The sequence below is a fragment of the Pinus tabuliformis genome, chromosome 1_2, assembly GCF_031772625.1.
Source record: "Pinus tabuliformis cultivar Carrire ecotype Pingquan chromosome 1_2, CPIR1, whole genome shotgun sequence".
NCBI classification, from domain to species: Eukaryota; Viridiplantae; Streptophyta; class Pinopsida; order Pinales; family Pinaceae; genus Pinus; species Pinus tabuliformis.
Genome location: NC_142298.1, coordinates 422,620,413 through 422,692,501, shown reverse-complemented (window position 1 = coordinate 422,692,501; position 72,089 = coordinate 422,620,413). Strand labels below are relative to the sequence as shown.

At 39.0% G+C, this 72,089-nt stretch overlaps 1 protein-coding gene and 2 pseudogenes across 1 annotated transcript; all 3 read right to left on the bottom strand.

Annotated features, from left to right (window-relative positions):
* Positions 1 to 568, bottom strand: part of LOC149206150 (WAT1-related protein At5g07050 pseudogene) — an 8,544-nt pseudogene extending 7,976 nt beyond the window's left edge.
* Positions 569 to 33,813: 33,245 nt separating this feature from the next.
* On the bottom strand, positions 33,814 to 35,105 carry LOC149206149 (aspartyl protease family protein 2 pseudogene; annotated as a pseudogene).
* Positions 35,106 to 56,612: 21,507 nt separating this feature from the next.
* On the bottom strand, positions 56,613 to 58,082 carry LOC149206148 (uncharacterized). The gene has a single exon (XM_089397611.1). It carries the CDS (start codon positions 58,080 to 58,082, stop codon positions 56,613 to 56,615), a length of 1,470 nt encoding a protein of 489 aa, XP_089253737.1.
* Positions 58,083 to 72,089: the final 14,007 nt, after the last annotated feature.

Genomic DNA, 72,089 nt, shown 5'->3' with positions numbered 1-72,089 from the left:
GAGGTTCTTTTGGCTCCCGCTGTCGATAATGAACTGCAACAGAGAACCCTTCACCCACATTTGTGAGTGGAATATGTGCTCCCCCTCTTCTTGATCTTTAGGCTCAATCTTTTGGATCTTGGTGTGGCCACAATGGCATTGAACTTCGTGTTAATGATCTGCTTCCCTTTGTCATTCCCCTTGTTGGCTTCTAACTCAGAGTCAGAACATGTGTTAGACTCGGAAGCCTTCATCTCGGCCACCATTGACTGCTTGGCCTGACACTCACTTGTGTTGTGAGTAGATCTCATATGGAACTCACACCACTTTCTCGTGTCCTTATTTGTCTTTGTTGTGTTGTTCTTTTCTTGTGGCTTCAACAAGTTATCCTAGGTCACCCCGCCTTGGCTTTACCCTTTTCTCTACAGTTTAGGGGTGCCTTTCCCTTGCTTCGAATTTGTAGATCCAAAGTCTCGCTTTTTATGTTGAAGCTTCTGCTCAATCTTGATAATGTATCGATACACTGAGTCGAGTGAGGAGATGTACAGGAACTCCATCTCATTCTGAATGTACCTGTGTAGGCAGCCATGGTACTTGAGTACCAAATGTTTATCAGAATCCTTGATACCCAACTTCGTGCGAAGGGTATGAAAAACATTGGTAAACTCTGGCACATCTTGGTCCCTTCCTTGTCGCAGTGTGGTCCAATTTATGTATTTATCCTCATAGCTCCCGACAGGGTAGTACTTATCCTTGATGGTGTCCTGGAATAAATCCCAAGTGGGTGTTGCCGAAAATAGTGAGGGCGTACTTTCATCCTTCTTTTCACAGTAGGTTTCCCACCAGTCCTTGACGTGAGGGGTGACTTTGAGAAGAGCAAAAGTAATCTTTTCCCAGTTGGAAAAATCATGAACTAAAAACATCCTTACTAGATTTAACCATTTATCTATGGAGTCGGGATCTATGTGACCCTCAAATATGGGAATGTCAAAGTTAACTTGTACCTTAAAGGGTTTGGCGCTTCCAGAGTAGTTGTTGGAAGTAGAGGTGTCGCCCTTAGGCAACCGCTGAAGGATCTAGACAAAGTTGTCCATCATCACATTCCTCTATCACTCGAGGGCTTCTTCAAGCAAGATTTTAAAAGGATCTCCTGCCCCCTCGTCTTTCTTTTCGTCCACCATGGGAGGTCGTCAGGATTTGCGAGGCTGGTCTTGCAAAGGTTCGACTAGTTCAAGCCCTAACTCCTTATATCCCGACCTCGTCGGGGACATGTAAAGAAAAATAGAGAAAGAGCAGATCGCTCTGATACCACTGATACGAATTTAAACAAGAATAGAATTTATTACAAATATAACCATAAATACAAACATACAGCAGAAATAACACTTCATTTAATATCTAATACTGAAATATGCTTACAAAATGGAAATAAGACTAGCTCGGGCGATTGTAGGTTATCTTTGAGAAGAGATATGGTGGCTACATGCCTCTGAACTGTGTTACAATGGGGCTCAAGGCCTTATTTATGATTGAAAAACATGAGAAAACCCTAAACGAAAAAAACCCTAACCCCAAGAGATGTAACGCCAAGAGTTTGTGGGCCTCGTTGGGGTTAGTTGGGTAGGCAACTTCCTAGGGTCATAACTAGGTCACATTATCTCCATTTGGTGCGTACAATACCTTGTTGGAAAAGTCTCTCTGAGTACTACAAGATTTTCTGTAGGCCCTTGCCTTTGGTTAAGGACTTGTAGTGGACCTCAAAAAAATGTCATTTAGGGGGTCAAAACTGCTCTGGAAGTTCAGGACCTGAAAAACTGCTAAAAATAGTAACTACTTCAATAAACAAAGAAACAAATGAAACAGGCTGGAGGTCTAGGTGGGATAGGTGAGTGGCCACCAATATCCACAAGGATCACAACTTGTTCTGGAACAACACCGTTCAAAAATCCAGCACTTCGGAATTGTATGGGTTTAACAAAATCTGGAATGTGAAAAGATACATCCAGGATATACTTGTTGTAACCTAAACCAGTTCTGTGTTTATTGTGTGTAATCTCTTCCCATGGTCTTATAAAAGTTTTGGTAATGACAAGCTTCACATTTGTATGCAAATGACTCTCATACATTTTCCTGAACATGACTTTCCGCTACACCCAAATTTGCTCCTGAAATGTCTTTACAAATATGATTAAACTTTGACTGTTGATGAGAGTCAAGATCAAAAAGAAAATTCTAAACAAAAACAAGTTCAAAATCACAACGCTTTTGCTAAAGTTCATCTCTCTGGAATTGAGATTTGAGTTGCAAAAACTCGATCTTCTCTTGTGCATTTTGCAAATAATATTGGATGTCAGAAAGCGTGTCCTTTCTTATTTGAACACTGTTAGGAATAGTAGATGACATTAAATTGTTCAATAAATGTAGCAAATCATCAAGTTTGGCCATTTTCTCCAGCAATCAACTTTGAAAAAACGCAGTGTCAACCACCACTGAAAATGCACCCAATACAAACAAATTTACCATGATTTACCCAGGTGTCGGCCTCCATCGAAAATGCACCCGTTTACAACATAATCTTTACAAAAAAAATGTATGGATTGCTGCAAACAAAATTTCCTCTTCTTGTTGAGTGTGACAACTTCTAAATTTTCCGAAATTATCTTCACAAAGATTTGAACTAATGACCTCTAATACACCATATAACTATATGAACTTGGCTAACCATAATGTCATTTTCCCTTCTTGATTTTATATTCATAAACTCTATTATTTATACTTCAACAAAAACAAAATCAAAACTTGATGTCATTCCCGTAGAAGCTCCTTTTCTTTACTTGCCACCAGTGAAAATTACCACTTCTCAAAAACTTTCACCAATAAAATATGTCGCAACCCGCCATATAAAATAATTAACTTCTCAAAAATTGCTTCAAAATCTTACTTACAGTCTCTCAATGTTATTCCAATCACAATTTACTCAACAATACTTCTTTAAAATCCCATGAAAATTAGATGTTGTGTTCACCAAATCACCCTGACAACAATTCAGGGAACACTTCAGCGTGCAGCTTGACAGCAAAGACTCTCAAGTCTATCGATCTTCAATCAATCCAACATATAAGTGCTAAACCAAGGGCAGGATTTCATTCTCCATAACTCGTTTACTCTGGCTGAGGTGGCTGTCAAACCGGCTCATTGCAAAAGTGATTGGAGACAGGCCCCCTCTAATAGAAAAGACATGACGGAGCAAAAGGATAATCCTCCTCATATCCGGTATAATAAGTCGCACATCCCAGCAAAGACTTCTGCCCCGCCATCAGCAATCAAAATTGACAGCACCCACCTTACAGAAAGGATTGAAAGCCTCCAAAACCTTGCCCTCATTGGCAGATGGCACTTCCCTACCATGAATGATGCAGACATGAGACAATGGATAGCCATTCACTGGAAGCCTGTTATAGGTTATATCCCTGTTATTTCTAATCTTATGAAAGAATGGTATTGCTTTCACTTCCTTGCTGCAGGTGATGCCGATGCCATTCTGAAGAAACCTTGGGTGTTTAAAAGAAGTTTCCTTGCACTCTACAGATGGTATATCGGGTTCGACCCACTGAAAAATACTCCTTCCAACAATCTCATATGGGCTAAGCTCCCAAATCTTCCTTTAGAACTATGGTCTAAGGAATCTCTTGAGGAGATTGGCAACGCCCTGGGCCGATTCATCTATGTTGATCCCTGGGTTTTGGGTGAAAAGGATAAAAGGATTGCCTGGGTCCTCATAGAAAAATTCTACAGAGGGGGTTTCCCAGAATATATTGAAATTGCCTGGAGGGACCAGATAATAAAACAGAGGTTGGATTTCTGGGGCATTCCTTTTAGATGTGCTGCATGTCACAAGACAGGCCATCTGATCAAAAACTGTCCTGGGCATAAGCGCTTTAAACACAGGCTCCTCCGTCAAAAGGTTCATAGTTTCCCTCCTTCGGCCAGCTTATCTTCCACTGACCTATTGGACGACCATCTTCCCGATCCTTCTATCCCTAGGACCTCCTCACAGGACCCTCCTATTTTTTCTATGCCTGGTAGCTTCCCAGACAGCCCCCCGGCTTTCCACTGCCGCCCTATCCCTGAACCTCGTAACGATGCTGCGATCCCTTCCCCTGCTCCCCTGAATGCTACTGATTTCTCTTTTGGATCAATTCCCATCCCCATCTCATCCTCCCCCCCTTCACCTGATAAAAATCTTCCTTCCCGGTCTAAAGGAAAAGCCCCTTGTCCTTCCGTCACCCCTGTTAACTCCCCCATCTCTTCGCCTATCAATCAGTCTGATAGCGATCTGGACTTCCTCCTTAGCAGAAAATCTCTTGAACTTGAACCCCTAACTATTCATAAACCTAGGCTACAGGCTATACCCATCATCAGTCCGGAATCGGGGAAGAATATTACTGTCCGGAAAAAGTCCCGCGGGGGCAGCAGACACTTCAGAGGGAGAACCACTGTCACCGATAGTGGAGTCAGGAATCTTTCTTTAACTGAAGTCCCTATTTATGGTCTTCCGGATCCTCAGCCTCTTAGAGCACAGGTGGCTGGCGAGTCATCTAAATGACTCACATCATATCCTTGAATATCAGGGGCCTTGGCGTTGACCCCAAATTTCTAACGCTGAAGAGCTTTTTCCATCTCTCTAGACCTGGGATCATTCTCATCCAAGAAACAATGCACAGCTGCGAGGCATCTATCTCATATTTCAGGAAGTTGTTACCATCTTGGTATATGGTAGCTACTGAGGCAAATGGGCTTTCGGGAGGTCTCGCGACTCTCTGGGATCCTGCTCGGATTAGAGCTAAAGCATTCAAATGCTTTGCGGGGATTATCATTTCTGCTTCCATCAGGGGAAAAGACTCTCCTATCAATATCCTTAATATCTACGCGCCTTATAAAAACAGAGCTCCATTCTGGGGGAGACTTTTTACCTCAGAAATTCTTGATATAGAACAATTAATCATTGTCGGTGACTTAAACTTTACTCTGAGCTCTGACGAATGCTGGGGGCAATGCAGGAAAACAGACTCACTTGCAGACTGCATAAAGAACTATCTCCTAAACAAGAATTTGGTGGACGTTGTCCCTGGAGAAATGAAGCCTACCTGGTCGAATGGCAGGTCTGATAAGGCATACATCGCAAAACGGATTGATCGCTTTCTGGTGCATATCAGCCTTATAGACAAATTTGGCATGCCTCGGTCTTCTGTGGAGAATGTTTTAGTGTCAGACCATAGACCTATAATGCTTTCTTGGATTGAGAAGGGGTTTCAAAAAGGATATCCATTTAAGTTCAATCGGTCTTTCCTACAGGATCCAGCCTTCAATGAGCTCATTGTAAAAGCTTGGAAAGAGATGTCTTCTCAATCTGCTACTTCGCCTTTCCTTACCTTCCGCGACAAAATGGCTATTATAAGGAGGACCGTAAAGAATTGGGAGACGCGGAAAAAGGCTGAAGATAAAAAGCTGATGATTTCTATTCAACAGGAATTGGACCTCATTCTGAAAAGTGCAGATTCTACCTCCCTCTCTTTTTCTATGAAATGCAGAATACGTGACCTTGAAAGGAAAAAATTTGAGCTCCTCAAACAAGAAGAAACATTCTGGCGGCTTAAAAGCAGAGCTACTTGGCTTCATGAAGGCGACAAAAATACCAAGTTCTTCCACAAGTATGCAAGTGCCCGACGTGACAAAAATCACATTTTGAATATAAAAAATGAAGTCGGAGATTCCTTTGTATCTCAGCAAGACATTACTAGGGAGGCTGTTAACTATTTCAGGAAGCAGTACAACAGAAGGCATGATGCTGCTTTCCGCGACATTCTGTGGGGTATAGATCCGACTCCCCAAATGTTCAACGATGCCGACAATGAGATGCTGTATAAGCCTGTGACAGAAGAGGAACTTCATGGGATCCTGAAATCTTTCAAGAAAGACAAAAGTCCTGGGCCGGATGGCTGGACAATTGAATTTCTCACTCACTTCTATGAGCTCATCAAACACGACCTCTTAAGCACGGCGGAGGCCTCGAGGATGTCTGGTCATATTCACCATATCACTTCCTCAACGCTGATTGCCCTCATCCCTAAAAAATCTGATCCGGAATCGTTTAATGATTTCAGACCTATCTCTTTGTGTAATATATCTTTCAAGATTATTACAAAGATTATTGCTGAGAGATTAAAAGGGAATCTGGCCACCTTTTTATCAAAGGATCAATATGCGTTTCTGCATGGTCGAAACATCCTGGATGCTGTTGCCAACACACAGGGATGTCTCTCCTCCATGAATGCTCAAAACTTACCGGCGGCTATCATGAAGATTGATCTGAGGAAAGCTTTCGATTGCTTAGTCTGGGGATTCATGGAGTGCCTCCTTGCAAAGATCGGCCTTAATACAAAAAACATTCGGTGGGTGATGGCATGTATCGAGAATGTTAATTATGCGGTTATTGTAAATGGGTTCCCCTCTCCCTTCTTCCAAGCCGAAAGGGGTCTGTGCCAGGGCTGCCCTCTCTCGCCCCTATTGTTCATACTGGCTATGAATTCGTTAAGTATCCATATTAACAAAGCGGTGGAAGATGGAAATGTTAAGCCCATTAAAATCTGCAGGCACATCTTCACATCCCACAACCTGTTCGTGGACGATGTCCTCTTATTCGCAATGCTTTACCGATCATCATGGAGCTGTCTAAAGGTCATATTGGACAGATTTCAATGTGCTTCTGGCCTCGCTGTTAACAAAGAAAAGTCTGTGCTATATCATAACGATGTTGATTTGGAGACTGTCAAATGGATTTCCCAGCTATTCGGTATAGAACACTCTCCACTCAAGCTCGGCCTGAAGTATCTAGGCTACCGCCTAAAAGCAAAAGGCTATTCTAAACATGACTGGCTGTGGCTGACAGACAGATTTTTCAAGAAAATTTCATCATGGCAATTCAAAAGTCTCTCCATGGCGGGCAGGGTCACCCTCACTCAATCCGTCTTATTGCAGTTGGCAGTTTATTGGGCACACCTTTTCTTCTTACCTGTAAGTATTATCAACAAGATGACCTCCATCTCAACAAACTTCATTTGGGGCGGTTCTTCGGAACATAAGAAGTTTCATCTTTCCAAGATGGATAGAATCTCATTGCCAAAAATCATGGGCGGATGGGGCTTAATGAATTTGAGGGATTTCGGCAACGCTCTCCTTTGCAAATCACTCTGGCGTGGGATCTTCGGGGATGGTCCTTGGTGCAGGACGATCAGACAAAAATACATGAAGGGCATATGCCTTGAATTCTGGTTTAGAAACGACACTATTGGCATTAAAACAGGATCGGCTATCTGGTTAAGTTTCAGGAAAGTTGAAAAGTTTTTCCTGTCAAGATTAAGATGGAGGATATTTACTGGTAACAAGATCTTTATTGGCCTCGATCCCATTGCTTGTAGACGCGATCTTTCCTTCCCGGATGTTCTTTTATCCGCCTTGCACAGATTGGGTATCTTCACGTGGGATAGACTCATCTCAGACTGGAATGGCCTCTCCCCCAAGTGGAAGGATGCTAGTGACATTGGTCTGCCGATTGATCTCCACCCTTCATGGTTTTTGTTCACAGCCACATTACAGGATAGTGGGATTATTCGTGCAGGCACTCTTGATCATCTATCCTGGTTCTCCTCAAACAGCTCGGTGGTTCCAAGAGTAAAAGACATTTACTTTGCCTTCATATGCTCAAAGACTTCAATCTCTCCACCTATCTTCCCGGTCGCTCTTTGGAAATCCGGCTGTCCTCCTAGAATGATCCTTTTTGCCTGGCTGGTTTTTAACAACCGTAATCTCTCTTGGGACAATCTTAGAAAGCGGCGCTGGCATGGCCCCAGCAGATGCTCAATGTGCGACTCTGAAGAAGAGACAAACTATCATATGTTCTTTCTGTGCAATTCTTCTCAGAAGATCTGGTATGAACTCGCCATTTATTTTAATTCCCTCACCATGTTTTGTGACTCTGTTCAGGTAGCTTTCCTTTGGTGGTGCTCACAATGCGAGGCAAGGCGTCCCCTTCTAGTTATCACGTTATGGCATGCCTGGAAATGGCGGAATCATAAAATATTTAGAGATTCCAGGACCCCTTTCTCTGCCATCCTGCATAGTATTTGCACTAGCTATGCTGCTATCACAGGTTATCAGGCATAATACTTTCGTCATATCATGTTTTTTGCTCCCTCTATTTGACTTTCTGCTAAAGCATGCTCATCTCCAGCCATCTAGCTTTATGTGCAATCATTGTATGTATCCATCTTACTCAGAGTTTTGCTATATGACATCCTTCCAATATGATCCAGCTCTATCTGACTGGATATCCACTCAAGTCCTTCTCATATGTTTTACATTGTAGCTCTTTATATTGACTTAATATAATCTATTTCACTTTTTCTTCTGGAAAAAAAACAATGAATTAAAGCCCATGTAAGTGAAACAAGTTACCAGATAAGAAAACGTCCAATATTGCTCCTTCCTCTTCTTGGTCAAGCGATGTTGGTCACAGTACGGCCGGCTCAATTCTTGATTGCTTGTTTGAATATTGCAGACTCTTTTCGTTAAAAAAAAACTTCCACAACATGCTTATAATAATATCATACTGAGCCTCCTAACTTCACAATTCAGTTGGGGAAAGTATCATAGTGATCGGACGAATAAACTGTTTTGTTCAAGGTTGTGTCGGCCAGAATACTCCAAAGTATAAAATCAATTCAACTTCTGTATCATTCACCAGCATTTTTCAGAATGACGAGCGTACTTCTCGTGCAGCGTTAAAACACTTAAATCAGATTTTTTCACAGATAGATTTATGGCATCCCGAATTTTAAATTTGCTCGTTCATTAAATACCAAACACACTGAATTTTCTCCTTCTTTTGAACGTCGACACTTTTCTGTCAGAACTGGAACTGGCCATTTTATCATCTGAAATAAATCTTCACGTCTAATCATCCAATCGACTCGTGGTCTGTCAATATTTCTATTAATATAACAGTCGCACTCTCAACTACTTCTCGGTCTTCTCTTTCACTAGTATCTTATAGAAAGACTCCAACGACTTTTGTTCTCAGAAGAATGTAATCAAGATTCAAGATTAATTCAAGATTCAACTAACATTAACAGAGTTTATTGATATGCAAGGAGATGAAAATCATGTGATCCGGTTCCCGCGGAAACTTATCCCAAATAAAACATTAATGGAAAAATTCCACACATACATTCTCATTGATACCCGAAAAGAAACGAAAGTCCTCCACAAAATCATCATTATCCAAATCCAAGAGGGAGTCCAGAACATAGGAACCCGTCGTTAAAAAACTCTGAACCGGTCGAAACTTATAAAACAATAAGCGTGAAGCAGCTAGCATGTGACCAAACTTTAGAGGGAGATCTCACCATATGAACTTATAGCAGACCAATCTTCTCATACACATCATGTTATGACAAATTGTTAACACATTAGTTTTAACGCTAATTATAGAGACGAGGGGCAACGAAGCATCTTAAAGTATATGACTTTCTCTCCCCAGACACTTGACCATGGAGCATAAGGAAATTACTGGATTTTGTCACCACCATATGCACTACGTTTTCAAATATAGAATAGAGAGTGTCTTCAATCCTTCAATACCGATAAAATCTCCAGAAATTAATTCTGAACATTTTCCTTCTTTTTTATTCTCTCATTACAATAGTGCAGTGCAACAACAAAATCAAATCTCCAGGTTGAATAATTGAATACGGCAGATTCAAGCTTTCTCACTTCTACGCTCCAACCACTCCACTTTAATTGGATTCCTTCTCCTGCTCAATGCTTTAGATGACCACAAAACTAGTGGTACAATTCAATTAATAGGCCGATGAACTACCCCTTTTTGATACCACTTTAAAACATACAAAACTGGAAACAATTCAATTAATAGGCCGATGAACTACCCCTTTTTGATACCACTTTAAAACATATAAAACTGGAAACCAAATTAAATTTATATTAATTGAGATTATGTACATCTCCAAACTTATATTAATTGAGATTATGTACATGATGTACATATAAATACATATCAAACAAATGAATTAATCCCCGAGTCTTTTTGGATTCTAATAATTACATAAACTAACTCATAATTAATCCTAACTCATAATTAACCCTGAGGATTAGTTGTCCAATAATATATAAATACAATGGCAAGTATCTATATGGATCTGGTTTTCAGAATTAAAAATTGGAAAAAGACATCCATGATGCCAATCGCTTTAATAATAATGATGCATGAGGTTTTAATGACAGTGCACAAACACTGAATCTCTGCCCTTCGTACAAAATGTACTCTGCATCATTATTAGACCATTGGACCAAGGCCGCATGGATCAGACTGAATATTTATTATGAAGTTATATGGTATAAAGTAGAACTCAAAACAGTTTTCTCTCATTAAGAAATTGGTCTGGGATTGGAATATAATTTAAGACTTAAGCTACTTTTTATATGATGTAAAGAGAGGTAAAGAAATATGTTAATAATTCAGTATTTAAAGGTACCCTGAAGTAAACACGTTAATAGTTCAATATTTAAAGACAATTTACGAGAGGAATTAAAGCTTGTCCCTTAAAAATCACCAGCCTTTAGCCTTTATTGAATAAGGGTGATAACTCACATTTATGGTTTATATACATCCCCACTATTAAGTTGATGACCATTGAATCATAATAAGTCTCCACTCTTATTTAAAAGCAATAGTAAGCCCAACTCCAAATTTACTACTTATCATGGAGAGCAATAGTAAGCCCAACCCCCAATTTACTAATTATCATGCAGCTTAAGGAACCTAGCATTCTTATCCAAAGCCTTTTTAATTATGCAACTTTTTTAATGATAAGATTTTGTCATTTTTATCATGTAATTTAACAAAATTTAAGTAGATGGAATTAATTTTAGAGCAATTTTATTATGTATTATTTTTTGATATAATTTTAATTTAATTATCAATAATTATTAGGTGAATGGTAAAAATTTAATTTTTGATATTCTATAATATTCATAGTAGTATACACAAATTAAAGGTTAAAATTTATCTTCAAAGTAGCTATACTATTTTTCCCTTTTAATTAAATTGATTATTGTTTTTAAAATCATATAAACAAGTGTTATAAGGATTTGTTGAGCCCGTGGTATTGATAAGCCATGATATTGGTCCATGACATTATAACAAAGCCTATTTATAGATTAAAAATTTCTATAATAAAATGAGGTAAATCTACATGCTTAAGAATCTTTTTACACCTTATTTCAAATGTATATATATTTTTAACTTATATATTAATTCTTTTGGTTATAATAATAATAATAAAGTTAAAATTTAATTAGCTTTTATAGTTTTTTTTAAATATTAGCTAATTAAAATGTATCATGTAGTAAGTGTTTTGATACTTATTATAGATTAATACTATCAGAGTTTACCAACCATTTAATTTATATAGTTACCATAGTTACTATAATTTCAATTATATAAATCTAAGCTTCTTAATAATATGACAAAAACATAAAAAACACATAAATATAAGTGTCCAATAAATAACACAACCACCCAAAAACAAAACACAGGAATATATATAGAGACTTTTACTAATACAAGTTCATTGATACAACTAACTACTATTTAGTACTAAATGATAAAATCACAAACACTGGTGACACGTTTAACTTGGAAGGGAGAAACCTTGAGCAGCCGAAGTGATGTGTCATACGTTTAATATTTCTGCAGTTCTTAATAACGCCGTAGTCTTTAACGCGACTTTTTGAAAGCCTTTCCGGCGATTTTTTCCGGTGAAAATCCGGCAGTGATTTATGGAAATCCAAGTTTGATAACTAATTTCTGCACAATGAAACTGTCCCAGGGGTTTTTCAGGGTGCTGAATCCGAATATGCAGTTAAAAAACCATTTTAACTGCAACAAATCATGATTTCAGCTCAATTTCTTCCGCCGGATTCCGTCACCGAAATCTCAAAAAGTCGCATTATAGACAACTCCCTTAATAACGGATACCTCTGGGACTCGACACAACAGCAACCTGTTGCACCTCAAAAGTCAAAATGTAAGAGATTACGCGTTGATCCCGAATCGATCCGGGACCCAGGAACTTTGAGAGAGTGAAAAAATGAAAAGACACAATATGCTGCCATACTGTACTGATAAGACTATGAGAGCCAAGCGACAACCGATCGTGTGTAATGAAATCTGATGGTCTGATGGGTTAAGGAAGAGTAATGAGTTCTGGTTTGTCTGATTTGTTAGAGATGATGGTATAATAGTAAATTGGGGTTATTTTGGGTGGTTGAATAAATGATTATTATTTAAATTTTTATTAATAAATTATAAAAAAAATATAACATAATTTAATAATAAATCAAATTTTCACGTAATAATATAATTAGTCAAATCTGTTGAAAACAGATTTTTTGCGCTAGATTTTGATATAACCATCACTCTGGTCACAATTTCTTGCGCTGGATTTTGATATAACCATCACTCTGGTCACAATCATTTGATATAACCATCGCTCTGGTCACAATGGATTTTGATATAACCATCACTCTGGTCACAATCATTTGATATAACCATCGCTCTGGTCACAATCATCCATTATGCTCATCAAATTTGCACATGGAAAGCCACTGGCAACCTTCAGCTACATTGATAGCCCTCTTTTGCTGCACACTGCTGCTACATACATTAGCTTGTCCTGTACTTTCTATGTTTCAAGTTGGCTATCAATTTTCTTGAATCTGAATTGAGCAAAAATGTACACAAGTAGGGTCCCAGAAGGTCTCAGCGCTTAGTCATTTGAAGATAAGAGAATCCAAAAGGTGGAAGAGCTGCCATTGCGGATAAAATAAAAATAAATGTGCTTGACTTTGTAACTTAACTTCCATTAGTGAACAAAATATTAAGCCTCCTTTTTGTGCAAATATCCTGTGTGTAAGAGCAATGAGTTTGATAAATGACAGAGGTAATTACACATGTAGTAGTTTAAAAATTATGTTTGTTTAGACGTTTTTGATGGTGCTGAATCTATTTCTATTATCAAAAACATGCTTCAAACATTGTATTTACAAGATTTTTGAAATTTTTTTTGTCAGAACCTTTTTTGACCATCCGACAATTCGTCCATCTCTGTACACGACTCTATCACAAACATCTTTAACCTAGGATCTCAATATCCTCTGGTACTTGGCCTCCATTGTGAAAACCATGTTGTTTTTTATTTTATATTTATGTCGGGTTAATTTCAAATTAAGGTTCTTAATGTGAAAAGAAAAAATGATTTGCACATCTACAAAATGTTATTATTAGGAATCTCAGTGACATTTTTAAATCTTCAATTAGATAAAAACTAAACCCATACAAATTAATTCAAACTAAATAATTTATATAAAAAAACTTATTAACTAATTCAAAGTAGCCCACGGGGCTTTGGATTGACAGTGAATGCGTGCACTGTTAAGGCACTCCTTGCAATAGGTCACTGGTTCAAATCCCCGTGAGTAGTTACCTACCAAAAAAACTAATTCAAACTAAGTAATTTATATAAAATCTTATTTTTACTTATCTTGTGAGGGAAAGAAAAAAGAAGAAATACAAAGCTTCTACTTAAAGAAATACAAGGCTTTTAATAAAAGATTTTTAATTTTCTTTTTCTTAATCAATGGTTAGAAATTTTAATTTTAATAAATTCATTTAATTTTCCTTTTCTTAATCAATGGTTAAAAATTTTAATTTTAATAAATTCATTTAATACTGATTTGTATTAGGAAAATGAAAATTATTTCCAAGATGACTCCCATCTTCAACTTCTAACCTACCAGAATTAAATCAATAACTTGTAGAATTAATTATCACTCTCCATTTCACAACAGGATATCAAATATATACAAAGGTTTCGTTCAAATTAAAATTGAGAAACTCTTCGAATTTAACCAGCACTTTATTTGCTCACAATGGTTGCCTCCTTTGATTATCTAAAACGACAATTAAAACTAGAGTGGATACATTTAAGTAACTTATTTTTATTTTTATAAAGAAAATCATCTTAATATAATAATTATTTACAGATTACTAATTTTTGGAGAAGTTTAAGATTTTTTTTTAAATTTATTTGATTTTTTCATAATTTTAATAAGAAATATTTTAAACTAAAAAATTAATGTTAAAAATTATTTTCCAGTTTTTTACTTTGAAATTAAAAAAATGGCAAAGGTTTTTTTTTTAAGGTTATATAATTTTTTCTATATGTTCATGTCTTTTAACAGTAAGGGTTTTTATAAAGGTTTTATACTTTTCTTAATTTTTGCAATCTTCATTCAAAACAAATTTTAATTAAAATATTTTCTCAATTTTTTTTATTAAAAAAATTTACTCTAGATTATAATGTAATAAAGATTAATATTCTAAATCAAAATATACCAAATTAAATAGATTTCTTTCTAGAAATACTTATCCAAAACATATTTAGTTGAAAAAACCTCTTGAACTATTTGGTCTTAACACTAAGATATAAATTATATTAAGATTTATCACTTCCCTTCACTGCTACTACCAACTTTGACACCAATATATAAATTAAATTAAGATTTATCACTTCTCTTTACTCTTAATAATATTAATTATATGAACTTCATATCTTGATGCTTCCCATTAATTCTTTACTTTTAACCTCCTCATTAAATTTTTTATATAATATATTTTCATACAAATCCATTACCAACTTAACATTAATATATAAATTAAATTAAGATTCATCGGTTCTTCCTTATTGTTATGTGAACTTGCCATTGACATATGGAGGGAAAAAAATGTCTAATAAAAAATTCTCGAACTTAGTTAGAAACTCCCTCAAATGAAACTCGTTTACATCACTATTGAAAAATAAATTATAACTACTGCAACCACATTAAAAATATTAATGTGGTTGATATAGTCCAAGGCTTTATAAATATAACAAAAAAAAACTATTGCAACAAGAAAAATGTCTTACCAATATACACATTTACTTGATTAACCATGTATAACAAGGTTATAGGCCAACATTAACTTGAGAAAAATAAAAGAATTACACATCTTATTGTAAAATAGACCATTTTGCTAAATAAAAGTTGCTTATATATTAATTCCCCATCTAATTATAATATGAACTTATTAGAATTGGAATAATCTCAAAACACTAGGAAATTGGTGGGTGTGAGCCATGTGGCACTAATCTAATTTAATTTGAGAAAAAAAAAGTAATTACACATCTTATTGTAAAAGGGACCATTTTGCTAAAAAAAAATTGGTTATATATTAATTTCCCCATATAATTTGAATATGAACTTATTAGAATTGGAATAATGTCAAATCCCTAGGAAATTGGTGGGCCGAGAGCCATGTGGCACGAATCTAATTTTTTAAATTTATTAAAAGTCAATGCAACCTAACAAACTTGTAACACACTACATTCATTGATAAACATTAAGACTAACCATACGCTTAGCATATTTCCTTGAGAATCATTGTAGGTCGTCAATTTAAAAAAAAAAGTTCCTCATCCACCTTAAGTTTAAATAAGAAACCTTCAGCAATTACTCAAACAAATAACTACAAATGCCCATTATTGCATTCAAAATTCAATCGGATTAAAATTACAAATGAGATAGACCCAATTTCAAAGGGTACATTTAATTCGAAAAGGAGTGTAATTATATGTAGTCTCAACATCGTTGGTCGGTCCGTCCTATCTCTCCCACCTTCACCGTATTAGAAACTAACTTCGAATGGTCGGTCAGTGCTTTTGTGCAAGATGATCGCAATTCACTGTAAATTTTGTGAATTGATGACTGGCTTATATATGGAATAATTTTAGCAAATGAGGGAAAAGTTTGTAGTTTTGAAAGGACAACGTTAGATTTATACTATCATGAGTTTAATGGTAGGTAAAATAACAATTTTTTTATTGGTTTAGATTGTATTTTTAATATATGTAAGACACACGAAACTGGAAACCAAATCAAATTTATATTAATTGATCTCAAAGAATTATGTACATGATGTACATATAAATACATATAGGAAACAATTGAATTAGTTCCTGAGACTTCTTGGACTCCATCAACTACCCAAACTAACCCTATCATTAACCTTGAGGATTAGTGTTATAGACATTTTTGTGCCTTACAGCATTGAGCATGAAATGTCCATAATCCAAGGGATCCAAAGTCCCTAAATAAGTTGTTCCTACCCCTAAAGGAACAAGGTCAACCAAAGACAGCTTCTCCCAAAAGTTCTCCACCAAAAACAACTCAGAAACAATCAATTCAGGATCAATTCAGAGGCTCCACTAGCTGTCTGCGTTGAAATGCAGAGGTTACACTGGCTAGGTGCACTGCAACGCAGGTAGAAGCACTACCAGGGTGCGCTAAGCGGGAAATGACAAATGGCAAGTTCATTCAACGAGGTGGAAAGACCCTGGAAGCTTCCAGAATCTTCCTCAATGACACTTGCCTCAATGAATTCGACTAGTGATGAGTAAGAGGTTCTCAACCTCCAAGTGGAAGCAAGAACTGATGGAGAGAAGCCACAAGTCAAAACATAAGCTGACTCATCCTCTCTGCTTACATCTATATATGGATCTGTCACCCAGAGGTTCAGGAGGCTGGAATTTGGTATTTTGCAGAGAATTGTTGTTGGTTTGAGATTGAGATTAGTACATTGGGTGATTTATGCTTTGTTGGAGGAGAGGAAGGGATTCCTTTGCTGGGAGGTAGATGCTGGATCGGGACTCATTTGGTTGTATCTCCTCTTGAACCTTGTTATCATATCAATAAAGCTACTTGAGTTTCTCCTATATGCTTGTATTTCAATGATGTTTTGTTATATTTGCATATTTAGTTTATATCTGATCCTAAACTAGTTATGAATGTGAATCTATGTCTTTTTTGTAGTTTTCCTCTCTTGTGATCTTGCAGGAACTGGGTGAAGCTGGACCGGTGAAAGAGCAGGAAGCGGGAAGCGAACAAGAGAGAGAGAGATTGGATCAACAAACTAGCGGAAGACACCGGTTAGTTACCTCTTTCTTTCTCTATTTACATCTCATAAAGAAGAATACTCAGATAGTTTTCCTTGTTTGTTGCTAAGGCACTATCACCTCTTAGAGTGGGATAGGGGCATTCCGAATTGGATACTTTTCCCAACAACAAATTGGCGACTCCGCTGGGGAAAGTATCTTGTTAGTTTATTTGTGTTTCTATTGCTGTTCTTCTCATAAACTCAGGAGTGCCGAATCGAACTGCATTTGCCATTTACAAATGCAAAGTAGAGATCAGCTACTCTAGTCCACTCACTGGGCCTGTTTATGATCTGAACAACGGATCCACAAGTGCTCTAACAGCCCTTTGTGATAGATCTTAGTCCTCATATAAATCATCCTCCTAATTGTACCTAATTGATAGCTTTTATCCAGCCAAAAACTGTAGATCAAACTGCAAACCGTAACCCAGAACCCAGAAACAACTCTCGTTTCTGCTTCAGCGCAGACTCTGTGAAGAGGTTCTGCATTTCAACGCAGGTCCCGTGAAGGCTACCTGCGCTGAATGTCAAATCCTCTGTGTTGGGAGTGCGCTGATCAGTCTTTGCCTTGTGCAGCTGTGGTTCCCTGCTTCCTTTTGCTCAGTTTTATCTCTGTTTTTTGTAGCCTGTTATCAGTCAGTGTACCTATCTGAAACCCCTTTTCTTTGCCTCAATTCCGCCTCAGTTGTATAAAGAAACTGTATTTGTTCTTTGTGTATTTGTTACATCATTTGTAGTTTCCCATTACAAAAGTAAACTAGTCATACTGTCGCCCTTAGATCTAGACCTGTCATAAGTGTCGTTTTGATCTTAGGAGTGAGTTTGTTTGCTGTTCACAGTTGATTTAGCTTTTACTTTTGTCTTTTGGTTTGAATTTATGCATTTCGAGTGTCGAAACAAGTAAATCATAAAGTGTCGTAATCGTCTTTTTGATTTTGAAAAAGGAACTTGTTTATGTTTTCACTTGAAATCGAATTCAAATTTATATAACAGCTTTCTTTTTAAGCATCAATATTAAGAAAGTGAAAACAAATACATGCATATGTGCATTTGCATTTTGATAGTTTGTATGTTGATTTAGGGAAAAGTGCATTACTGTGTGCTCTATGCTCTTTGAGAAAAGATGGTGTCTTTCTTTTCCCCTTGTAGCTAGGATTTTCATTGTTGAAAAGATATAAAAGCTTGCTTATCATCTTTAGACTGCATTTAGGAATTGTATCATACATCTCGTGGTGATCCAAAAAGGCAAACTTCTAAGAAAGATCAACCTAAAATAAATTGAATGAACTTAACAACGCTTTGTAACATAACGCACAACATAGAGGTATAGGCTAGAGACGTGTTCCGGCGTCGTAAAACCTGGTCACTGGTCGCCTCACTGATGGTTGGGTGATTCCTCCTGAGAGACGATAAGTGCCAGTATGGATTGTGCTCCCACGTACCGTCGCGTATATATTGGGAGACCCCTATAGGAATATAACCTTTATCCATAGGAAGCCATGTCGGCCGCCCTACTGATCGCAATGCACTGAACATAGCATTCAGGAAGATTGACCGCCCGTACCCTAAAAAGTATTCTGCGGTTTTGCGAAAAGTTTGGCACACCCTCTACCTAGAACTCTAGAGCAGTTCCTTTTGGCCTTTTTCAGACTCTATAACAGAAAAAGTCCATCCGAGCATTTGTCACTTCGGGCTCGTTAAAACATCGAAGGAGACTAGAGTCATCTTTAGCTTTTTCTCGACTCTTTAAAATTGAAAAAGCAAGTTGTGTCTAAGCGTCATTAAAATTTATTTTAAACGAAACAATCACCCCTCTTTCCTGCGTTGATCTTTAGGTTGAGAAAATGGAGCCCACCAACCAAGGAATTCCCCTTGGTGGAAATCCTAGTCCCTTCTCCTCTTGGGGAGATGTTGGTGCGTCCCATATGGCCACATTGTCGCTTCCAGGACTGACAATTGGCTTGTCGGTCTGACTCTTCTCAACCAATGTCGTTCAGAACACCACTATTCCTGAACAGTCGAATCAACAGTTAGACCAGTCCAGAGTTGCCCACCAGCCTTCTACTTCCTCTAATTCTTCCTCTCCTCCTTCCTCTTCGCTTGACGGAACTGGTAAAACAAAAAACCAAGTTTCTAAGGAGAAGAAGGAAAAGAAGAAGAAAGAGAAGAAAAAGAAGGAGCCAAAAGCCACTGGGGGCAAACAAGTGTCGTCTGACAAAAATCCACACACAACACTGACTAGGCCTAAATCGCCATGTGTCATATGCAAGGGAGACCACTTCCACAGAGATTGTCCCTGCATCCCTCAGATATTAAGGGACTGGTCTCCCTGTTTGCACAATCCAGTGGCGTCAACCTCTGATAGCCATGTTGAATGCATACCGTCAACTAGTGAAAGTGAAGTCCTTGGACAAAAAGGGAGAGCTAGATCCCCTTGTAGACTGTGCGAAGGCAACCACGCCATCCACCGTTGTCCCTTCTTAGACGAAGCGAAAAGAGTTTTGGATGATCGTCCGGTTTCACCGTTACGACTTCCTCCTGGATATAAAAAACTCTTGCCGAGTCCTTCGTTAGTTGAAAATCCAGCTGGCCCGCTCAAGTGGTCAGCTGAAGCGCCGGTCATTGAAGATGAACCAGCTGAATCCATACCTGACGACAGTCAAAAGGTCGAGGCGGCAGTTGACCCGGTCTTGCCTTCAGAGGTTTTGTCTTCGAATGATACAGTCACTGAGGAGAATAAAGATGACATCATCCAGATTCTCTTCATCAACACAGACTCCGACGAACACGGGGGCAATCCCCCCATTCCTTTATCGCAGGAAGGAAGTTCGTCAGAGCGATACCCGGCCGTCTACTCGGTCCCACCACCAAGCAACCTGGTTGTCTCCTTCGACTGGAACCAACTAGGCAGACCCCGTTTGCCAGCAAGCATACCATTCAGAATTATCGTCCAAATATACAGAATGGTCATGGCTGGCACCATCATTGATGAGGGGGAATCTGTGAGTATCCTTTCCTCTATTGCTTGGAAAGCGCTTGGTTCGCCAGCGCTTTTGCCTGAAATGAGAAATCTGACAGGCTTTGATAAAGGAACCAGTCGACCTTTAGGGATCCTCCCCAATGTGCCCATAACATTGAGAGGGAAGACCGTTCAAATGAACGTGATGGTCGTTCAAGGACCCTTGGATTATAACCTACTCCTTGGACGAGACTATATATATTGCATGGGAGCCATCGTCTCCTCACTCTTTAGAGTAATGTGTTTTCCGCACGAAGGAAGAGTGGTCAAGCTCATGGACCAGCTTTCATTTCCCGGATCACGCATCGCAAATAGTCATATACCATCCCTAAATGGTCTCTTCACGCAAGAAATGTCTCAACCCACGGTCCGTCCTCCCGATGAGCGCGAGTAATTCGGAGGGATATGACTGGAACCCAGGGGGCATGCGTCCTGGTCTGCTTCGGCAGGAAAACTTTGGGTATAGGGTAGCTTTCCGCGGGAGAATATGACTAGTCCGTACCCCGTCCGTGATTGGAAGAGGGGTTGTTCTAGAATAAGATTCTTTTGTCAAAGTTATGTGTTTGACAGAACAGAGTCACTCACCTTTGTTCATCTCGATGGACATCGCCGAAGAAGTGTTTTGTTTGCTGTGTGAATAAGACAATCTTTGGGTAGCCTGTAAGAGGTAGTACCCTTCCTGATAAAACAAATGTTTTGTCAGCTCGAATAAAGGGTGACCCTTCCTGATAAAACAAATGTTTTGTCAGCTCGAATAGAGGGAGACCTCGAAACTCTGTTTTATACCTGGGGGCATGCAAACCTTTTGAAGTGCAAGCGAGGGGCGGCTATTTATTTTTTAAATTTTTAGGTCCTCCCTTTAAACCTGTAGGTCTAACCCTTTAAACTCGTAGGATTAGTCGTTTCCGAACTTGCATAACGAAAGGATGCGGGGCATAGCTTTGTAAGGCGCAAGCTCCATAAAAAATGGAATCTTACATGAGACATTCTTATCATATGACTGCATAATCGAGAAGTTTTAGCACATAGTTCATGCTCGTTAAAAAATAAACATAAGACTGAGCAGTGTTTTTCCGCGTTTAAGCTCGTTAAAAAATGAACTATCTTTCGGTAAATAACCACTGCGAATGTAACATTATCAGCCATTAAAGCCTTGGTCGTGTTTGCACCGTCACCTCCACTTTTCCATTGGCCGATCATTCACCTCCATTTGATTGTTTACCCATTTTGAGGAACAGCTGCGAAGAGTGATTTCACTAGCCATCCTTGTGACATTTCCGTGATTGGAAAATTCCAACCCTTACCTGGAATCAGCTACTAACCCGTTTTATCACTCGTTCCTCAAAAGACGAGTCTTCTTTAAGCTCTTTTCATCTGACTCGTAAAATATGAAAAGATTGCCGAGTTTTGGCCTTCCAGCTCGTTAAAGCGACCGGAAGTGCTATCCCTCCTCTAGATTTTAATCTTTTTGGACCTGAGGGATTATTGCACAAAAAGATCGAGCGCTTGCTTTGTTCGGCTCGTTAAAACTATCGAAAATTCATCCCTTCTGTATTGTTTTATACTTTTTCAGACTTAAGGGATTAGATGACGAAAAAGGACCTTTGGAGTTATCTTTACGTACCTTTTTAGACTCTCTAAAAATGAAAAGGGACCGAGTTATCTTTGTCGTTAAACTCGTTAAAAAATATTAATAGCGACAAACTTGTCTTTAGACGAGAACGAGTTTCACTATCGCTAGGCTCGTTAAAACATAGCGATGGGTTTGCCCGAAGGGAAAATTATAGAACAAGCATATGTTATCCTCCTCAAGCTTGACAAAAATAAAGAGGTACTGGTCAGAAATGACTGGGGAAAATTGGGAAGAAACTCAAAGAACTTTTATTGGTAGCAAGTCGCTCTTGAACATGACACTTCCACTCTGTGCCTGAGTCGGGTTGGGTTGTTTCATTCACCGGTCACATCACCATGGTCTCGCCAATACCATCCATCTTTGGGGTAAATGCTACCAATCCATCACACAAGTGTCGCCGATATGTTCAAGAGAAGTCATCCAGAGAAGTCAACCGTGTCCCATCCACTACCATACATTATCCTTCATCCTTTCATGACCGCCACCCTGAACCATATATCATCAGATCGTTTTCACCTCCATCAAAATCATTTGCTCCGTTCCGTGTCACTGATGTGGGATACATTAAGGCCCTCCTTTGACGGATCGCTTCTTGTCGACATCAGCTCATTATCCAAGAAGTTGATCTAGGAACACACCCTTCAGTACTTTGAAGCTTGCATGCCTCAATGGCAAGTTTCTCACTTCCGGCGACAGGTATACATCAATGACCTTCGACCGAAAGATTTTGCGTGGTGTTCGACGCCAAGTCCATTATTCACACCACGTGAATTGTACTGCAGTACCTTGAGGGTCATTATCATTATCGGTGATTCCTCTCGCGCTTGTTAACAGTTTACATCATTGACTGGTAATCAAGCGATGTCTTTCCATGTTCGACTTCAGAACTTTTCTCACATGGATCGACTTGTACTTAGAGTGAAGATCGAACGAGATTGAAGACCCCGGATCTAGTTTCATCCATCCGGGCTGCGATATATATTCAGGAAAAATAAAAACATTGACATGTACAACATTGCAACAGATAATCATCCTACCAAAAGGATGATGATTTCATCAAAATCATCAGTCTACCATCAGAAAATTGTCTGTTCTATGTACAGAAAAATGAATTTATAAAGCTGAGCATGGGAATGCCCGCCTCAGCTAGATCATGAAAGCAGTATGAAAAATAATGTATTGTATTGTATCTTATTACAGGTCTCCTCCCAGCAGTGGAATAACTTCGGATCCTCCTAATAAAGCATTTCACCCGATAAACGGCCTCATACTTTAGGGGGCAACTGTTATAGACATTTTTGTGCCTTACAGCATTGAGCATGAAATGTCCATAATCCAAGGGATACAAAGTCCCTAAATAAGTTGTTCCTACCCCTAAAGGAACAAGGTCAACCAAAGACAGCTTCTCCCAAAAGTTCTCCACCAAAAACAACTCAAAAACAGTCAATTCAGGATCAATTCAGAGGCTCCACTAGCTGTTTGCGCTGAAATGCAGAGGTTACACTGGCTAGGTGCACTGCAACGCAGGTAGAAGCACTACCAGGGTGCGCTGAGCGGGAAATGACAAATGGAAAGTTCATTCAACGAGGTGGAAAGACCCTGGAAGCTTCCAGAATCTTCCTCAATGACACTTGCCTCAATGAATTCGACTAGTGATGAGTAAGAGGTTCTCAACCTCCAAGTGGAAGCAAGAACTGACAGAGAGAAGTCACAAATCAAAACATAAGCTGACTCATCCTCTCTGCTTACATCTATATATGGATCTCTCACCCAGAGGTTCAGGAGGCTGGAATTTGGTATTTTGCAGAGAATTGCTGTTGGTTTGAGATTGAGATTAGTACATTGGGTGATTTATGCTTTGTTGGAGGAGAGGAAGGGATTCCTTTGCTGGGAGGTAGATGCTGGATCGGGACTCATTTGGTTGTATCTCCTCTTGAACCTTGTTATCATATCAATAAAGCTACTTGAGTTTCTCCTATATGCTTGTATTTCAATGATGTTCTGTTATATTTGCATATTTAGTTTATATCTGATCCTAAACTAGTTATGAATGTGAATCTATGTCTTTTGTGTAGTTTTCCTCTCTTGTGATCTTGCAGGAACTGGGTGAAGTTGGACCGGTGAAAGAGCAGGAAGCGGGAAGCGAACAAAAGAGAGAGAGATTGGATCGACAAACTAGCGGAAGACACCGGTTAGTTACATCTTTCTTTCTCTATTTACATCTCATAAAGAAGAATACTCAGATAGTTTTCCTTGTTTGTTGCTAAGGCACTATCACCTCTTAGAGTGGGATAGGGGCATTCCGAATTGGATACTTTTCCCAACAACAATTAGTTGTCCAACATTTCCCCCTTAATCCGAGGGGATGTACCAAAGTCCAAGAAGGAAAGATCAAAATGAAGAAATGCTTCTCATCCTAGAGCAGAATGTCTCCGAAAAAAATGGTTTTTAAGGATGACAACAAACCAAGATGGGATAACTCAAGGTCTCAACCAACGTCAACTCCGGAACCTTCATAGCAGTTCTCAAAACAAAAAAAAAAAATGTGGTTTTAAGGTGAACACAAACTCTGGAACTATCACAACAGTTCCTTGAACAATTTCAAACATGGAAGTTCTCAATCAATTCAACTCTGACTCATGCTCGCTTGACATCTCAAACTCGAACCTGTAGCAGACCATTAACAATTCCCCCCTTGTCGGATACAGGGTGAGAAGTATTCTTCATCACTGCAAGGCTGGTCATCACTCTTGAACATATTCTTCGGTATGACCTGTAAATCTTCTTGGTTATTTTGGTCTAATCCCAAGAAGCAATCCATCCAAAATTTAACTGCTCTCTTACATTAGTCTTCTTTATAGAACATCTATTTGAATGATGGTTTTGCTTTCTACAATGCTCACACGGGTGAAGATCAAAACACTAATCTTTCACATGTCCAACTTTGTTACACTTTTGGCATCTATTATCTTGATCTGAATTTAAATATGAACGCAATAAATTACAAATATAACCATACATACAAATATGCAGCATAAATAACTCTTCATTTCATTAATATCAAATACTGAAATATGCTTACAAATAGAATAGAAATACGACTAGCTCAGGATGATAAAACCCTAAACAACCAAAACCCTAACCCCAAGAGATGTAACGCTAAGAGTTTGTGGGCCTCAATGGGGTTAGTTAGGCAGCCAACTTCCGGGGTCATAACTCAGTCATATTATCTCCGTCTGGCGCGTACAATACGTTGTTACAAAGTTTTCTCCGAGTACTACAAGACTTGCCAGAGGCCCTTGCCTTTGGCTATGGGCCTGCAACAAACCTAAAAAAAACTTCGTTTAGGGGTCAACACTGCTTTGGAAGTTCAGGACCCAAAAAACTGCTAAAAATAGTAAATACTGAAATAAACAAGGAAACAAATGAAACTAACTGGAGGTCTAGGTGGGATAGGTGGGTGGCCACCAATATCCACCTGGATCATTCCTCCCCCCTTAGGAAGCAATGGTTCCCATTGCATGCAGAGCCTCCATGAGGTGAGGAAACTTTTGTTGAACCTAGTCCCTGGTGAGCCACTTGCCTTGGTGCAGGAGTTGGCCAGCTTTGACAACCTGATATAGTTGGATCTTTTGTTGGCAAGTGTTCTTGACCCGTGTGTCCATAATCCAATCAGTTGTGTCATGTTCCATGTAGTCTGGGTTTAACTCTGTTGGTGTGAGTTGTTCTTCAATGTCTGATGGGTCCAGCAATGGTGGGAAGTATGGTCGAAGGCAATGCACATTGAACACTGGGTGCAGGCTAAGGAATGGGGGAATGTTGAGCTCAAAATAATTGTCTCCCACAGCCTTGGTAATGGTGTAAGGACCATATCAGAGTGGTCTGAGCTTCTGATGGGCTCCGATAAGGCGTTCTTTTTGCAAATGCAACTAGACTTTGTCACCCACCTGAAACTTGTGTGGCACCTGATGTTGATCATGTCGCTGCTTTTACTTGGCATTTGACTTCTCCAAAATTTCGTGAACGTGATGGCGGATGTGTTGGATGCGTTCAATAAATCTAGTCACTTTATCAACCTTAGACAGTACATGTGTGAATTATGTCTATGTAGTTGCATGAGGCATGGCAACATCAATCTAACACAATGGTTGAAATCCTAGACCCACTTGAAAGGGACTGTGACCAGTCAAGCTACGGAGAGCTCTATTATAATTTTGCTACACATATGGAAGACTCTCACCCCAATTTAGAGGATGCTTGGAGTTGTACATGTGGAGTATGTGCACTATCATCATATTGACGACCTTCATCTAGCCATCAGTCTGGGGATGGAAGGCAATCGATTTGGTGAGCTTGGTGTCCAATAATGTCCAGAGGCTTGACCAGAATGTGCTCAAGAACTTGCTATCCCAATCTGATATAATGGTATGTGGGATCCCAAAATGTAGACATACTCGTTCAAATAAGAGTTTAGCAGTGTCCTCTAGTGTGATACTCTTGTTGTAGGTCGTCAATATAGCCATCTTAGAAAATATATCCACAACCAAAAATACACAACCATTACCATGCTTGGTAGAATGGAGGCTAGACATATAGTCCATGGAGATGGATTCCCACGGCTGGCTGGGAGTAGGCAGAGGAGTGTACAGGCCTTTCTTCTTGAAGGTTGGACAGGAAATGGCATAGACACTGTGGGATATGATATATTTCCCAATATCCAGCTGAAGTTTGGGCCAATAAAAGTAATTTTGTAGTACAACCACAGTTTTCTCCACACCAAAGTGTCCTGCAACCCGATTGTAGTGTGCCTCCCAAATCATCTTGGCATGCTCGCTTGAAGGAACACAAAGGTGGCTCAGGTAGCATAATAATGCGTCATGGAGGTGGAAATTAGGAACTTTCTTTCCAGCTACCATCATCTGGTATGTTGAGGCGAACTCCAGATCATTTTCGTTTAGCTGTGGCCATCTAGAGGTCTCATGACCACAAGAGTTGAGAACAATAGTCAATGTTGCAACTGGGGGCCGACTGAGGCAGTCTGCAACATGATTGGTGCTACCCTTTTTGTATTTAATGTTCAAGTGGAATTGTTGCAGATATGTAGACCACTTCTGATGGAAATCATTCTACAACTTCCCTTGTGTTTGTATAAACTGAAGAGGTCGGTGATCGGTGTGGATGACCGTCTCCTTCCCCAAAATGTAGTGCTTACATTGTCGGCAATCCTGTATGATGGAATACATCTCTTTATCATAGGTGGGGTACTTCTAAATTATATAGGAAAGTGTCTCACTATAATAGGCCACTGGATGCCTGTGCTGGGTGAGGACTACACCAATAGCATAGTATGAGGAGTTTGTCTCTATTTCAATTGGTTGTTGCAGGTCTGGTAGTGTGAGTACCAATGTAGAGCAAAGGCAGTGCCTTAACTCAACGAACGCCTTCTGTTGGGACTCAGACCAAGAAAACTTTGTTTTCACCCCACCCTTAGTAATCTAACTCAAAGGCCAAGTGATACATGAGAATCCCAACACGAGCCTCTGATACAAATTTGCAAGGCCCAAAAAGATGCGAAGCTCCGTTAGAGTGGTCGAGGCTGGCCAATCCCGAATGACTTGGATCTTAGCCGGGTCCACATGCACGCCACGCTCATCTATGATGTAACCCAAGTATTGGACTTGGCTCATGCCAAAGGTGCATTTCTCCAAGTTGGCATACAGTTTGTGTTATCGAAGGGTTTGAAGGACCTGTCGAATGTGTTGCAAGTGTTCTTCCCAACTCTTGCTGAAGATGAGGATGTCGTCCAGATAAACCACCACGAACGAGTTGGTGAAGGGCCGCAAGATGTCATCCATTAGCCTCATAAAAGTAGTAGGGGAATTTGTCAACCCGAAGGGCATAACCAACCATTCGAAAAGGCCTTCCTTGGATTTAAAGGCAATCTTCCATACATTTGTGGGCTCTATTAGAACCTAGTGATAACTAGACTTCAGATCGATCTTGCTGAAATACTTGGCCCCCTTGATTTGGTCTAGTAGGTCATCAATCTATGGGATTAGATACTTGTTCCTGACAATGATTTTGTTTAGTGCCCGATAATCAATGCAGAGCCTCCAGGTCCAAACCATCTTATGTACAAGTACAATCGGGCTCCCACAAGGTGAGGAACTTGGTCGGATGTGCCCTTTTTGCAACAACTCCTAGATTTGTCGCTTGATCTCTTCATTTTCCAGAATGAAGTGATGATATATCAGCCTGTTGGGTAGAGGTGCTTCGAGAGTCAGATCGATTGAATGCTTGACCTGACAATGCAAGGGAACCCCTGTGGGTGAGAAGAAGATGTCCCTATATTCTTCCATGACCGTATCCACCTGCTTCTGCTGCTTGGAGGAATCGTTCCTAGGGGCCATGAATGTGGCCACGACCTTCCCCTTACTTTGAGAGCGAATCAGAAAGAAAACAAATTTCCTAGTCTGAGAGATGACCTTACTACATTGCTTAGCAGAGATCAAAGAGATGGTGATAGGTGGGGTTACCTCTGTATCCTGTATAACTTAGTACCCAAAGAAATAATAACAGAGTGAGGTCTAGACTCATATACAACATAGTGCTTCCATAAGTATGGTTGTCCTAATAATACATCACAAACTTCAAGAGGAGCAACATCACACAATACCTCATTCGTGAAGGGCTTGATGTTGTAGGGAAGACAACATTGCTAGCTGACACGAAGATCTCATCCTTGGTGAAACCACCCGATGGTGTACGACTGCAGATGTGTTGTAGTTGGTAGGCCCAGCCACTCATCAACTCCGTTGAAATGAGGTTCTTTTGGCTCCCATTGTCGATAATGAACTACAATAGAGAACCCTTCACCCACATTTGTGAGTGGAATATGCGCTCCCCCTTTTCTAGATCTTTAGGCTCAATCCTCTGGATCTTGGTGTGGTCACAGTGGCACTGAGATCTGTGTCAATGATCTGCTTCCCTTTGTCATTCCCCTCGTCGGGTTCTGACTCAGAGTCGGAACATGTGTCGGACTCAGAAGCCTTCAGCTCAACCACCAGTGACTGCATGGCCCGAAACTCACTTGTGTTGTGAGTGGATCTCTTATGGAATTCACACCACTTTCTCGTGTCCTTATTTGTCTTCGTGGTGTTTTTCTTTTTTTGCGGCTTCAGCAGGTTATCCTGGCTCACCCCGCCTTCGCTTTACCCTTTGCTCTGTAGTTTAGGGGCGCCTTTCCCTTGCTTCGGATTCACAGATCCAAAGTCTCGCTTTTTCTGTTTAAGCTTCTGCTCAATTTGGACAACGTATCGATACACCAAGACGAGCAAAGACATGTATAGGAACTCCATCTCATCCTGGATGTACCTGTGTATGCAACCATGGTACTTGAGTACCAAATATTTCTCAGAATCCTTGATACCCAACTTCGTGCGAAGGGTATGAAAAACATTGGTAAACTCTGGCATGTCTTGGTCCCTTCCTGGCGCAGTGTGGTCCAATATATGTATTTATCCTCATATCTCCCAACAGGGTAGTACTTATCCTTGATGGTGTCCCAGAACAAATCCCAAGTGGGTGTGGCCGAAAATAGTGAGGGCGTACTTTCATCCTTCTTTTCACCGTAGGTTTTCCACCAGTCCTTGATGTGAGGGGTGACTTTGAGAAGAGAAAAAGTAATCTTTTCCCGATTGGAAAAATCATGAACAAAAAAATATCCTTACCATATTTAACCATTTATCCATGGAGTCGGCATATATGTGACCCTCAAATATGGGAATGTCAAAGTTAACTTGTACCTTAAAGGCTGTGGTGTTTCCAGAGTAGCTGTTGGAAGTAGAGGCATCGCCCTTAGGCAACCGCTGAAGGATCTGGACAAAGTTGTCCATCATTGCGTTCCTCTATCGCTCAAGGGATTCTTCGAGCAAGATTTTAAAAGGATCTCCTACCCCCTCATCTTTCTTTTCGTCCACCATGGGAGGCCGTTAGGATTTGCGAGGCTGGTCTTGCAAAGGTTCGACCAGTTCAAGCCCTAGCTCCTTATATCCTGACCTCATTGGGGACATGTAAAGAAAAATAGAGAAAGAGCAGATCACTCTGATACCACTGATACGAATTTTAACAGGAATGCAATTTATTATAGATATAACCATAAATACAAAGATGCAACAGAAATAACACTTCATTTCATTAATATCAAATACTGAAATATGCTTACAAACAGAATGGAAATAAGACTAGCTCAAGTGATGGTAGGTTATCTTTGAGAAAAGATGTGGTGGCTACATGCCTCTGAACTGTGTTACAATGGGGCTCAAGGCCCTATTTATTATTGAAAAACATGAGAAAACCCTAACCCCGGGAGATGTAATGCCAAGAGTTTGTGGGCCCCATTGGGGTTAGTTGGGCAACCCACTTCCCGGGGTCATAACTCGGTCATATTATCTCCATTTGGTGCGTATGGTACCTCGTTGGAAAGATCTCTCCAAGTACTAAAATATTTTCTGCAGGCCCATTCCTTTGGTTATGGACCTATAATGAACCTCAAAAAAGCGCCATTTAGGGGGCCAAAACTGCTATGGAAGTTCAGGACCCGAAAAATTGCTAAAAATAGTAAATACTTAAATAAACAAGGAAACAAATGAAACATGCTGGAGGTTTAGGTGGGATAGGTGGGTGTCCACCAATATCCACTTGGATCACAAGTTGTTCTAGAACAACACCGTCCAAAAATTCAGCACTTCGGAATTGTATGGGTTTAGCAAAATCTGGAATGTGAAGAGATACATCCAGAATATCCTTGTTGTAACCTAAACTAGTTTTGTGTTTATTGTGCGTAATCTCTTCCCATGTTCTTATAAAAGTTTTGGTAATGTCAGGCTTCACATTTGTATGCAAATGACTCTCTCACACATTTTCCTGAACATGACTTTCCATCGAACCCAAATTTGCTTATGAAATGTCTTTACAAATATGATTAAACTTTGACTGTTGATGGGAGTCAAGATCAAAAATAAAATTCTAAACAGAAACAACTTCAAAATCACAACACTTCTATTGAAGTTCATCTCTCTGGAATTGAGATTCAAGTTGCAAAAACTCGATCTTCTCTTGTGCATTTTGCAAATAATATTGGATGTCAGAAAGTGTGTCCTTGCTAACTTGGACACTGTTAGGAATAGTACATGACATTAAATTGTTCAATAATTGTAGAAAATCATCCAATTTGACCATTTTCTCCAGCAATCAACTTTGAAAAAAAAGCAGTGTCAGCTACCACAAAAAATGCACCCAATACAAACAAATTTACGATGATTTACCTAGGTGTTAGCCTCCACCGAAAATGCACCTATTTGCAACATAATCTTAACAAAAAACATTATGGATTGTTGCAAACAAAATTTTCATTCATTAGATACCAAACACATTGAAGACTTTTCTCCTTCTTTTGAACGTCGACTCTTTTCTGTTAGAACTCGAACTGGCCATTTTATCACCTGAAATAACTCTTCATGTCTAATCATCCAACCGACTCGTGGTCTGCCAATATTTCTATCAATATACCAGTTGCACTTTTAACCGCTTCTCAATCTTCTCTTTCACTAGTATCTTATAGAAAGACTCCAACGACTTTTGTTCTCAGAAGAATGTAATCAAGATTCAAGATTAATTCAAGATTCAACGAACATTAACAGAGTTTATTGATATGCAAGGAGATGAAAATCATGTGACCCGGTTCCCGCGGAAACTTATCGCAAATAAAACATTAATGGAAAAATTCCACACATACATTCTCCATGATACCCGAAAAGAAACGAAAGTCCTCCACAAAATCATCAACTCCAGAACATAGGAACCCGTCGAAACTTATAAAATAATAAGTGTGAAGCAACTAGCATGTGACCAGACTTTAGAGGGAGATCTCACCATATGAACTTATAGCAGACCAATCTTCTCATACACAACATGTTATGACAAATTGTTAACACATTAGTTTTAGTGCTAATTACATAGATGAGGGGCAACGAAACATCTTAAAGTATATGACTTTATCTCCCCAAACACTTGCCCATGGAGCATAAGGAAATCACTGGCTTTTGTCACCACCATATGCACTACGTTTTCAAATATAGAATAGAGAGTGTCTTCAATCCTTCAATTCTGATAAAATCTCCATAAATAAATTCTGAACATGTTCCTTCTTTTTTTTATTCTCTCATTACAATAGTGCAGTGCAACAACAAAATCAAATCTCGAGGTTGAATAATTGAATACGACAGATTCTAGTATTTAGATAGCATGTCAGGAGAACCTGACACAAGTACTAATATATATACGTCAATGGTGAAAAGACTTAATTTATCGAGATGTCAAATCTTTTTACTCATCCTTCATTCAAGCATTCTCACTTCTACGCTCCAACCACTCCACTTTACTTAAATTCATTCTCCTGCTCAATGCTTTGGATTACCACTAGTTTTGTGGTACAATTCAATTAACAGGTCGATGAACTACCCGCTTTTGATAACGCTGTAAGACACACGAAACTAGAAACCAAATCAAACTTATACTAATTAATCTCAAAGGATTATGTACATGATGTACATATAAATACATATAGGAAATAGTTGAATTAGTTCCCGAGTCTTTTTGGACTCCAATAACTACCCAAACTAACCCATCATTAACTCTGAGGATTAGTTGTTCAACAATATATAAATACATTCAACGTTTTGAAAAAATTAGAGAACATTGGAATTTTACAAATTCAACAACTAAAATATATTAGACATTCAAATTGGGTAAATTTAAGAAATCAAATAATACAAATAATACATATTTAACATATGAAATTTACAACTCCAACGATTGTAATGATGGGTGAAAATGTGTATTTTTTAATATATAAATAGATTCAATATTCTGAAAAAATTTAGAGAACATTTAAATTGTCAGGGTTCTACAACAATAACAACAGAACACATTTAAATTATACATTCAATAACTAAACTAGTACAACCACATGAAAAATATTAATGTGGTTGGCATAGCTGAAGGATTCGTAAATATAACCAAAAAACCTATTGCAACACGATGAATGCATTACCAATGCACACATTTACCTAATTAATCAAGTATAAAAAGGTTATGGGTCAACTATAACTTAAGAAAAAAAAGGAATTACACATCTTATTATGAAATGGACCATTTTTCTAAATAAAATTTGCTTATATATAAATGAATGTTATAAATAATAATGAGGAACTTATCATGGAAGAACTTATGGGTGGGGGGTCACATGGCAGGACTCTACTTGTTGAAATTTATTAAAAGCCAATGCAACCTAACAAACTCTGTAATGCACTACAACAGTTGATAAGCATTAAGACTAAACATACGTTGAGCATATTCCCTTGAAAATCAATATTGACCCTCAATTAAAAATAAAAAGTCAACAAATCCTCATTCACTTTAAGTTGAAATAAGAAACTTTAGACAACTATATTTAAAATACTCAAATTATACAGATGGAATAACTCATATTACAGAGATTTAATAAGTCATATTACTCCAATTTAACAATTCATATTATAACAAGTATGAGACACAAACATATTTCAAATCCAAATAGCGGAAATAGAAGATTCCCACCATCAGGCTTTCAGATTTTGCTATTTTCGCAGAGCGACAATTGGTTGGGCCATGTGGATTTATAGTTCAGCTTGAGCGAAAACAGATAATATTACAACCAACAATTAAAAAAAACATTAGTATTTTATCACTGAGGAAAGAGAAGACTGCCATTTCTAAGAAACAAAATGGGGAAAAAACCATTTTATCTCTAAACAGTGGAAATAAATGACTGCCATTTATGAGATTCCTGCATTTTGCTATTTTAACCGAATAAATTTGCGGCAAGTTTTTGGATCCATAACTTAAAGCAATGGGAAAAGGGAGAGCAGATAATAGTCTCTGCATTTGGAATGACAAAATAGTTTGATTCATATTCATATGAAAACATTACAACCTAAAACAGATAGGCATGGAGATTCCATACATTTGGATAACACCCAAATGACATTTTCAATGACAGCAAGAACAATAGCTGGGGATGGTATATGAGAAAATTAAGTTAGGTAGACCATACACGTAAAACTCAAAATCAAATAAAATAGCGCTCCTAGGCAATGCATTAACCAGCTTTAAATCGCACACGATTTATCAGACTGTCAAACATTGCACGGTACCCTTGCTGCTCGATGTTGCCAATAATGGAGAAAATTGCAAAACTATCCACAGGAATGAGAAAGTTAGTAGCAGACAGCGAGATATCGGCTCAGCCATGGAAATGAAAGACCACAGTGGGGACTTTCACAGTTTTCAGCCCTGATAAATCATAGCAGGTATCATACAGAGAAAACTTACCTGCAAATTTCAGGTTCCAAGTCCCATCCCTGAAAGCATCCCTTATTGCAGTATAAGCAGACTCAACTAAACGAGCCATAGAGGTTCCAGGATTGATAATAACTCTGCCATTGCCAGTAGCATCCATCCTGAACATAGAGGCAGGAATGGAGGTAAGCCTCTTCCCACCGACGATTATGCCCACCAGCTTTGGGTTGCTCAACAACAGTGTAAGAATTGCACTGCAGCTGCACCAAAAATTAGGGAACTAGAGGTTCCAAACGCGCTCCTGTCAACTAAACAGTAAGAAAATCGTTTGTTGAACTGTGCCCCTATCTGAGATGAAAATGAGAGTGTCCCTCAGCCCAGACCCAGAAGCCCTGCAGCTCCAACAGCCCTTCGTTATCATGGCCACAACCTAGCACCACTCTTCTGATCACTTGCCCTCTGAATGTGTGAGTCTCTGTGGAGAAATCGCCCACTGTGAAAAACCCATCTCCGTAGGAGACCTGGTATCCACAATACCTGTTGGTTCTGCAACCACTAATGTCCATTTTCTTGCACAGGGAACCTTTCTGTATGTCGATGAAGCTGCAGGGTTGAATAAGGGATCAGTCTGACCATAGCAGTTTGTGCATGGCAAGCACTGAATCCAAATTATCTCAGTACGAGTGTCCACCACCATGTAGCTAACAAAACATTTTCATGTTTTTGTTTCAGTACGAAAAAAACAACAGATTTTTTACTAAGAAACTGTTTACATATTTCAGAAAAATCCTTCCTTCATGCATCTATCATCCACCTTAGCTGAAGTTAAACACGATGACTCATACATCTCATAGAGGATCTAACAAAAATAATCCTACTCAAGCATAACTCAAGTTACACGAAATGACTCATACATCTCATAGGGATCTAACAAAAATAATCCTAACATAGAATCATAGTCGTTTAATAAACCATCCACATATAACCCCAGCATATATTAAGCAATATTACATCTATTTAAAAAGTACCAAAAAGAGAATGACCCCTCACTATGTCAAGTATAGTAAATTTTCCTAGATTCAAGATAATTGTTGTTGAAATATGGATTATAGTTGATCTCTCCAAGTTGATGATACAGACTCATTTTTGATAAAGTATATGTGATCCCATTTTGTTTCTGGAATATATGAGCAAATGATAACTTTTGATAAAGTATATGTAATCCCATTTTGTTCTTGGAATATATGAGCAAATGACAGTCTATCAAAAATTCCAATCAAATTTTTATTCCTAAGCATCAAGAAAGAAAGCATGTGAGGATTAAACATGAGGATGGTATGCCTCATGTAGCTATGTAGACCACCAATGTACTTCAAAAGAGTCTTTGGTGAGTCTAATGAGATACCCAACATCAATGCTCTCTTTCTGAATTCTTGAGTATACCCTTGCACACTTTGCCCTTTCAACTGTCGAAGAATTTGCCAACTCATCATGGCTTGTTGCATGTATGCCAATGGATAAAACTGCTTTTTGATTGCAGCAACAAATTCACTCTAGACAGAGATGGTCGTACCATGTCTTTTCATATCAGCTTGAGCTCTGCCTTCCCACCAAACCAAGGCAGTGCCCCCTAGGCGTAGGCTTGCCAGCTGAATCTTACTCTTGTCTGAGTCTATGTTCTGTACTCTGCAATACACATCAATTTGTCTAATCCAATTGTCCAACTTTTCAGCATTTAGCTCTCCATAATATATAGGCAAATCAAATTTAACATCTAGCTTGATCAAAGATGCTTTCTTATTATGCACAAGGCTATTAAGAGGTGTGAGAAAGCTTTCCTCTTTCCCTTTTCCTTTGGAGTGGTCATGAAAGTGAGACTCATCTTCTTCTTTATCTTGTTTAGAGCCTGAGGAGTCTTCAACCTTATGCTTTCTAAAGTCCATATACGTTTCTTCTACCATAGACTTTATAGCTAGGAAACTCTCTATGAATTGAGGGTCTGGCCCCACAAAACCTTCCTCTGACATTGTCTTCTGAGGATAGACTCTCCCAATTTCAGGATTAGTTTCCACCAACTCTCCTTCTCCTAATTTGAGCTTTGATCTAGTGAGCATTCAACAACTAAACCAACACAAGCTTGTCTAACCTTACAGCTTGGAGCTCTGATACCACTTGATCTGATAATCACCCTATGGGTGACATCAGTTAAAGATTTATTGAATATAGGTATTACAGACTCATGTGCTAGTGTGTGTGTTCTGTGTTATTTAAGCAACAGATCAATCAGATTGCCAATACACAGATAATTATATGGAAAGATAACAGAGAAATACAGTAAGCAAATACAAGAACACAAGAAATTAATAAGGAGTTCACCCTATTCTCCAGGGCTACATCTCCGGTCCAACTTTCAGTGGTGGCCTTGTTTTATTGTCTTTAAGCAGAGAATTACAATGCAGGAGCTCAATATGAGTCACCTGAAGCAGATTTGCTTGGCAGGGTGGTTCTTGGATTCCCAAAGCCACTTGAGTACACAGACTTCTTCTTCCTACCAGCGCTGTGACCTTTTGGTCTACATGAAGAGCCCAATGTGGTGCTCAGCCCGGACATATCCTCTCTGGGATGGCTTGGATCTCTCAAGCCTCTGGTGCTCAACGCTGCCTCTGGTCAGCTCAGCCCTCTATCCTCTTTCTGCTTTTGCTTCATTGTCTTCTTTCTCTATGTTCTGTCCTCCTCGGGATTCTGGTTTCTTTGTCTTTGGGATTCTCTGTCCCTCTCTTCGTCTCTCGGACTGACTGTGTATTCCGTCTTTGTTCATGGCTTTGAAGCCATTCGTTCCCATGCATGTTCAGTTCCTCTTCCACCTCTGTCGATTCACCTTCTACAGCTGCGCTTGGAGTTCCTGTTCGGCGTCATCATTAGCGCTCAGGGAGTGGCCACATGTCCTCCTATAACTCGCACCAGCCTGCTTCGTCGGTTCATTTCTTCAGTTACATCGTGGATGAAGTCTTCCTCCACCGTGGCGGTCAAAGCGGACTTCAAATTCTTCTAAATTGCGGCTCATTCCTTCGTCGATTCCACTTCCTCCATTGGGCGCGATCTCAATCATTAGATCTGGGGCCTCCAGATCCGACGCCATACACACGTTTCGCGCGGTTGACTTTCTCGGCCTTTAGCGCGCAATCAACGACGGTTTTCTCTCACCTCTGCTTGCCACGCGTCAATCGTTAAGTGGGATCGCTCCGCTTTGTCCCAAAACTGTTTATCGTTTGAGGGCACCCCGATCAATACTGCTGGTTTTCCAGAGTGCGGGTCCCACCTTGTCCATTAGCACTTTTTCATTTTCGCCTGCGGTACTCCAGCTCGTGACGCGACCGAGTGCTCGACCTTCCCCCATTTCGAGCCTGTTCGCCCAGCGATGCGCGATTATCGCATCAAAATCCACCTCTGTTTCCCAATCCAGGGCTCCCAGGGGCTAATCCGGCCTCCCGCGTAGTCTCCATGGGCCTTAGTCAGTGCGCTTTGACCGAGGTCCTCGTTGTTCCACACTCGCTGCCATTGCCACTGGTTCAGGGTGTTTTTTATCGTTGTTTCGGAATTTTTAGAAGTTTTTCCTAACCTGTACAGTCATGGTTCCTTTGAGAGTTCTTTATGGATCCAATTCGGATCAAAGAGGGAGACCTTAGAGTGAAATGGGCATTAATCCCATGGTGTTATTCCAAGCGTTTGGGAGGTCCATTCAATGCCTCCATTTGTGAAAAACAAAAAAATGGTGTTTCACGACAGCAGTGGTTTCGGCTTACGTTTGAGAGTCAAAGTGGTTGTACCTGGATAATAAGTGGGGAATGATCTAACTCATAATAAAGCTCCCAAATTTCAAGACGCAGTTGTCCTTAGCATAATTTAGAGCTTTTTGTCCTCAATCCTGCAAGGTATGATGATACCAATATGCGACCAAGCCCCTCTGTACTGCAATTAAACTAATTCAGAATGGGCTCTCGGCCTTCTTACAGGTTGCAACAGTCCCAAGTATTAATCTCGATCTAGTCACTTGTCATAAAATCCTGCAGAGAAACTGAGATCAGTGTCCAAACACCCCAGAGATTAATCAAGACTAGGCTCCAGAAAAATGATGATTTATTTTTATTTTTATTTGTATTTAGTGAAACTTCTTGCCAGCAAAGATTTGATGATATAGATCTAGTTTTCCAATTAAAAATTGAGATACCAACTAGGGTGATATCAAATACCATCGAAGATGGAAATATCGGCTAGAGTGAGAATAAATCTCACTGAAGTTCCTTGCATAAAACCCTCCCTCAGATGGCAGGATGCACAATTCTGATACTACTGTAAGATCCTAAACCTTAAAAATTTGGATAGATCGAGCACACTATAATTTTCTAATTAACACAAGGTTTCAACAAAGACAGAACACATAAGGGATCTAGAACTTCAACCACTTTTTTCTAATTAATTAATGCAAATAATACATGCCAGAGTAATTAGCATAAGAAACCCTCACCAATGGCATAATGTTGCTCATCAAATGAGAAATCACGACACTGAAGCACAATCGTAGACCCTGGATGGATCCACTAGACAAATTAAGGTTGCTCATCAAATAAGAAACCGCAACAATGAAACACAATCTTAGACCTTGGATGGATCCACCAAACAAATTACTCCAATGGGGTTTTAGTCCCTGGGATCAAACTAGAACTAGCCTTGCCAACCAAACAAATTACTCCAATGGGGTTTTAGTCCCTGGGATCAAACTAGAACTAGCCTTGCCAAGTTCTCAACGAAGGCAAAACAAATAAATAACTCCCAATGATCCCAATGCCTAGCTCCTATCCGCTTTTATAGGCTTGATGGACTCTCTGGAAACCTTATTTATTATTTTCCCTAGAAAAACGAAGGAAAATACCATAGGAAAATACCATGGGCAAATACCACAATAAATATCATGGGTAGATTTACGTCCATTTGACTATATCATAAAAAGAAATATTACATGGTCTCCCAATCCCTTTTATACCCAATCGTTCCATCTTTTGTCATTTTCCCATAATCAATCCAAAGAAATCATTCAAGATATGCTACTTAAAAATATCTTAGAGATTTGCACTTGCTAGTCCTTACTTCCCTCAAGTTCAAATTATGATGAATGTTTAAGTCCCTTCCATCTTAGTGGTAGAAGATGTAATGGGTCAGTGAAATCACTTCAAGGAAAATGGGCTTGTTTGGAAATTCAATGGCCTATAGCTAATGGCTAGCATATCCACAAAAATTATCATATCAACTTGAATGCAAAAATAATGGACTAAAACTTCATTTATTCATATGCGAAAGGATTCTTCGAAGTCTAATTTTGACTTGTGTTGGAAGATATAGATTTTATAAGACGTTGGCATGCGCGTCCCGTTTGTTAATTAATTTCAACGACGGTGACAAGGATAATGTAAAGCTGATGTGTCATTATGAAGATATGATTGTGTCCTCATTCTGAGATTAAAATTTCAAAAAGTAGGAGTGAGTATCATTAATAATTTTAATATTATAAAATTATTTTATATTTGTTATCTCAAAAATGTAAGTTAAATTAATCTATTTGATATTTAAATTTAAATTATTATTAAAATTAACGTTACACAATATATTACTAGACTCTGATAGTGCAAACTGAAAAGCCATGCAAAATTCACATCTAACGAAATTCAAAACCAAACCTTACAAATAACCAGTCAGAAGCTGTCACGTCATGGTTTAATAATCTTTATGGTCAGAAACAGTCATGGTTGAATAGTTTTTAATGGCATGTTTAAGGTTAACTACTTTAATTTATAGAAAATTTTCAGATATATTTTTTTGGTCGAATTAGTCTAAAATTTTGTAAGAATTTGTTGTAAGTTTGATAGGTGTATTTTTTGTAATTTAAATATTTTTAGAAAAATTTAAAGTGATTAAATTTATTTATATATAATGTTAAATAAAAAAAGTTGTTTAGGAATGGTGGATTGTGAATTTCTCATGAAAATTTGAAATTTTTTTTTAAGAAATTTGACTTTGTCGATGTTTAAATTTTATTTTCATGGAAAAAATAAATTCAGCACCATAAAAAACTCTATGACACCTAAAATCTTAAAATTTAACAACTATAAACTAAATTTTCGAATAATTCTGCAGCAATTTATAACCTATTAAACTCTTAAATTCAGGCCAAACCCCAAACCTTACCGATCGCCTGTCAAAACCGTGATGTCATCACTCAATAATTTCGGCATTATCATTCAATTGACTCTGTTATTAAATCAGAGGACCCAAAGTCAAGTCGATGATCCACCGGCCCAAGAATATTTGACCCCAGCCCACCTTCGAAACCCGGGCGGTCATAATTCCAAACAGGAGAATCCATCCACGTTCGAACTAAAATGTTGGTCCCCTTTTACGCCACTGGTTGCCATTGGTTACCGGCGAGAGAAGGTCAAAAAGAGGAGATAAAAAAGAAATGTGATCTTATCAATATGTGCAATCCAAATTCTATTATGCTTCCGTTCCCTTTGATCATGGCTGTATTCATTAGTCTCTGCAGTCAATCTCCGAAAGTCCTGTCAGGGCCAGGGACAGACAACCAAAATCCTGCTGTCCACTTTCATCCATGTGACCAGGGAATAGCCAGTGGGTCATACCTATTTATTTATGTAACATCTCACTCCTCTCATTACTCCACCTCTACCTCTGCCTTTTTCCCACCAGCTGAACAGCTTCAACCGCCTAAACATTAGGGTTAGAACCTACTCTAAAACTGGCCAAGGCCAAGATTTAGTGTTGATGATTAGAAATTTTTGGAAATCACTGGTCAGTTTTCAGAATTTTAGGTGATCTAAAACTTTTTGAGTTTTTAGAATTTGAAGTGATCTAAGTTTTTCGAGATGGTAAATCTATTTTTGTCTTAAAAAAAATGATTCAAACACTATTAATTTCAGATTTTTTTTAAAGAAAAATTAATCCAGGACAAAATTATGGCTTATCTATACAAGTCCTTAGGGTTAGTACCTTCATTCACCATTAATTTCAGATTTTTTGAAAAGCAAATAGTTTAAGGCGAAATTATGGCTTACCCAGACAAGTCCTTAGGGTTAGTGCCTTCATTCACCATTTTAATGGAGTCTAGTTTTCAACAGTGAAACTGGAATCAAAACCAGGAGCATATTTTAGTTTTGTTGGGCAAGAACGTGATGGCAATTATGGCTTTTCCCATAGTCAATCTGGTTGCAGCCGGCATTCCACTGTGTTGTAGTTACTGTTCTCTGCTGTCCAGCCCTTGTGAATTGTGAAAACACAATCACCTTTTAACGGAGGAGTGGTTTTGTAAGTTATGAAAATTCCAGTTATATTTAAAGAAAATTTAGCAAGAATTTTTGTAAATCAAAATTATAAGTGTATTAAAATTTTTGGTAATGTTGAATCCATTTCCACTATCAAAAACATGATTCAAACATAATAATGTTGAATCCAAAAAGAATGGCAAGTATCTATGCGTATCTGGTTTTTAGAATTAAAAATTGGAAAGGGAAATCCATGATCCAATCGCTTTCGTTGCATGACGTTTTAATGACAGTGCACAAACACTGAACCTCCACCCTTCGTACAAATTGTCCTCTGCATCATTATAAGACAATTGGAACAAGCCCACATGGATCAGACTGAATATTTATCATGAAGTTATATGGTATAAAGTAGAACTCAAAACACAGTTTTTGCTCATTACGAAATTGGTCTGGGATTGGAATATAATTTAAGACTTAGCTACTTTTTATATGATGTAAAGAGAGTTAAAGAAATATGTTAATGATCCAGTACTTAAAGGTACCCTTAAGTAAACACTTAATAGTTCAATATTTAAAGACATTTACAAGAGGAATTAAAGCTTGTTCCTTAAAAATAGTAGCTTTTTATAAGAGGAATTAAAGCTTGTCTCTTAAAAATCACCAGCCTTTGTTGAATAAGGGTGATAACTCACACTTATGGTTTATATACATCTCCACTATTAAGTTAATGACCGTTGAATTATAATAAGTCTCCACTCTTATTTAAAAGCAATAGTAAGCCCAACTCCAAATTGAGAGCAGTGGTTAGCGCAACCCCCAATTTACTAATTATCATGGAGCCCAAGGAACCTAACATTCCTATCCAAAACTTATCTAAAACTTTTTTAATTGTGCAACTTTTTTAATGATAGGAATTTTGTCATTTTTATCTTGTAATTTAATAAAATTTAAATAGATGGAATCAATTTTATAGCAATTTTATTATGCTTTATTTTTTGATATAATTTTAATTTAATTATCAATAATTATTAGGTGAATGGTAAAAATTTAATTTTTGGTATTCTAGAATATTCATAGTAGTATACACAAATTAAAGGTTAAGATTTATCTTCAAAGTAGTTATGCTATTTTTCCCTTTTAACTAAATTGATTATTGTTTTTAAAATCATATGAACAAGTGTTATAATGATTTGTTGAGCCCGTAGTATTGATAAGCCATGATATTGGTCCATGACATTATAACAAAGCCTATTTATAGATTAAAAATTTCTATAATAAAATGAGGTAAATCTACATGCTTAAGAATCTTTTTACACCTTATTTCAAATGTATATATTTTTTTAACTTATATATTAAACTTTTGGTTATACTAATAATAATAATAATAATAATAAAGTTATAATTTAATTAGTTTTTGTGGCTTTTTTAAATGTTAGCTAATTATGATGTATCATGTAGTAAGTGTTTTGATACTTATTATGGATTAATGCCTATCAGAGTTAACCAAACATTTAATTTATATGGTTACCCTAGTTACTATAACTTCAATTATATAAATCTAAGCTCCTTGATAGTATGCCAAGGATATAGAGGGCACATAAATATGAGTGTCCAATAAATGACACAACCACCCAAAAACAAAACACGACTATATATATATAGAGACGTTTACTAATACAAATTCATTGATACAACTAACTACTATTTAGCACTAAATGATAAAATCACAAACACACCATCATTGATCAAAACCAAAATTTATTAGATAGATATAAACCAATTATACTACAAAATAGGATAGATACTACATCTATACATGGAAGCATCTCATCACTCTTGTTTATTCCTCTATCCCTGCTTTTTATATCCAATCCAATTGATGCATTGGCTTTCTCTATTATTATCCAATCCAATTGATGCATTCATTGGTTTGGAGGATGATCCCTAAAGAGTCTTTAGGATCACTATCATCTAGAGTGATTGGCTCCAACATTGATTCATTATTATCTAAATTGGCTATTGTCAACTTAACATTGTTGTAGAAAAACATATATCAAAAAACAGATCCCACATATTTGTCTTTTCTTCAACCATTCATTCCTCTACTTATAAACACATCCTACTTCTATTTTTTGATAAAACACTTATCTTAAACACAAAACACATGTAATAAACCAGTTTGACAAGTGTCATATGACACATGTCAAATTGCATCATATAAATATGATACATGCCAAATTTGTATATGACAAGTGAGATTAGTAACCAAATTTGTATATGACAAGTGAGATTAGTAACCAAATTTTTATATGACAAGTGAGATTAGTAACATAAGACCCTAATAAAATCTGATGACTTGACTTAAATTTAAAATTTGAATTTTTTACTGGATTAGAAGAGAGAAAACATGGTTTTCCTATACTGCACTATTAACACTATTAACTTCTTCCCTTTATAAACATATGGCTTGATACACAATAAATTATTCACATATGAAACTTGAGTCAGCAATAAGCATCTTACTGCAACATTAATCACAGCATGAGGACGGACACAAATACGCCATCAGATGATGTGTATATCAACAACGTTATGCGCCCATCGATATTGAATTAAATGGAACAAATTAAAGGCCACATATATGTTCGGATTCAGTTTGATATATATTCACTTGGCGAAAAACCCAACATTTCATTCAAAAACCATGCACATTGACTTAAGGTACCATTGGATTCGGCAAGTGTTGGAGGAAGAACAATTATCCTTGGAAAAGATCCATACAGATAGGAACCTTGCTGATATGCTCACTAAGATTCTACCACGAAATAAACATGAGTTATGTAGAGGCATGGTAGGACTCGGTGTAACTTGATTCATATTTAGCTTCAAGTGGGAGAATGTTAAGTGTGAAGCCAAATTCATGCAGGATTCTAGATCCTTCTACACCGCCAATAGTTTCTAGAATCACATGTAGGATTCTAGATCTTTCTACACCGCCATTCGTTTCTAGATCATTCCAGATCTCCATTTGAATCACATACAGGATTCTAGATCCTTCTTCTGCCTCTATAAATTTGTAATTTCTCTGGCCAAGGAAGCAAGCCAAGGCCCAAGCCTGTTATGTAATGCAAAGTGATTTCTGTTCTCCAGTGATTGTTTTATCTATTCCGTTGTTTCTGACTGAGTAATCTTGTTGTTTCTCCATTTGTTTATCTCTGAAATTATTCTCTGCTATTGCCGTCTAAGTCTCTGAGTATAAATCCGTTGTGTGTTATGTATGCTCTGCTCTAACACGTTATGCACCCATCGATATTGAATTAAATGGAACAAATTAAAGGCCACGTATATGTTTGGATTTAGTGTGATATATATTCACTTTAAATATTAGTCGTGGGTAATATTAGTCGTTGGTAGTTAGTAAATGCAATATATATTCATAGAGTAGTTTTTAATTTTTTTTTTATTTAATTTGTTTTGAATTTTTTGGGATTTAAGTATTGGGGTTTTTGCAATGTATTATATTAGATATCATTTTGGGATTCAACTGCGTTAAGTAAATTATTCATTTATGATCATTTCTATGAGAGGTAGTCCACTGATTTCTCATGATTTTTGAATAGTTTATTCAGCACTCATTGTATCGGGTGACTGATTTCTCATGATTTTTGAATAGTCCACTTAGCACTCATTGTATCAGGTGATGCTCACAGGGGTGAAGAAGTGGGATTGAAACTAGTGAAATGAATCACATAGCGTCAATCATCACTTCCGGGGCTCCGGCTCAAGTGCCCTTAACTGTGGAGTTTTCCCCACAATCAAGCCCACTTAGCTTGCTACCCCATTTGAAAAACCTTAGGTAGAGATCCGTTCACTCTTTTGAATTTTAGTATTGGGGGGTTTCGCATTGCATTATATTATATATCATTTTTGGGATTCATCTGCGTTAAGTAAGTCATTCATCTATGACCATTTCTATGAGAGGTAGTCGTAACTAACTGATTTCTCATTATCTTTGAATAGTCCACTTAGCACTCATTGCATTGGGTGATGCTCACAGGGGTGAATTATTAAAATTATAAGTTTAACAAGTGAATTTTTCACAATTTAAATATTTCAAGAGTTTTTAAAGTGTTAAATTTATATATATAGTGAAAAAACCAATTTAAACAACACAAATCAAGATTTGACCATAAACTTATTTACTAAATTCAAACTAACATTAAAATAGAAATTTAAAAAAATCTATATTAAAAATTACTCTTATATTTATATTTATATATATTATTCAAATTCATTTGGTGTATATATACACTGTCAATACTTATTTATCGCATTAAATGGAGGAAATAAAAGACAACATATGTTTATATATAGTCGGATTCAATATCACCGAAAATTTATGAGGTCCCTATTGATTGCACATAACCTGGTTGTGGCCAGAGCTGCTGATTGATTTTCCATATCTTGGTTTTATAAATTACCTATTCAAATAGGTAGAGTACACTTGGCCACACGTTTAACCTGGAATGGAGAAACCTTGAGTAACCGAAGTGACGTGCCATGATTAAATTTTTCTATAGTTCTTAATAACGGATACCTTTGGGACTCGACACAACAACAACCTGTTGCACCTCAAAAGTCAAAATGTAAGAGATTACGCGTTGATCCCGAATCGATACGGGACCCTGGAACTTTGACACAGTGAAAAATGAAAAGACAAAATATGTTGTTGATACTGTACTGATAAGACTATGAGAGCCAAGCGACAACCGATCGTGTGTAATGAAATCTGATGGTCTAATGGGTTAAGGAAGAGTAATGAGTTCTGATTTGTTTGATTTTGTTAGGAATGATGGTATAATAGTAAATTGGGGTTATTTTGGGGTGTTGAATAGATAGTTATTATTTAAATTTTTGTTAATAAATTATAATTTTTTTTATAATATAATAGTAAATTGGGGTTATTTTGGGGTGTTGAATAGATAGTTATTATTTAAATTTTTGTTAATAAATTATAATTTTTTTTATAATATAATCTAATAATAAATCAAATTCCCACATAATAATATAATTAGTCAAGTTTGTTGAATGATGTTGAATGAAGACTTCTTGTGCTGGATTTTGATATAACCATCACTCTTGATCTGATAATGAGATCTTAAACAATTAGTAAGGTATTACAGACTCATGTGCATGGATTTGCCTATGTTATTTTGTGCAATGGATCGATAAGATTGCGAAATACATAGACAATGAAGCAGTAAAAGAAACATAATAGACAACACACTTAAACACAACAAGTTTAATAAGGAGTTCACCCAACACTCCTGGGTTACATCTCCTAGTCCAGCCTTCAATGTTGACCTCTCTATTATGTCTTCAAAATATATTTTTACAACAATGAGCTCAATTTGAGCCTCACACAACAGATACAAAACAATAAGGCTTTACTTGGATCCCCCAAGTTTCTTCTGAGTACATAGACTCTCCTCACTAACTCTCTGTCTCTGTTACTCTGTCTCAGCACTGCTTGTCCCTGTTTGCTCTTTGTCTATGGCTTTAAAGCCAATCGGCATTGTCTGTTCATTTCACCTTCTCGGGCTCTCTAGCTTCTCAACCTTCGTCCATTCAGATCCCTTTATGAGCGTTAGCAATCATTGTTAAACGCTTCCAGGGATGGTGGCCACCTGTTCTGTAACGGAAAGGGTCATCGAGCCTTTGAAATCCCAAAATTGGTCGTTTTCTATTTACACAGAGAAACATTGCAAAACACGGGAAATTTGCCAAATCACTATTCATTGGATTTGAAATATTATAAGTTCCACCTTATAACTCCTATTGGGTCCGCCTTTATGCCGCTTACCACATCCCCACCGTTGATCTGAGAGGTCTTGATCCAATGGTTTAGATCCATTTCGGGCGGCTCTTTCGTACAGGGATTAACCGCTTGATGAGGGTGGTTTTCTCTCTCCTTAGCCTAGACATGTGGCAGCCGGTGTGTGGGATTGGGCAAAGCCCGGCCCAAACCATTTACCGCCTTTGGCTCTCCCAAAATCCTGCTAGTCTTCATGGTTTCCTTCTATTTTTAAAAATGCATTAAACACTGGAAAACCTCGAAAAATGGCTTTATCGGACTTGAAATATTATAATATCGCATTCATAGATCCCGTCGGGTTCGGTTTTAATCGCATCAGCGCTTCCCTTCGTATTTTGTTTAATAAATGAAATACGCGAAATACATAGAAATCTGTCGTTTGACGGATCTCAAATTTTATCGAATATCGCTTTATAGCTCTATTGGGTCCGGCTGTTGCGAGCCATATGTATATCAACCCCGCTCCTCTATAGTCGCTGATTGCGATATGGCGATTCAACTTGGGCCATCGATCTGCTCGCTTGATCAATGGTCCTCGTTGACCCCGTTGATCGCAGTCACATACACCATGTGGTCTCCGCTGATAGCCTCCCTTTGCCACCGCCGATTGCGATTTGCCGATTGGATTTGGACCATTGATCGGCCAAATCTGACGGCTCCGATTCAAAGTTGCTTTGACCGCCGATAAGCCTATTTTTCAATGTTTTCTCTATGTTTTTGCCTCCCGATAATGTTTCCACCTTCTTTAAAGGTTTTTCTTAGGAGACAATTTTGGATGTTTTGAAGATTTTGAAGACTTAGAGGGTTTTCTAGGATCCATTTGGATCACACCTTCCCACTGAAAAGGCTTTTGGACCACCAAAAGTTGGTTTTTAAGCATCAATCAAGTGAGGATACAACTTCCTCACTTGTCCAATCTCTATCCATCTTGCATTGCTTGGTTTTGAACCTTTGAGTCCAATTATGAGGTACTCAACATTCCCTCTGCGTGTAGTTCTCACCTTCCTGTTCAGAACTATATCTTCCTACAACTCATTGAGATATTCATGCAATAGATCATCAATAGAAGGCAACTGACTTTGCTCTTCGGGATCTTCAACCAATGAAGGTTCAAATAGTCTGAAGTTTTTTGCATTAACTACTGAATAGATGTGCATGTAAGTTGGCAAATCAAGGCGAAAAGCATTCTCACTAATTTTCTCAAGTATCTTGAAAGGACCATACCTTATTGGCTTTAGCTTCTTACCTTCACCTTGCATTATGTCTTTGCTGATGTAGAACCAGACTTGATCACCAACTTGGAAGCTATGCTCAATTCGATGCTTATCATGCCTTGCCTTGTACTTGGCTTGGCTCTTTTCCAACTATTCTTGCACTGCTTGGTGAATTTCTTGGATTTGTTCAATGAACTTGGTTGCTTTGTCCACATCACTGTGTCCATCAACTGCTATGTCTTTACTAAAGACAAAATCCAAGGGAGACCTCAGTGTAAAACCAAAACAAGTCTCAAAAGGATATCTTTGTGTAGAAGAGTGTTTAGCACGGTTGTAAGCATGTTGCACATAACATAAATGTTCATCCCAAAGCTTGGGGTGCTTGTTGCAATAGCCCCTGAGCAACAGGATCACTGTCTTGTTGACCACCTCTATTTGACCATCTGTTTGTGGATGAAATGTTGTGCTCTTCTTCAATCTGGTGTCCATTAACTCCCAAAAACTTGGCCAAAACTTCCCAACAAATCGGGAATCTTGATCAGAGACAATAGAAGTGCGTAACCCAAAATGAACCCATACATGTTGAAAGAACAATTTTGCTGTTTGTTCAACTGTAATCGACTTGTTACAAGGTATTAAAATACACATTTTACTGAACCTATCCACAATAACATATAAATAGTCATGACCTTTTCTAGACTTTGGCAATCCCCCAACAAAATCCATGGAAACACTTTCCCAAGGATGAGTAGGAATTGGAAGTGGAGTGTACAAGCCTAGTTTTCTATTGTTGGGCTTGCTTTTAGCACACATGGTACACCCTTTAATATATTTAGAAATTGTTTCATGCATTCTTGGCCAATAACAGAATCTTTGCAGTTGTGCAACTGTTTTACTTACACAAAAATAACCTGATATTAGAAAAGTATGTGCTTCTTGGATTATGTTAACTCTTTCAGTTTGAGGAATGCATAACTTTCCCAAATAATACAAGAGTTGGTCCTTAACATGATAATCCAATTCTTCTACTTGTTTTCCATGACTTAAAGTTGCATATACATCTTTAAAATCTACATCTTGAGCATATTGTTCAATGTAGCTTTCATGCAATACTGAATTATGCTTAAGTATAGTAGATGCATTTATAATTGGTCTGGATAACATATCTGCAACCTTATTGTGTATGCCTTTCTTATATCTAATGACAAGATGAAACTGTTGTAGAAAACCCATCCACCTATAGTGTCTTGATTGTTGCAATTTAGTTTGTGAGTGTAAATATTGAAGTGGTTGATGATCAGTATGTATAACTGTTTCTTTGCCCAATAGGTAATGTTTCCACTTTTTCACACTCTGCACTAATGCATACAATTCTTTATCATATGTGGGATAATTAACTACTGCAGAATTAAATGTCTCAGAATGATAACATATGGGTTTACCATGTTGCATCAACACTGCTCCCATGGCATAGTCATTGGCATCTGTTTCAATCTCAAATGGTCTTTGAAGATCTGGTAATGCTAGTACTGGTGTTGTACTAATCTTTTCTTTCAAGGTGTCGAAGGATTTCTGCTGTTTGCCTCCCCACTGAAACACCTTGTTCAATCCTATTAAAGCATGTAAAGGAGCTGCAATCAAGGAAAAGTTAGCAATAAACTTTCTCCAATATTGTGCTGCTCCTAGGAAGCTTCTAACTTTTGTAATAGGTTTGGGTTTAGGCCAGTTCACAATGACTTCAACCTTAGAGGGGTCTATCTTGAATTCACCACCCCCTACAATATGACCCAAATAATTCAAATATGTTTTGCCAAATTCACATTTTGATAATTTAACATAGAGATTTTATTTTTTCAAAACATCTAGAGTTTGCTTTACATGCTTTAAATGCTATTCCCATGTTTTACTGAAAACAAGAATGTCATATAAATATACAATTACAAAATCATCAATAAAAGGTCGGAGTACATCATTCATAACTCTCATGAAAGTGGCAGGAGCATTAGTTAAGCCAAAAGGCATAACTAGCCATCATACATCCCTTGCTTTGTTTTGAAAGTAGTCTTCCATGCATCTTGTTCTGCAACTCTGACTTGATGGTAGCCACTACGCAAGTCTAACTTGGAAAAATAAACAGCTTCTTTCAACTGATCTAATAAATCATCTATGCGAGGAAGAGGATAAAAATTCTTGATCGTTATTTTATCCAGTGCTTTGTAATCAATGCACATCCTCCACAAACTCTCTTTCTTTCTCACCAAGACAATTGGAGATCCGCATGGTGTTGTGCTTGGCCTTATGAACCCTTTGTCGAGCAGCTCCTGTACCTGCTTCTTGATCTCTGCATTCTCTAAAGCAGATAACCTGTACATTCCGATGTTAGGCAATGGAGCATCTTGCTGCAAATGAATATCATGTACAATTTCCCTTTTGGGTGGCAGACCTTTAGGTTCTTGAAATATGATATCATATTCTGAAACAAATTTTTCTAAATCAACTTTCTGTTTAGCATCACAACCTTCAAATACATTGGTTTTATCAGGGGTCTTTTCCTTTACAACCATTAGTAAAAATTTCTTGCATGAATTTACAATTCTTTTCATCTGCCCTGAGTTTATGAGAGTGTAGTTATTTTTGAGCTGATGAGCTCTTAAAATATATTATATTCCATATTTTGTGAGTTGATACTTATTTCTAGTTCTATAGAAAATGGCTTTTCTATCATACAAGTAGGGACTTCCTAAAACAATACCACATATATCCAAGGTAACTATATCTAACTCAACCTCATCTACAAAAGTTGACCCAAAAGCAAACCTAAGTTTACATTGTCTAGTCACTTGTAGCTTTGCTTTATCATATACCCAACCTAATGGATATGGCTTCTTGTGAGGTGTGGTTAGTAGTCGCTTCAGAAATCAAGTTTACTTGTGAACCACTATCAAATAAAGTATCAATCTTTTGATGCTTGTAAATAACTCTAATATGAAAAAGCTCGTGCCTTTTCCTCTCATTTTCTTCATTATCAATAGATTGTGAAAAATTACTAGTAGATGCTTCAGAATTTTTACCTTTTATACCTGCAGCTGTGACTGTTGTTTCATCACCTGAGTCTGACCCCAAATCTTTCTGAATAATAGCAGCAGTCTTCTTCTTCTTGCCATCGAACTTCTTGGGTTTCAGCTCTAGATGCAAAGACCAGCAGTGTTCATCATCATGTCCAACCTTCTTGCAGTGAGTGCATGAAGGTTTGCCTTTCTGTACATCGTTTGTCTTCCTCTCTTTCCATTTATGTTTCCTCTTTTCCTTGTTCTTGCTTGCAGTGGGTTTTGATGATCCCCCAATCTCTGGGTTCACATTCTTGCCTCTAGCCTCTAGATGTGTAGCCTGAACGGATACCTCATCTATGCTAGTAGGGTTAAACATGAGAATGGTGTGCCTCAAATAGCTGTGTAGACCACCTATATACTTTAGTAAAGTTTCAGGTGAGTCTAGAGAAATGCTTAGAATTAAAGCTCTTTTTCTAAATTCCTGGGTATAGCTTTGTACACTTTGCCCCTTTAATTGGCGAAGAGTTTTCCAACTCATCATTGCTTGTTGCATATAAGCTAGTGGATAGAATTGTTTTTTAATGGCAGAAACAAATTCACTCCAGGTAGAAATAATTTTACCATGCTTCTTCAAATTAGCTTGTGTCCTGCCTTCCCACCACACTAGGGCAGTTCCTCCAAGGCGAAGGCTGGCTAGCTGAATCTTTCTCCTTTCTGAATCGATGTTCTGCACCCTGAAATATACATCAATCTGTCTAATCCAGTTATCTAGCTTTTCTGCATTTAATTCTCCATCATATATTGGCAAATCGAATTTTACATCTAATTTAATCAAAGGGCTAGAAGGAGGTGTTGATAGAGGAGGTTCTTTCCCTTTCCCTTTGCCTTTTGAATGGCCATCTAGAAGAGGTTCCTCTGTTCTTTTGTCTTGTTTTGAGGTTGAAGTATCTTCACTTCGACCTTTCTTGAATTCTCGATACATCTCTTCTACCATGGCTCTCATGGTCATGAAACTGTCCATGAACTGAGAGTCTGATTCCAAGGGAATTTCCTCTGCCATTTTCCTCCTAGGATAGACTCTTCCTATTTTAGGGTTAGTCTCAACCAGTTCTCCTTCTCCTAATTTGAGCTTTGACCTATTTAGCATTCAACAATCCAACACAAGCTTGTCTAACCTTAACAAACCTAAAGCTCTAATACCACTTGATATGATAATGAGATCTTAAACAATTATTAAGGTATTATAGACTCATGTGCATGGATTTGCCTATGTTATTTTGTGCAATGGATCGATAAGATTGTGAAATACATAGACAATGAAGCAGTAAAAGAAACATAATAGACAACACACTTAAACACAACAAGTTTAATAAGGAGTTCACCCAACACTCCTGGGCTACATCTCCTGGTCCAGCCTTTAGTGGTGACCTCTCTATTATGTCTTCAAAATAGAGTTTTACAACAGTGAGCTCAATTTGAGCCTCACATAACAGATACAAAACAATAAGGCTTTACTTGGATCCCCCAAGTTTCTTCTGAGTACACAGACTCTCCTCACTGACTCTCTGTCTCTGTTACTCTGTCTCAGCACTGCTTGTCCCTGTTTGCTCTCTGTTTGTGGCTTTAAAGCCAATCGACGCTGTTTGTTCATTTCACCTTCTCAGGCTCTCTGGCTTCCCGACCTCTGTCCGTTCAGATCCCTTTCTAAGTGTTAACAATCATTGCTAAACACTTCTAGGGATGGTGGCCACATGTTCTGTAATGGAATGGGTCATCGGGCCTTTGAAATCCAAAAATTGGTCATTTTTTGTTTACACAAAGAAATGCTGCAAAACATGAGAAAATACACCAAATCATTGTTCATCGGATTTGAAATATTATAAGTTCTGCCTTATAACTCCTATCGGGTCCGCCTTTATGCCGCTTACTGCATCCCCACCGTTGATCTGAGAGGTCTTGATCCAACAGTTGAGATCCATTTCGGGCAGCTCTTTCGTACGGGGATTAATCGCCCGATGAGGGTGGTTTTCTCTCTCCTTAGCCTGGACATGTGGCAGCCAGTTTGTGGGATCGGGTGGAGCCCGACCCAAACCATTTACTGCCTTTGGCTCTCCCGAAATCCCGCTGGTCTTCGTGGTTTCCTTCTATTTTTAAAAATGCATTAAACACTGAAAAACCCAAAAAATGGCTTTATCGGACTTGAAATATTATAATATCGCATTCATAGATCTCGTCGGGTCCAGTTTTAATCGCATCGGCGCTTCCCTTCGTATTTCCTTTAATAAACGAAATACGTGAAATACATAGAAATTTGTCATTTGACGGATCTCAAATTTTATGGAATATCGCTTTATAGCTCTATTGGGTCCGGGTGTCGCGAGCCATATGTATATCGGCCCCACTCCTTTGTAATTGCTGATTTCGATATCGCGATTCAACTTGGGCCGTTGATCTGCGCGCTTGATCGACGGTCCTCGTTGACCCCGCTGATCGCAGTCACATACACCATGTGGTCTTCGCCGATAGCCTCCCTTTGCCACCGCCGATTGCGATTTGTTGATTGCATCTGGACCGTTGATCGGCCAAATCCGATAGCTCCGATTCAAAGTTGCTTTGACCGCCGATAAACCTATTTTTCAATGTTTTCTCTATGTTTTTGTCTCCTGATAGTGTTATCCACCTTCTTTAAAGGTTTTTCTTAGGTGACAGTTTTGGATGTTTTGAATATTTTGAAGACTTAGAGGGTTTTCTAGGATTCATTTGGATCCACTCTGGTCACAATCATCCATTATGCTCATCAAATTTGCACATGGAAAGCCACTGGGAACCGCCTTCAGCTATATTGATAGCCTTCTTTTGCTGCACACTGCTGCTACATACATTAGCTTGTCCTGTACTTTTTATGTTTCAAGTTGGCTATCATTTTCTTGAATGTGAATTGAGCAAAAATGTACACAAGTAGAGTCCCAGAAGGTCTCAACGCTTAGTCATTTGAAGTTAAGAGAGAATCCAAAAGGTGGAAGAGCTGTCATTGTGGATAAAATAAAAATAAATGTGCTTGACTTTGTAACTTCAATTAGTGAACAAAATATTAAGCCTCCTTTTTGGTGCAAATATCATGTGTGTAAGAGCACTGAGTTTGATAAATGACGGAGGAGTTTCCATCTAAAAGTTAATCACAAATGCCGTAGTTTAAAAATTATGTTTTTTTAGACATTTTTGATGGCGTTGAATCTATTTCCACCATCAAAAACATGATTCAGACACTGCATCTACAAGATTTTTGATTTTTTTTTTGCTTGGATTCTGGCCACTTTTAACCGTCTGAACAATTCCTCCACCTCTGTAAACGACTCTATCACAAACATCTTTAACCTACGCAAACATCTTTAACCTAGGATCTCGACATCCTCTAGTTCGTGGCCTCCATTGTGAAAACCATGTTATTTTTTATTTTATATTTCTGTCAGGTTAATTTTAAATTAAGGTTCTTAATGTGAGAAGAAAGAATGATTTGCACATCTACAAAATGTTATTATCAGGAATCTCAGTGACATTTTTAACTCTTCAATTAGATAAAAACTAAACCCACACAAACTAATTCAAACTAAATTATTTATATAAAGAATCTTATTTTTACTTACCTTCTAGAGAAAGTAAAAGGAAGAGATACAATCCTTCTAATGAAAAATTTTTAATTTTCCTTTTCTTAATCAATGGTTAGAAATTTTAATTTTAATACATTCATTTAACACTAATTTGTTAGAAATTTTAATTTTAATACATTCATTTAACACTAATTTGTATTAGGAAAATGAGAATGGTTTCCAAAATGACTCCTATCTCCAACTTCTAACCCACAAGAATTGAATCAATAACTTATAAAATAATAACTATCAAAATATTAATAAAATTATTTTTAATAATTACTTTTAAACTTATTATTAATATTTCAAAAATATTTAACAAATTAATTATCACTCTCCATTTTACAACGGGATATCAAATATATACAAAGATTTCGTTAAATTAAAATTGAGAAACTCTTCAAATTTAACCAGCACTTTATTTGCACTTTATTTTCTCACAACGGTCGCCTCCTTTGATTATCTAAAACCACGATTAAAACTAGAGTGCATACATTTAAGTAGCCTATTTTTATAAAGAAAATCATCTTAATAAAAAATTATTTACCAATTACCAATTTTTGGAGAAGTTTAAGTTTTTTTGTTTTTGTTTTTTTGGTTTTGTTTTGTTTTGTTTTGTTTTTTTTTTAATTTATTTGATTTTTTCATATTTTTAATAAGAAATATTTTAAAATAATATATTAATATTAAAAATTATTTTCCAGTTTTTTACTTTGAAATTAAAAAATGGCAAATTGATTATTTTGTTTTTTAGATTACATAATTTTTCTTGTATCTTCATGTCTTTTAACAATAAAGTTTTTTTTATAAAGATTTTATCTTTTTTTTAATTTTTTAAATGTTTATTCAAAACATATCTTAATTAAAATATTTTCTTAGTGTTTTTTTTTTTTTCCCGTAGAAAAAGTCGTAATTTCTATTAAGTCAAGAGAAATTACATTCTGTAGATGCTGAGCATATGCATACTGAGGCTGGTTGCCTCTCAGGGCCTCTGAAAGAGACTGTTAATTGTTCCAAAAAACTGAAACAGATAAACTATCATGAAAGCATTCTTCTCCCCAAACTGTTTGTCCACGCAGGGAGTTTGGAGAGGTATAAACAAACATGATCAACAGAGAGAGATGAACATATTCAGGATTCGTTTGCAGTGTAGCTGTAGCTCACTCCCCAAAAAATAGCATCAAAAAGTAAATAGCCATGTTTATCCGCCATGGTCGATTACTGATCATATACAACAGTTTATATATAAAAGACATGAAAAAAACAGAATTTTGAGCATGTTGGGACCCCTTTCAGATATGAGCATCCCTTTGAGCCTGGTAATCATCAAAGGGTCTGTGATAGTGTTGAAAGAAGGTTCCATCCAAATCTTCTTGAATTAACCAGTCCGCTTCTTGCCTCTGTGCTGCTTGTTTGGAAAGGTAGTCCGCCCGAGAGTTGCGCTCCCTGTATATATGGCGACAGTCAAAAAATTCAAATGCATCTGTTAGTCTGAGTGCCTCATCCAGTATGTGTCTCAAAGAGAAAGCAGAGCAAGATGATTTTCTGGTGAGCCAATTGCAAACAATCTTTGAATCTCCAAACAGTTGAAGTTTTGTACAGCCTTTCTCAAGTGCAAAAAAGATGAGGTGTTTTGCAGTGGAGAGTTCAGCATAATTGTTTGTGCCTCGACCCAGGGGAATTTGTATCATGTAATAGTGATTTTCTCTCAGATAGAGGAGTGCTCCCCCCCCACAGCCTTCCTCTTGGGCAGAGCCATCAAAGTATGCCCAGGGGAAGGATTTGTCTATGAGTTCAGGGGTTATGGTCCGAGGGGGGGGAGGAGGAGGATCTTCAAGAATGAGGGCGAGGTCTGCAAATATGTGGGCAATTATCACCGGCCAGTGAGGAGGCTTCTGTTCAAAAATTGCACGGTTCCTAGCTATCCAGATCGACCAGCACATGAGGAGAGGGATATTCTTGTTTTTTCCAGAGTGCTGCTCCTGCCAGTTTTTCCAGGCCTCAAAGATTGTCGGGCCATGCCATTGTTGAAGGGAGGGGGAGTGAGTAAGGAGAGCAGACCATTGTTCTTTTACTTCCGGGCAGGTAAGGAAGAGGTGTTCTGAATCTTCTTCATTCCTTCTGCATAAATGGCACCAGAAAGGTCCATAGAAAGATCTCTTCTTCAAGTTTGCCCCCGTTGGAATTTTATTGAAGAGTATAGCCCACATGAGGAGTCTCGTTCTTGGTGCTGCCTTGAGGTGCCAAATTGCTTTCCACCAATGCTGTGCATTATCTGGCTGAAAGGTGTGCATCAGCTGTAGGTATCCCTCCTTTGGGGTGTATGTACCATTTTTGGCAAGTGCCCAAACAATCTCGTCTTCCCCTTCTGTAATTCTGATATGAGCTTGTGTGAGAGCCTCTGTGAATGCCTCCCATTCCTGTCTCCATGGAATCGGAATATGGAGGTCTCGTGATGTCCTCCAGGCCTGGTGGAGAAAGCTGGAGTTTTCTTGGTCTGCAATATGAGCGACATGTGTAGCACCTTGAACCCTTAGATGTGCAAGAAGCTGTCCTGATAGTCTATGCATATTCCCACATTCGATCCAAGGGTCAATTCCTAAGCGGACAGAGTCCCCCTGTTTAATCCTCCATGTCAGACCTTCCCGAATTAGGGGTAGAGAATTAATGACTGCTTTCCATATGATGGAATGTCTTCCAGTTCCCCTATGTTCCCTGCGAATCCAGCTGTAGATGCTTTCTGGAGCAATGTACTTTTCCATGACCACTTTCTTCCAGAGACTATTTGTTGTGAGGAGCTGCCATCCCAATTTTGCTGCCAGAGCATTTGCAAATAGATCTAATCTCTTAATTCCCCAGCCTCCCCATTTTTTTGGTCTAGCAATGGTGTCCCATTTTACCCAGGCAAAGAGATTTCCCTGTTTACATCCCTTCCATAAGAATCTACAGCATATTTTTTGTATCCTGGTTAAGATTCCTCTTGGTATCCAAGCCAGGGACATCTAGTACACCGGCGTTGCTTCCAGCACAGCTTTGATAAGAGTAAGTCTTCCAGCCCTTGTGAGGTATCTATTGTACCAGACATTGATCCTTTTCTCCACTTTAGTGATTAGCCAGATCCAATCTACTATTCTGTATCCTCCGTGTTTTACCCTGAATCCCAAATACTTTAGCCCTTCCTCCATAGGCTGTATGTGAAAGGGGAAACGGTTTTTGGTGTAGATGACTTCATGTGGGGTGCATCCAAACGCTGTTAAAGTGGATTTCAGTACGTTTATTACCATCCCTGTAGCTTTCTAGAAGAGATCAAAGACTTGCTGGAGCGCCGATGAGTCAGCCATGCTGCCATTAAGGAAGATCAATACATCATCCACAAACAGTAGATGTGTAAGGGAGCAATTGTCCGAGATTTTGATCCCTCTTATGCGGCCCCTGCTGTGTTCAGATGCAATTAATCTGCTTAGGCCTTCCATTATGAGCAGAAAAAGGAGGGGAGATAGGGGACAGCCCTGCCTGAGGCCCCTTTCAGCAGTAAAAAAGGGGATGGGGGAGCCATTGAGGAGGACACTGAAAGGAACATCGGAGATACAGCTCATGATCCTCTTAATGAAGAGGAAGGGGAAACCCAGATGGGTGAGGAGCATTCTGATGTATAGCAAATTTACTCTGTCAAATGCTTTTGAGAGGTCCACCTTGAGTATCATGCCTTTAAGGTTTTTGCTATGCATTGAGTGAAGGAGTTCTTGGGCTGTGCCTATAGCTTCATGGATCTGGCGCTTGTGGAGGAAGGCAAATTGTTCAGAGGAGATATTGGCCGAGAGAATGGGCTTGATTCTGTTGGCTAGAATTTTAGCCAAAATCTTATAGAGGCAGCTGCAGAGTGAAATAGGCCTAAAATCATCAAAAGACACAGGCTTATCTGATTTGGGAATAAGAGCTATGAAGGTGGCTTTTATGCTCGAAGGAATGGACCCATTTAGGCAGCAATGATTGATAGCTTTGAGAATGTCCTGCCCTAGCAGCTCGAAGAAAGCAAGATAAAATTCAATGGTCCAGCCATCTGGGCCCGGGCTCCTGTCCTTTTGGAAACCCTTGATGGTGGCTTCCAATTCTTCCAGAGAAATGTCTTTTGTGAGCTCCTCAGCATCATCTTCCTCCAAAAATCTGGGAAATAGTTCTGCCACCCTCATGATTTCTAACAGATTTGCTTGTCCGGGAGCCTTGTATATATTCCTAAAGTGCGAGGAAGCTAGATGTGCAAGTTCTCCAGGTCTTCTTACAGGATGTCCTTGATCATCCTGTAGCTCCCATATAGTATTGATTGCCTTCTGCCCATTTACAAACCTGTGGTAAAACTTTGTGTTTTCATCCCCCTCCTTGAGCCAAATGGCTCTGCTTCTAAGCCTCCAGGAGTCCTCTCTGTCTCTAAGGATCTGTGTCCTCTGTTTGATTAGGTCCTCATACATAGATTTCTGATCATGGGATAAGAAGGTGCCATCTGAACGGGATTCTAGAGCTTCAATTGCTTGTTCCGCCAGGGATATAGTCTGGTCATCCTGTATTCTCTTCGCTTTTGCCCATTCCCTTGAGATTACTTTGATTTCAGCTAGGTTCCTGACAAAACCAGTGGCTGGATCTATATCCTCAGGTATCGGGTGAGCTTTCCAGAAATCCGATATCAACTTGATGTAGGTGGGGTCTCTGAGCCAAGTTGCATTGAATTTGAAAGGAGCTTTCTGGGCCTGTTGTCTTGCTTCCATTTCCAGGAATATGGGCCTGTGGTCTGAGATCCCACCACTTCCTACCCATTGACGAGATCTTGGGTGATGGGTACAGAGCCCTTCTTTCATGATAAAACGATCCAGTCTTCTTGCTAGACTTTGGTCCCCAGATCTGTTGTTCTTCCATGTGTACTGGATCTTTGCAGTGGGGAGATCAATCCAGTGGTGATCTTCGAGAAGTTGCCCAAAGAAATCAGAGAGGGGATCTATTTGAGCAAGGTGACCCCAGGATTCAGAGAAGCCAATAGAGAAGTTTAAATCTCCTCCCAAAATAATGTTCTCAGCATGGAGAAGTGGGGAGCCAAGGAGTCTATTCCAGAATAGCTCTCTGTTTTGACATGGACCATAGACATTTATGATTTGTAGATTTTCCTCCAAATCTTTTGAATATATTTCTGCCCCCAAAAAACCCCCTCCACCCCAGATGTTCTTAAGCAGGATGGAATTGTTCTTGAACCCCATAGCAATGCCCCCTGACCGGCCAGATACATCAATAGCTGTGAAGGTCCACCCAGGCAGCCATGAGTTAAGAGTGGAGGTTGCAGAGTCTGCTTTACATAAGGTTTCTTGAAGGAAAATGATGTCCACAGGATTAGAGAGTAAGAGTCGCTTCAGGGCCGATTTTTTATCCGGGCTGGCCAACCCTCTACAGTTGAAGGACATAATTTTCATGGAGGGGGGTGGGGGAGGGTGTCCTGTGCTCTAAGGGCCCTGTCAAGAGTCTGCTGTTTGCCAAGGAGGACCTCCTCCTCAGTTAGCTTCTGAGAAATCGACTTTGTGGATGGTCGACCTCGCCCCTGCTTGGGCGAGATGATCTGGGATTCCACCATCATCCCAATGGAGTCCGAGACATTTAGCTTCGTGGTCGAGCGGGTGGGATACCTCGGAGTAGAGTTTACCGAGGGGGAGGGCGAGGGAAAAGAAGGGTGGGGGAAAGAGGGGATCGAGGAGGAGAGAGGGAGGCCGGTTGGCCTAGGGATGGAGCAGGAAACATATAGAGATTGGGGAGGGGGTTGAGGAGGGCAAGTGACCTTGATCAGGTCGCGGGCAGATGGGGAAGAGGGGGGGGGGATTCTGATAGGGGGGGGCATGCCAGAGGCCGATAAACTCATAGATGCAAAGAGAGAAACAGAGGAAGATGATAAAGAGGACATACCCGAGGAGAAAACAGCTCCTTTTGCAGCTTTGGAACGCGTCATAGGAGGAGATGGAGGCCGAGGCTTGTTCGCAGCTTGCTTCTTGCGACGAGGTGCAGGAGGCGCCTCCACCGTGTCCGATGGGTTGAATTGGTCCCTTCTAGGTGCCATAGTCGCCTGAGGGTTAGGCGCTCCTTCAGAGTTAGGCTGATCCTGTCCTGTAGCTGTTTGCGGGGTCTTCTGAAGTAGGGGGCAGTCCTTGAAGAGATGACCCACCTGGTGGCATCTTCTGCATCTGTAAGGGATGCCCTCATAATCCAGCTTCTGTAGTCTTGAAGTAGTTTTCCAGTGAATGGCTATGTTTTCCGGCACTCCCCCTCTAGTGTCCATGTGCACTAGAATCCTTGCATAAGCCAGCGAGCCCGTTGAGATATATGATTTATCGGATTCCATGTATGTCCCCAGCGCATTCCCAATTCTCTTGAATATATCTTCCGACCAGTACTGCAATGGCAACCCCGGTAGCCTGACCCAAATCGGACCAATGCCTAGCAGCTCCGTCTCCGGGTCAAAAAGGGGTGTCCATCTCTTGAGAAGGACCGGGGATTTCTCAAAATGCTAGAACGAAGAAAGAACCCAGCTCGTGTGGTCCGCCCGTGCAAATTTGAGAGCAAACCACCCTCGCACGAAAGTCTGCACCGAAGGAATGTCCACGAGGTATTTCCCCCAAATCTCAGTCGCCCATTCCTTTAATTTTGCCGCTGTGGCGTGTCTGCCTCTAATCCGTCCCACGAGAACACAATCTGCCAGATCCATGGCTTCACCCCACCGAATATCCTCTTCCAGTCGCAGGAAAGCGTCCTCCGCCGTTGATTTGAAACAGCGCTGCTTCTTGGCAGGGCGGGAGGTCATGCGTCCCGGGTTTACCGTCGCCTGAGAGCCCTCAGGAGGGGGGAAAGGGGGGGGGGGGAGAGGGTTAGATCCGGGGATGGGGATGGCTTCTGGAAGGGGAGGGACCTCGTGATAGCTACCGGAGGGAACAGGGGGGACCGAGGGAGGGTTTGTTACCGATAGGGGAGGGTTAGCTACCGAGATGGGAGGGTTTGCAGGGAGGTGAACGGGGATCTCCGTGGAGGTTACCGGGGGCAGGGAATGGGGGGGAAGAACCGGCATATGGGTGACGCCGTTCGGGGAGGGTTGTAAACAGTCAGCCAAAAAACCCAGTGAGGCCGGAGAAGGGATCGCGAAGGAGTTCCAAGAGGAGGGTTCACCTGGATAAAAAGAGGTGGGGAGAGGCGGGTCAATAGGGGGCGAAAATTGCTCGAAGCTAGTAGACAGATCCGCACTGTGCAAACCCCCAGATGAAAACGTGGAACGCCAGATGGAGCTTTCTGCCAGCGGGGACTCCGAATAATCCACTTCCTCTGGGTCCATGTCGACAGCTGCAAGATGCCCTTCGCGGAGAGCTGGTAACCGCCCGAAAGAGTTCTCCTCGTAACCAGGTAACCGCTATGCGTCGGCACCAACGGCGGGGGAGATCGATGAAGGTGAGCTGGAATCCGTTGCTGCAGGTCGCTCTCACCGTTTACAGTGAAAACGACTCCAACCTAGAGCTGTCGGCCGATCAGCGGGTGAGGCGCCGTTCCGATGCAGGATAAACATGTGAAAGCAAAAACAGAGGTAAAAGTAAAAGACTGAGGTGAAAAGGAAAAAAAACGGGGGAGCAAGGGTAATAGGGAAAGGGGGTCATGGGACGCGAGTGCCAGGAGCCAGCTCGAAACGCGAAGTAAAACGGGACGGGGGTACGGGTGTGATGGGGTTCACAGAGCCGTAGAACGGCCTGCAAACCCCTGTCAGGGGAAAAACCATTGCTGGGGTTGCAGAGCCCGTTTCAACAAGATAATAATCTATATTTATATTTCAAGATTATTTTACAGGATACAATTTCATATGTATGCCCTCTTTTTGCATGCTCATCTCCTCCTTCCTAGTGTTTTTATTACTTTTATTATAAAAAAATTAATCTAGATTATAATGTAATAAAGATGAATATTCTAAACTAAAATATACCAAATTACGTAGATTTTTTTTATAAAGATACTTATCCAAAATATATCTAGTTGAAAAATCCTCTTCAATTGTTTGGTCTTAACACTAATATATAAATTATATTAAGATTTATCACTTCCCTTTACTGTTACTACCAATTTTGACACCAATATATAAATTAAATTAAGATTTATCACTTCTCTTTACTCTTAATACTATTAATTATATGAACTTCATATCTTGGATGCTTCCCATTAATTCTTTACTTTTAACCTTCTCATTAAATTTTTTACATAATATATTTTCATACAAATCCATTACCAACTTAGCATTAATATATAAATTAAATTAAGATTCATCAGTTTGTCCTTATTGTTATGTGAACTTGCCAGTGACATATGGAGTGAAAAAAATGTATAATACAAAATTCTCGAACTTAGTCAAAAACTCCCTCGAATGAAACTTGTTTTCATTATTATTAAAAAATACATTACAACTAGTGTAACCACATTAAAAATATTAATATGGTTGAGATAGCCCAAGACTTTATAAATATAACAAAAAAAAACTATTGCAACAAGAAGAATGTCTTACCAAGATACACATTTACTTGATTAACCATGTAAAATAAGGTTATGAGTCAACTTTAACTTGAGAAAAATAAAGAAATTACACATCTTATTCTAAAATAGACCATTTTGCTAAATAAAATTTGCTTATATATTAATTTCCCCGTCTAATTATAATAAGAATTTCTTAGAATTGGAATAATCTCAAATCCCTAGGAAATTGGTGGGTGTGAGCCATGTGGCACTAATCTAATTTAATTTGACAAAAAAAAGTAATTACACATCTTATTGTAAAATGGACCATTTTGCTAAATAAAATTTTGTTATATATTGATTTCCCCACATAATTAGAATATGAACTTATTAGAATTGGAATAATGTCAAATCCCTAAGAAATTGGTGGGCAGAGAGCCACGTGGCACGAATATAATTTTTTAAATTTATTAAAAGTCAATGCAACCTAACAAACTTTGTAACACACTACATTCGTTGATAAACATACGCTTAGCATATTCCCTTGAGAATCAATGTAGGTCAACAAATCCTCATCCACCTTAAATTTAAATAAGAAACCTTTAGCAATTACTCAGAAAAATAACTGTGAATGCCCATTAGTGCATTCAAAATTCAACCAGATTAAAATTACAAATGAGATAGACCCAATTTCAAATTCCAAAAGGAGTGCAATTATATTTACTCTCATCATCGTTGGTCGGTCCATCCTATCTCTTCCACCTTCACTATATTAGAAACTAACTTTGGATGGTTGGCCAATGCTTTTGTGCAAGATGATCACAATTCACTGTAAATTGTGCGAATTGATGACTCATTTATATACGGAATAATTTTAGCAAATGAGGAAAAAGTTTGTAGTTTTTAAAGGACAGACCTTAGATTTATACTATCATGAGTTCAATGGCGGGTAAAATAACAATTTTTTTTATTGGTTTAGATTGTATTTTTAATATATGTAAGACACACGAAACTGGAAACCAAATCAAATTTATATTAATTGATCTCAAAGAATTATGTACATATAAATATATATAGGAAACAGTTGAATTAGTTCTTGAGACTTCTTGGACTCCAATAACTATCCAAACTAACCCTATCATTAACCTTGAGGATTAGTTGTCCAACATTCCCCCTTAATCCGAAGGGATGTACCAAAGTCCAAGAAGGAGAGCTCAAAATGCAGAAATGCATCTCATCCTAGAGCTGAATGTCTCTCAAAAAAATGGTTTTAAGGATGACAACAAACCAAGATGGGAGAACTCAAGGTCTCAACCAACATCAACTCTGGAACCTTCATAGCAGTTCTCAAAACAACAAAAAATGTGGTTTTAAGGTGACCACAAATTTTGGAACTATCACAACAGTTCCTTAAACAATTTCAAACATGGAAGTGCTCAATCAACTCAACTCTGACTCAGGCTCGCTTGACATCTCGAACTTGAACCTGTAGTAAACCATTAACAATCCCCCCCTTGTCGGATATAGGGTGAGAAGTATTCTTCATAACTCCAAGTCTAGTCATCGCTATCGACATATTCTTCAGTATGACCTGTAAATATTCTTGGCTGTTTTGGTCCAATCCCAAGAAGAAATCCATCCAAAATTTAGCCGCTCTCTTGCATTAGTCTTCTTTCTGGAACATCTATTTGAATGATGATTTCGCTTTCTACAATGCTCACACAGGTGAAGATCAAAACACTGATCTTTCACATGTCCAACTCTATTACACTGTTGGCAACTATTAACTTGATCTGAATTTAAATATGAACACAATAAATTACAGATATAACCATACATACAAAGATGCAGCACAAATAACTCTTTATTTCATTAATATCAAATACTGAAATATGCTTACAAATAGAATGGAAATAAGATTAGCTCGGGCAATGGTAGCTTATCTATGAGAAGAGATGTGGGGGCTACATGCCTCTAAACTGTGTTACAATGGGGCTCAAGGGCCTATTTATTATTGAAAAATATGATAAAACCTAAACAACCAAAACCCTAACCCAAGAGATGTAACACCAAGAGTGTGTGGGCCCCGCTGGGGTTAGTTGGGCAGCCAACTTCCCGGGGTACAATACCTTGTTGCAAAGCTCTCTCTGAGTACTACAAGACTTGCCACAGGCCCTTGCCTTTGGATATGGGCCTACAATGAACCTAAAAAAAAATTGTTTAGGGGGTCAAAACTGCTCTGGAATTTCAGGACCCAAAAAATTGCTAAAACTAGTAAATACTGAATTAAACAAGGAAACAAATGACACTGACAGGAGGTCTAGGTGGGACAGGTGGGTGGCCACCAATATCCACATGGAACATTCCTCCCCCCCAGGAAGTAATGGTCCCCATTACATGCAGAGCCTCCATGAGGTGGGGAAACTTCTGTTGAACCTGGTCCCTAGTGAGCCACTTGCCTTGGTGCAGAAGTTGCCCAGATTTGACAACCCAATATAGTTGGATCTTTTGTTGGCGAGTGTTCTTGACCTGTGTGTCCATAATCCAACCAGTTGTGGCATATTCCATGCAGTTTGGGTTTAACTCTGTTGGTGTGATTTGTTCTACAATGTCTGATGGGTCCAACAATGGTGGGAAGTATGGTCAAAGGCATTCCACATTGAACACTGGGTGCAATCTGAGGAATGGGGGAATGTTGAGCTCAAAAGAATTGTCTCCCACAAACTTGCTAATGGTGTAAGGACCATATCAGAGTGGTTTGAGCTTCTGATGGGCTCCAGTAATGCATTCTTTCTGCAAATGCAACTAGACTTTGTCGCCCACCTAAAACTTGTGTGGCACCTAATGTTGATCATGTCGCTACTTTTACTTGGCATTTGACTTCTCCAAAATTTTGTGAACCTGCTGGCGGATGTGTTGGATGCATTCAATAAATCTGGTCACTTTATCAACCTCAGAAAATACATGTGTGGATTATGTCTGTGTAGTCGCATGAGGCATGGCAACATCAATCAGACACAATGGTTGAAATCCTAGACCCACTTGAAAGGGACTGTGACCAATCGAGATATGGAGAGCTCTATTATAACTGTGCTGCACATATGGAAGACTCTCATCCCAGGTTCGAGGATGCTTGGAGTTGTACATGTGGAGTATGTGCACTATCATCCTATTGACGACCTTCGTCTGGCCATCAGTCTGGGGATGGAAGGCAGTCGATTTGGTGAGCTTGGTGTCCAATAGTGTCCAGAGGCTTGACCAGAATGTGCTCAGGAACCTGCTATCCCGATCTAATATAATGGTATGTGGGATCCCAAAATGTAGCCATACTCGTTCACATAAGACTTTAGCAGTGTCCTCTAGTGTGATACTCTTATTGTAGGTCGTCAATATAGCCATCTTAGAAAATATATCCAGAACCACAAATATACAACCATTATCATGCTTGGTAGAAGGGAGGCTAGACATATAGTCTATGGAGATGGATTCCCACAACTGGTTGGGAGTAGGCAGAGGAGTGTACAGGCCTTTCTTCTTGAAGGTTGGGTTTGCAATGGCACAGGCAGTGTGGGATCTGATATATTTCCAAACATCTAGTTGAAGTTTGGGCCAATAAAAGTAATTTTGTAGTACAACCACATTTTTCTCCACACCAAAGTGTCCTGCAACTCGACTGTAGTGTGCCTCCCAAATCATCTTGGCATGCTCGCTTGAAAGAACACAAAGGTGGCCCAGGTAGCATAATAATGCGTCCTGGAGGTGGAAATCAGGAAATTTCTTTCCAGCTACCAGCATCTGGTATGTCGAGGCGAACTCCAGATCATTTTTGTTTAGTTACGACCATCTAGAGGTCTCGTGACCACAAGAGTTGAGGACAGTAGTCAATGCTGCAACTGGGGGCCGATTGAGGCAGTCTGTAACATGATTGGTGCTACCCTTTTGGTATTTAATGTTCAAGTGGAATTGTTGCAGATATGTAGACCACTTCTGATGGAAATCATTCTACAACTTCTCCTGTGTCTGTATAAACTGAAGAGGTCGGTGATCAGTGTGGATGACCATCTCCTTCCCCAAAATGTAGTACTTACATTGTTGGCAAGCTTGCTTGATGGAATACATCTCTTTATCATAGGTGGGGTACTTCCGAATTATATAGGAAAGTGTCTCACTATAATAGGCCACTGGATGCATGTGCTGGATGGGGACTACACCAATAACGTCTGTCTCGATTTCAAATGGTTGTTGCAGGTCTGGCAGTGTGAGTACCGGTGCAGAGCAGAAGCAGTGCTTTATCTCAACAAACGCCTTCTGTTGGGACTCGAACTAGGAAAAATTTGCTTTCGCCCTGCCCTTAGTAATTTAACTCAAAGGCCAAGTGATATATGAGAATCCCAACACGAGCCTCTGATAAAAATTTTCAAGGCCAAAAAAGGTGCGAATCTCCGTTAGAGTGGTTGAGGCTGGTCAATCACGAATGACTTGGATATTAGCGGGTCCACATGCACGCCACGCTCATCTATGATGTAACCCAAGTATTAGATTTGGCTCATGCAAAAGGTGCATTTCTCCAAGTTGGCACGTAGTTTGTGCTGTTGAAGGGTTTGAAGGACCTGTCGAATGTGTTGCAAGTGTTCTTCCCAACTCTTGTTGAAGATGAGGATGTCATCCAAATAAACCACCACGAACGAGTTGGTGAAGGGCCGCAAGATGTCATCCATTAGCCTCATAAAAGTAGTAGGGGCATTTGTTAACCCGAAGGGCATAACCAACCATTCGAAAAGGCCTTCCTTGGATTTAAAGTCAATCTTCCATACATTTGTGGGCTCTATTAGAACCTGGTGATAACTAGACTTCAGATCAATCTTGCTGAAATACTTGGCCCCCTTGAGTTGGTCTAGTAGGTCATCAATCTATGGGATTAGATACTTGTTCTTGACAGTGATTTTGTTTAGTGCCTGATAATCAATGCAAAGCCTCCAGGTCCCATCCTTCTTCTGTACAAGTACAATCGAGCTCCCACAAGGCGAGGAACTTGGTCGGATGTGCCCTTTTTGCAACAACTCCTAGATTTGTCACTTGATCTCTTCATTTTCTAGAATGAAGCAACGATATATCAGCCTGTTGGGTAGAGGTGCTTCAAGAGCCAGATCGGTTGCATGCTTGACCTAACAATGCAAGGGAACCCCTGTGGGTGAGAAGAAGATGTCCCTCTATTCTTCCATGACCGTATCCACCTGCTTCTGCTGCTTGGAGGAACCCTTCCCGGGGGTCATGAATGTGGCCACGACCTTCCCCTTACTTTGAGAGTGAAATAGAAAGAAAATGAATTTCCCAGTCTGAGAGATGACCTTACTACATTGCTTAGCAGAGATCAAAGAGATGGTGATAGGTGGGGTTACCTCTGGTATCCTGTATAACTTAGTACCCAAATAAATAATAACAGAGTGAGGTCTAGACTCATATATAACATGTCGCTTCCATAAGTATGGTTGTCCTAATAATACATCACAAACTTCAAGAGGAGAAACATCACACAATACCTCATCCGTGAAGGGCTTGATGCTGTAGGGAAGACGACATTTCTGACTGACACAGAGACCTCGTCCTTGGTGAAACCACCCGATGGTGTATGACTGTGGATGTGTTGTAGTCACTAGGCCTAGTCGCTTCATGACCTCTACTGAAATGAGGTTCTTTTGGCTCCCGCTGTTGATAATGAACTGCAACAGAGAACCCTTCACCCACATTTGTGAGTGGAATAGGCGCTCCCCCTCTTCTAGATATTTAGTCTCAATCTTCTGGATCTTGGTGTGGCCACAATGTAACTGAGCTCCATGTCAATGATCTGCTTCCCTTTGTCATTCCCCTTGTTAGGTTCCGAATCAGACGGAACATGTGTCGGACTCAAAAGCCTTCAGCTCAACCACTAGTGACTGCTTGGCTTAACACTCACTTGTGTTGTGAGTGGATCTCTTATGGAACTCACACCACTTTCCTATGTCCTTCTTTGTCTTTGTGGTATTGTTCTTTGCTTGCGGCTTCGGCAGGTTACCTGGGTCACCCCGCCTTGGCTTTACCCTTTTCTCTGCAGTTTAGGGGTGCCTTTCCCTTGTTTCGGGTTCGCACATTCAAAGTCTCACTTTTTATGTTTAAGCTTCTACTCAATCTTGACAACATATCGATACTATGAGCCGAGCGAGGAGATGTACAGGAACTCCATCTCATCCTGTATGTACCTGTGTAGGCAGCCATGATACTTGAGTACCAAATGTTTCTCAGAATCCTTGATACCCAACTTCGTGCGAAGGGTATGAAAAGCATTGGTAAAATCTGGCACATCTTGGTCCCTACCTTGTCACAGTGTGGTCCAATTTATGTATTTATCCTCATAGCTCCTGACAGGGTAGTACTTCCCCTTGATGGTGTCCCAAAATGAATCCCAAGTGGGTGCGGCTGAAAATAGTGAGGGCATACTTTCATCCTTCTTTTCACAGTAGGTTTGCCACCAGTCCTTGACGTGAGGGGCAACTTTGAGAAGAGAAAAAGTAATATTTTCCCAATTGGAAAAATCATGAACAAAAAAATGTCCTTACCGAATTTAACCATTTATCTATGGAGTCGACATCTATCTGACCCTCAAATATGGGAATGTCAAAGTTAACTTGTACCTTAAAGGGTGTGGCGCTTCCAGAGTAGCTGTTGGAAGTAGAGGCATCGCCCTTAGGCAACCGCTGAAGGATCTGGACAAAGTTGTCCATCATCGCATTCCTCTGTCGCTCAAGGGCTTTTTCGTGCAAGATTTTAAAAGGATCTCCTGCCCCCTCATCTTTCTTTTCATCCGCCATGGGAGGCCATCAGGATTTGCGAGGTTGGTCTTGCAAAGGTTCGACCAGTTCAAGCCCTAACTCCTTATATCTTGACATCGTTGGGGACATGTAAAGAAAAATAGAGAAAGATCAGATTGCTCTGATACCACTGATACGAATTTAAATAAGAACACAATTTATTACAAATATAACTATAAATACAAAGATGCAACAGAAATAATACTTCATTTCATTAATATCAAATATTGAAATATGCTTACAAACAGAATGGAAATAAGAGTACCTCGGGCGATGGTAGGTTATCTCTGAGAAGAGATGTGGTGGCTACATGCCTCTGAATTGTGTTACAATGGGGCTTATGGCCTTCTTTATTATTGAAAAACATGAGAAAACCCTAAACAACCAAAACCATAACTCCGGGAGATGTAACGCCAAGAGTTTGTGGGCCCCATTAGGGTTAGTTGGGCAACCAACTTCCCCAGGTCATAACTTGGTCATATTATCTCCATTTGGTGCGTATGATACCTTGTTGGAAAGGTCTCTCTGAGTACTACAAGATTTTCCGCAAGTCCTTGCCTTTGGTTATGGATCTGCAATAGACCTCAAAAAGACGTCATTTAGAGGGTCAAAACTACTCCGAAAGTCCAAGACCCGAAAAACTGCTAAAAATAGTAAATACCTAAATAATAAAGGAAACAAATGAAATATGAGGGAGGTCTAGGTGGGATAGGTGTGTAATATTTTGAAGCATTGTTTGAGAAGTTAATTATTTTATATGGTGGGCTGCAACATATTTTATTTGTGAAAGTTTTTGAGAACTGGTAAGGCTTGCCCTTCTTCTCTTATTTTCATTAAATGGAGTAATTTTGACTAATCATCCCTGACAACAATTGTCACGTCTAATCATCCAACCGACTCGTGGTCTGCCAATATTTCTGTCAATATAACATTCGCACTCTCAGCGGCTTCTCGGTCTTCTCTTTGACTGGTATCTTATAGATAGACTCCAACAACTTTTGTTCTCAAAAGAATGTAATCAAGATTCATGATTAATTCAAGATTCAACGAACATTAACATAGTTTGCTGATATGCAAGGAGATGAAAATCATGCGACCTGGTTCCCGCGGAAACTTATCTCAAATAAAACATTAATGGAAAAATTCCACACATACATTCTCCCTGCTACTCGAAAAGAAACGAAAGTTCTCCACAAAATCATCATTATCCAAATCCAAGAGGGACTCCAGAACATAGGAACCTGTCGTTCAAAAACTCTGAACTGGTCGAAACTTATAAAACAATAAGCGTGAAGCAACTAGCATGTGACCAGAATTTAGAGGGAGATATCAACATATGAACTTATAGCAGACCATTCTACTCATACACAACATGTTATGACAAATTGTTAACACATTAGTTTTAACGCTAATTAC

Bases quoted from the DNA above. Each gene is read 5' to 3' on its own strand.
- LOC149206148 (XM_089397611.1), bottom strand. From the start codon at position 58,082: ATGGAAAAGTACATTGCTCCAGAAAGCATCTACAGCTGGATTCGCAGG.